This window comes from Dipodomys spectabilis, unplaced genomic scaffold, assembly GCF_019054845.1.
Source record: "Dipodomys spectabilis isolate Male_0828 unplaced genomic scaffold, ASM1905484v1 ptg000684l, whole genome shotgun sequence".
Classification (NCBI taxonomy): domain Eukaryota; kingdom Metazoa; phylum Chordata; class Mammalia; order Rodentia; family Heteromyidae; genus Dipodomys; species Dipodomys spectabilis.
In genome coordinates this window covers 128,891-200,979 of record NW_024871361.1, presented here as the reverse complement: position 1 = coordinate 200,979, position 72,089 = coordinate 128,891, and the positions used below count along the sequence as shown (strand labels likewise).

General features: G+C 38.3%; 1 protein-coding gene across 1 annotated transcript; it reads left to right on the top strand.

Moving 5' to 3' along the window:
* Window positions 1-35,793: 35,793 nt before the first annotated feature.
* Window positions 35,794-64,873, top strand: Tbx18 (T-box transcription factor 18). Its single transcript, XM_042672215.1, has 8 exons — window positions 35,794-36,103; window positions 37,154-37,358; window positions 39,368-39,469; window positions 43,254-43,425; window positions 52,576-52,743; window positions 56,197-56,261; window positions 62,162-62,256; window positions 64,149-64,873. Exons 1-8 carry the CDS (start codon window positions 35,794-35,796, stop codon window positions 64,871-64,873), a joined length of 1,842 nt encoding a protein of 613 aa, XP_042528149.1.
* Window positions 64,874-72,089: the final 7,216 nt, after the last annotated feature.

The window sequence follows — 72,089 nt, the reverse complement described above, 5'->3', positions numbered from 1 at the left end:
AGAGTGCTAGCTTTGAGCTGAAGAGCTGAGGGACAGCGCCCAGGCCCAGAGTTCAGGCGCCATGACCGGACCCAAAATAACTAAATCAATAAATAATAAAATAAAAGAATATGCCTGGGAATGAAGCTCAGTGTAAAGTAGTTGCTAGTACGTGTAAGACTCTAGTTGAACCTCAGAAAGAAAAAAATAATAATGTTAACAAGCTATATATAGGGACAAATTTATAAGTGAAAAATAATTGTTACCAACTGGATTTCTTCCCAGCAGGGAATCATGGCAACTTCTAGAGAAAACAAAGCTCAATGAAGAGACAGTCCTAACTTTACTGTTAAGTAACTGAAGTTCACATCTAGGTATATCAGATTCCAAATGTCTAACTTTAAGTCATTTACTCTATATTGTCTTCCTGATCTAGGTTCTTATTGTGACTATTTAAGCCTAACAACTCAGTGATCAATCAATCACCTATTTGATGGGGTGGAAAAATTGGCTCCATGAAGCAGATGACCTAAGTAGCAGCATACTGTTCAGATGTGGTGCTTCTGGGATTATAACTGACAATGACCTGCTGTTGCATCCTCTCAGACTCTCCCACAGCCAACACCCAGACCATGATTAAGCAGAGCAAGGCACTTAGGCCTGCCCAGCTTGGTAAGGTACCTGTGTCCTCCAGTGGTGATGTTGGCTTGAGTACTATTAATCTGGATAACTTCAATAAGCACATTTCCATCCAAGCCTCCTCCTTTCCAATCCACTGCCATACATGGAAAACCTGCTTTGAGGTATGAGGCCTGTCCCTTACCATATCCCTCCTCCAATAAGTCTCCTACATGGCTAATTCCACCCTGGCATCTGCTTCTCAATAGAAATAAATGAGTGCAAGTAACATTGGCCTAAGAAAAAGATAACACAAGATTGGTATGCATAGTATCCAAAGGCAAAAAGAATGAAAGCCAAATGACAAATGGCACAAAGATAGTCCCTGGCACAAGTGAGAAGCCAATGTGAGAGATTTCACTAGCAATTAGCTGAAAGAAATATCTGAGCAACGATTAACACCCTTGTAAGTGAAACAACTCAGGCATTTGACAGATATGAGGGTAACAATAACTGTGCAAATAGTAGAGGTGTCTAGTTCTTTCTAAATGGTTTTGATGTCCTGCAGAAGGATGAAAAGAAATGGTGAGCCATTAGCAAGCAGGTAAAAATTAAGAATGAGAGTCAAACACCATTTTGTAGCTTGTGAAAGGACTTAAGCCCCTAACGTGGAAGAGCAGACACAGCTGAGTAAGACTGGAGATCTGAAAGTTGAGTTTCAGCTCCGAGGATTCTTGACTACTCGCCCCCTGCAAGTCTTTTGTTCATGACCCTCGCTGAGAAAAGATGAGACCCTGAAATAGGCACTGGGGATGCCTAAAAGGATGGACCTAAAGACATTCTGCCGAGCTTCTTGTTTCGTCTTGTCTAAGGAAAGTTGAAAAAGAGAACTTTGTGGTTAGGAGAGCTCTGTCTTGTTCTAAGTGGATAATCTGGTTGGTATGTAGCCTGTGCAAGCTGATTAGCTTGCAGCCCTTGCTGGATCCAAGAACCATCTCCCTGCCGTCTCTAATGGCAACACTGGTACTGTTCAAGACTTGTACTACCAGTGACAGTTCAACTCTTCTTGCATGCTCTCCCACCACTCAGTCTGAGTGGTTTCCTAAAGCCTGATAATAGCAAAGCAAGTATCTTAGGCATCCAGCTTCAACCATACCTTAATGAGATTTGAACCACAGCTTCAGAGGAAAAAAGTTATCTTCCAAGCTGTTAATTCTTTCATATAGTTCCTCAGTTGTGAAGTGTCACTTTGGACTTTATTTTTATTATAGTTACTTAACCATCACAGATTAATGGTTCTTTATGTTAACTTTTATTACACTGTAGCCTCTAGTTCTTGACTGAACCAAGCCTGATAAAAGGTACTTGAGCAGAGGACTAAATATATATGGTTGAATGAACAAAAATGAATTGGTTTGAGGACTCTTTCTCAGTGTATCATATTGAACACTTAGTAGGGACATTCACTTTAGAATAGCTCTTAGATTCTTGAAGAAAGTTATGGAGAAAGATATAGACAGCGGAAATGTCTTTGACACCATGGCTGATAGTAACAAAAGAAATAAAAGGATTGAGGGAAGTGGAGAAGTATGCTAGGGTACATATATTATAAAGCCAGAAAATTATTTTCTACACATAAAGAACATGACACCAACTAAAGTTGTTTAAAAAATATCTGGCAAGCTTGGTGCTGGTGTCTCACACCTGTAATCCTAGTTACTCAGGAGGCTGAGATCTGAGGATTGTGGTTCAAAGCCAGCCCAAGCAGGGAAAGCCATGAAACTTATCTCCAGTTAGCCACCAAAAGAGCCAGAAGTAGAACTGTGTTTCAAGAGGTAAAGCTTTGAGTGAAAAAGCTAGAGTGAGGGGTGGTATGCAGGCCCTGAGTTCAAGCTGCAGTACTGGTATAAAATAAACAAACAAAAAAGAATGTCTGGCAAGAAAATTAGGAGCATTACTAACAAGACCATGGTAAGCCCTGCCCAGCAGTCTGCATCTGACTGTAATTAAGGGAACTACAGAGCCAGATTATTAATACTTAAGAATGTTAGGGCTTTAAAATAATACAGATTAGGTGGGGGTACTCACCTATCCATCCAAGATGTTGAAATCACCATCGTGACTTTCAAAATTGAAATGGTACCAAAGGTTCATAACCCACAGGAAGTTGTGAAGTGGGTTAAAAGAACACAGTGTATTTGAGGGAAAATAGACATGGCAGGAAGATGCTTAACCTCTACCGCCAGACAAAAGACAATAAGGAAGCAGCAAAAGGCTGAGGACAGTCATACCAGCTAAAATTTACCAACTCCATGTTAAGCCAATTTTCAGATTCAAAACCTCTTTAAGAGATCCAGTGAACCCTTTAACACTGTAATTACTACATGGCATATTAATTTCCTTAATCCTTCTTCCAAAGGGATCCATGGCCATATACTATGATATCAGAGGAAATAAAAAATACTCAAAAATAAAAAGGACTATTAGACAAAGGGTCTGAATTGATGTTGCTTGCTAGATACCCAAAGGCATCATTTGTTAGAATGAGGTCTGTTGTTCCTAGGTGACAAGTGGAATTCTGGTCAAAATCTGGCTTTCAAAGTCCACAGAGGGAGTGATTAGATTAGGCCCTCAGTTCCCTAGGTTATAACTGAAATCAATATATCAGGCAATTAGTTTCTTAGTCTATGGAGTAAGAGTTAGTAGAGTAGAAAAATTGAATGGAAACCTTTAAACCAAAATGGAAAATGAAAATCAAGATCGCCAGCTAGGAGAGAGGAGAGATTATTTCTATCACTTAAATAATGAATGGGAGGTAGTCTTGATTATATTTCTGTTTAATTTCCTACAGTCTTCAACCTGTAGGAAGCAAGTTTTTTTCAAACATTAGGTACCTATATCCAAAAACACAGAGTTGTTTTGTTGTCATAACTAATATGCACTCAATTTCATCATTCGTGTCTTAATTTCTTACTCAATTATGGATACTTGAAAAATCACTTCAAATTAGAACTGTGTTTAAAGAACTCTTGAGAAAGAACAATAGAGCTGATTTTGGAACAAGAAGCTACCTTTTAGACACATTAAAATAATCATAACTGTATTCCATCAACAATAAACTCCATAATGTTCTCCAAAATGAGACATCACAGGTTGGTGCTTTACATCTGAAAGTTTGTTCACATGAACTATTTTTCCCTCTACATTTTGCCAGAGGCACTACTTCTTCTATTCAAAGACTCAATACGGCAGCTACCTATTCTAAGAATTCACCCCAAAACTGTATCCACATACCAGATGAGTTCAGTTGTATTTTCTTGTTATTCCTGTAACTCCTTTGCACTTCAATAGTTACCAACAATATCCTGCCTTCTTTTATGGTTGCCTTTTACATCTGTCTTTCCCTTGGACTATGAGTTCCTTAAGAACTCATATCCCATTATATTTTGAAACTTAGTAGTTTAGTATAATGCTAAAGTAAACTATAGAAATTTATAAATGATAAACTTAAATTTTGATATTTACATTGTATATTAGGCCTGTAAAATATAATACTTTACTGGTGATTTATTCCAGTAGACTGGTAAATGTGCATATAGGCAAGTTTCTAATGATACAGTTGAACTAGAATGGTATACTTCTCCAGACCACCCAGCAAAAACCAGTCTTATGGTCACTGCTCTGTGCCCAGATTGAAACATTGGCCTCCAGTCCATTCCAGGTGGATTTATTGGGCTATTTTATCTCCACAAATGTGTCCACAGAAGGTCACAAGAGGTATCAATAGCAGAATTACTAGCTGACTTGTATAATGTGTTCTGGGGTGGAGGGGTAACTGCTAGAACTGCACATCTGCATCATTCACTGAAAGGGTGTCTCTTCTCCAAAAAGTCCCACAGTGTGAAACATCACTTTATCAGACTTTACATCTGTGTCCAATAGAGCAGAGGGGCCTAAGATGAGAGTATGGTCATTCATAGCCCAGCCTGACCAATAAACCACAATAGGTCAGATCCTGCATTGTTTTCAAGCCACACAAGCCCAAGTTTGCCATCTGGAAGAAGAAGCTATTCCAATCACAGTAGAATTTGAGTACATCAGTTACAGGAAATCAGGCATGACAACATACTTAACATAAAAGATTGAACCTTCAAAGAGCTATACACCACAGCCTATATGATGGTTCTCTTCTATGCCTGTTTCCACGTGTGATATATTTCCTAGGTTTAACATGTAAAAATGTGAGACATCAATAAATCCAGATGTATGTCTTCACTAGAGTACAAAAGATCTAACTATACACTTGGATCACTTGGTTAGCTCTTTTATCATATCTCATAAGTGTAGGGGAAGGGAGTGGGAATATTCACCTGGCCTCTCAGTCCCCCGACTTAACAAAACTATCACCTAGGATGCCATCTATCTTCAATTTCATTGCCTGCAAAATGAGACAAGCTGTTTCAATGGTAAACTTCAGCTCATTCATCATATCATGTTGCCTCTCATTCTGAGAGGAAAAAAAAAGACAGAAAAACAAGCAATTAAAATACAATCAGGGAAGCCTTAGATTAGGCACCTAGGAAAATGTTACAGTTATAACTCAAACAATTTAAGCCAATGTCTACCCCATTGTCTGGCATAGAATAGACATGATAGCATAACAGCACCAGAAAGTACTTAAGTTCATTTGGATCAATGGCAGTCATGTACTCACCCTTCTGATCCCAAATGAGAATGAGAATATTGAGTCTTTCTTGTAAAGTGATTTCTATATGCAAATCATATGCATCAAGCCAATTCTACATGCCTTATGCCATGATACTGTGTCCTCCAGACAATTCGATGTAGTTGATCTCAAAGTGAATATTAACTATTACTACCTACTAGCCACTGACTTCCTCTTCTTATCTATGCATTGGAATTATCATACATATCTCACCAGGTTGGTATGAAGATCGTATATGAGAACAGGTTCATTCCAAAGCCTTTCACAAATTATTACTAGGCTATTTCTTGTGTCCTCGACATTGTGGATGTAGCAATGGATACAAAATAATAACCACTCTCAAGGTGTTCACAGCAGCATGCTTGCCACAACATGCTTCTCTCTGTATAGTAGTTGGTGGAATTTGAATTCTGATAGCTAGTAAGACTGCTCCACTGGATGCATGTGCCCATGAATTTCCTGAACCCCTGGCTACAAGAGTCTATACTTACAAAGGCTCTATGATCTTTATTGCTCAATTTTGCGAGCACGGTCAAATTCAAAGATAATTGCATTGCATTTTTCAGTTCTAGAGGTCTCCAAGGATAATTTATACCAACCCACATTAAAAAGTTCCCTCTGATATATATGTTTGCTGCTCTTATGTATATAACATTTCTTTAAATGTAATAAAAAGAATAGTATTTATTTCCAAAAATATTCTCCCAAGTGGGATGATACTATTATTCCTAATGCATAGCTTTATGTATATCAACCTAAACTGCATTTTATGGCATTTTTTTTCTGGCTGAGCTTCTGTTTTTCTCATTCTATTGTAGAGTAAGTTATCAGATCTAATTTTGAAATATGAAAGCTATTATCCAAAATGCACCGATATTTCCAGGTGCACTTTATGGAACTGCAGGACTATTTCTCAGAAGCATAAAAACAGTTGTTGAAAAATGCTTTAAAGTGCCAACAAGTCAGAAGTCTTATGAATTGAGTACAGTCAAGCTCAAGGGAGTGGAACCTTGCTGTAAATTTACTTCAGTCCCAATTCCATGATCAGCCTCATATTCAAACTTTTGATAGTGCACAGCAAAAGGGAAATTATAATACATTTTATTTTGTCACCAAAAGCATTATTTTATTCTGCATAAATCTTTTAAACATACCAAATTATTTTAACCACATCTAGCTTTCTTAGTGTTTAATTTACCACAAACTTTGAAAACAGCCAGACTGTCTGAGACTTACAGAAGTTCTACTGGAGAAGAACCATCTTCAGGGAACTTCATATCCTACAACACGCAGTCTGTCAAAGCTTCACATGAAACATCCGTGAACAAAAATTTTTTCTAATAATCAGACTTTTGGAAAACTCACCCTCTTAGGTACCTCCATAGTGAAGCCCCAAATGAATGGTCCTTTAGTCGAAGTACAGTATGTAGTTTATAAAGAATAAAGACACTAAATACACTAAAGACAGGAAGAATGTTAGAAAAGCCTACTTAGAGGATATGTCATGAGGAGAAAATGCTTTTTTTATCTTTAATTTCTTTGGAGAGCATTTATTGAATGCCTAAAATGTTCTGGCATTTTGCCAGATACCATTCAAAAAAGATATATAATAAAAACAAAATAAGGTAACAATTGCTTCCATGTATTTAGCACATACACTCTGCCAAACCTTTTGTAAATATGATCTTTTCACTAGGCATGTTTTTTTTTTTTAATTTTTTGTCAGTCGTGGGGCTTGAACTCTGGGCCTGGGCACTGTCCCTGTGCTCTTCAGCTCAAGGCTAGTGTTCTACCACTTGTGTCACAGCACTACTTCCGGTTTTCTGGTGTTTTATTGGAGAAGAGTCTCACGGACTTTCTTCCCTGGGCTAGCTTTGAACCTCTATCCTCAGATCTCAGCCTCCTGAGTAGCTAGGATTCCAGGCATGAGCCACAAAGCGCCTGGATGATTAGATATATTTTTAACAAATGGGGATTTGAGGCTTCAAGATACAAAGAAACTTGCACAATTATGTAGAAAAAGTAATGGAAGTTAGAATCAAATCCAGGACTATTTTCTGCAAAGCTCTACTGCTTTCTAAGGCATCATGTTTTTGCTCAGTTTTTTTTTTCTTTTGAGACAGGGTCTGGCCAGGCTGGCCTCAAGTTCAGAATTCTCCTGCCTCAGCCTCCTAGGCGGCAGATTATAGGCATGTGCCACCATGGCAGCCCTTTAATACAGGGATAAGCAAACGATGTTCTATATTCAAAATCTAGTGTGTAGCCTTTGTAAATAACATTGTATTAGCAAAAAGCTATGTTATTTGGTTAGATGTCATCAGGGTGACTCCTATCTCACTCCAACAGCAGAGTTGAACAGTTGCAACAGATACCCTACAGCCTACAAAAACAAAAACAAAATTTTTATTTTCATCTGGCCCTTTCTCCAAATAAGTGTGCTGAGTCCTGATTTACTATATAGTCTTTGCTCTGGAAAATACTAATTTAAAATGGGAAAGGCAAGAAAATAAACATGTAAACCTTCCCCTGCCACATCAAAATAAAACTCGAACTCCAATTCCAGATAAGGAAGAGTAAGGAGAAAAGAAGTTACTAAGCTTTATCAAGATTGACCAGTTTCTGAAGAAAACAGCTGTATTTCCAAAATAGCCTCTTTGGAGACATCCCACATGGCTTTTTCCCTTCCCCTCCACAAATTTTTATTTTGTACGCTGGGACTGGAGCTTGAACTCAGGGCCTCACAGTCTCACTTGACATTTTTGCTCAAGTCTGGATCTCTCTACCACTTAAACTGTATCTTCACTTCTGAACTTTTTGCTATTATTTGAAAATAACAATTTCAGGGACTTTTCTGCCCATGATGGTTTGAACATCAATCCTCAGATCTCAGCCACCTAAGTAGCTGAGATTAAGATGTGAGGTACCAGTGTCCAGTTCAACTTATATTATTATTTTGTGTCATCTGAAAAATGCCTTCTGTTCTTCCAAGAGGCTATTTATTTGTGCAAGTTCTTTATTAAAGAAAATACTTGTGGTGGATAAAAAGAATAGGATTAGAAATGGGAATTAAGAGAGTACAGTCTGGTTCTGATATCTGTGAAAGGAGATGGGTTAACTGTCATGCTACCTTTGCTAGAAAAATGAAATTGCTTTTGATTCTTCCTGCTGCTCGTAATCAAAGGAAAAAGTTCACCAAATTATCAGCAGCATATCAGGGATCAGATTCCTATTTATGCCTTGGCAGTTGAAGAGAAAGTTTCCACTACCACATAAACAACACACAAATCACACATTTCTATAATCCTCTTTCATCTCATTTTTGCAGTGGTCTGGTAAGAAAATTGAATGGAGATATTAGAAAACTAGATTTGCATTTTTGTGGGGGGGGGGTGGGAGTGTGTGTGTGCACGCATGCTGGTCCTGGGGCTTGAATTCAGGGCCTGGGCACTGACCCTGAACTTTGTCCAATCAAGGTTAGTGCTCTACCATTTGAGCTACAGCTCCACTGCCAACTCTTTAGTAGTTAATTGGATAGAAGAGTCTAACAGACTTTCCTGCTTGGGTTGGCTTCAAACTGCAATCCTCAGCCTTCTGAGTAGCTAGAATTACAGGCATGAACCAATCACACCTGGCTCATACTTGAAACTTTTAAGTGTCTGATAGCAATCCCAATTTCATCAATACCTCTCTGGATGTTGTATTGCTTCTGATATGCTTAACATGGCCAAGGAGTGTTGGAGTTATTTTCAGGAGCTCTCCTTTGGCCCTTCTACATGAGATTCTCATCCTCTGCAAAATATAGAGTATAACCACAGGACTAATCTGTTAACATTTTGAGCCAAATCTCTTTATTATCTAATCTAGAGAGAGCCCAGTTCACCCTGATAGTTTATAGAGTTTGGCTCTCTTATCACCAATATCAACTCAGACACAATCTTTTACCATGCTGAAAAAAGTCTGCATGTTCCCAGAATATGACTTTCTTAACAATAGAGACATTTAGTGAAGGAAATGTATATATTTACCATATGTACCTTGCTGACATTTCGGCTTCTTTTCCAAGAAAATGTTTTCTTTTTCAATACACCCTGGTTTCTGTGAATCATCCTATGTTTAGAAACTGGAAAATACATGATTTTTCCATTGATGCAACTGATATCAGTCTCTGCTTTCTGAATATCTATTGTTTTTAATTACACAACTTAAGAGACACAAGTCAGCTTCTATTCCATTTTGATCTCAAGAAACCTATACTAGTAATATCCATAGACACGTAGACCAAGGCTAGATTTCTACTCATCTTTTATTCATTACAGCTTTCTGACCTCCTTTGCACTGACAATACTGCCATTATCCCCTGTTATTATATTAATCAGCTTTTTATGACCCATTGTGACAAAATATCTGAGAGAAAATCAACTTAAAAGGACGATTCATTCAGCTCCTGGTTTCAGAGATTTCAGTTCATGATCATTTGGTTCTGTTGTTCTGAGCCTGAGGTGAGACAGAATATCATGAGAGGGGGAGAACTCATGTTATTGCAGCCAGGAAGAATGAAAAGGGAGGCAGGAAGGCAGCAGGGGCAGTGTACAGTATAGCTTCTAAAGGCAAAATCCCAATGATCCACTCCTTTCTCAGGTCCAACCTCTTAAGTTTCTATTGCCTCTCACAATTAGGAACCCATCAATGGATTGGTACACTGATGACACTAGAATACTCTGGATCCTATCATTTGTCAAAAGCCCATCTTGCTGGCCAAGGCCAAAGCCATGATACATGGTCTTTGGAGGGAACATAAATCCAAACCATAATGGCTCTTATGAAATTCAATCATCCCCTGAAGCCAGCCCAGGTAGAAAAGTCCATGAAACATTTACCTCTAAGAAACTGCTCCCCCCTGCCAAAAAAAAAAAAAAAAAAGCCAGAAGTGGAACTGTAGCTCAAGTCACAGTACTCATTTTGAGCCAAAAAAGCTCAGGGACAATACTCAGGCCCTGAGTTCAAGCCCCAGGATTGGCACCAAAAAAAGTAAAAAGAAAAGATTATGGAGCCCTTAACTTATATATTCCTTTAGAGAAGATGTTTTTCTGTTGGATATCGGTAAACATAATCAGCCGTCTCATATGTTGACTTCATTCCAAGATTTCTACCACTCTGAGTCCTCTAATCCTTTCCTTAATGCTGCCCCCTGGAAAAAAATGTTTAAATATCCATCACAACCCTGATTTATTTCTAAGCCCAAGTTCCAGAGATCTATTTTAGCAAAATATTAAGAGAAACTATTGACAAACTTTGCAGAATTCTTAGTCATCCATGTATTATCTTATTCATATTTGGCTTCCTCCAGATCCCATTCTACATATATCGCTATATTCTTGCTGGTGTGTGTACGTCCTGGTTCTACAATTCTTCCTTTGGGAATCTTGGACAGTTCCTTGTTCAGACTGGACTGAAACCTCACCAAAGCTATAGTTTGGAGGTGATGAAATACAGTGTTGCAGTCCTTGAAAACAAGAATCATCATCTTATGGGATATCTTCTCAAGGAAAAGTCTTCACAAATTCCCCAGGAAAGCTGTCTATTGATCTCAGGAATGGGCTACAAATTTGTGAATGATAGCTGGAGGATTCAGCAACATTGAGGATTAGTAGTTCTCAAGTGCATTCTCCAAAGTAAGCGTTCACTAGGTTTTAGGCTCCCTGCTTTTTCCTGGTGGGAACCTTTATTTAAGAATAGAATTGTTGAGCACACATGGTTATGTTTTCTCTGGCAGAGTTCCATTTTACAATCAGATTAAGAGTTTGAGTTTTAGCCCAGCCAGTCCTTCAGTTTCAGAGATAAGAATTCCTCTAATGCTATTCTGACACTAATAGGTTAACAGCTGTGTGATTCTACAACACATGTTTGGCAAGTTTTTGCTGATATCAAAAGCAACCATTCAACATTTCAATCCTGATAGTTACTCTTACTCTAATATTATTCAAATACATGTTATGTGACCCACCTATACTTTAGATAAATTAACTTTATGCAGAAGCTTTAACAATTGTAATTCCAGATATTACTGGGGTTATTATCAGAAAACTTCTAACACCAGATGTCTTATTTTGTGCTTTTCACCACCTTGTGACTCAAGTTGTGATCCATGAATTAGCAACATTGGCATTACTTAGGAGTTGGTTAAAAATTCAGAATCTTGGGCCCTGGCCAAAGGGCATTAAATTTGAATCTGTACTGTTTGGAATCCCAGAGGTAATCTTCTGAACATTGAATTCCCTGAGTATCTCTCTTCAATATAAGAAATGCCTTGCTCTAGACACAAAGCTGATATGCTGTCACTTTGAGAGTACAATTCTAATGAAACAGGAGAAAGGGAAAGTAGGATAAGAAAAAGGAAAGCATAAGGTATAATCCATTTCACTACAATGTCTCCAAAAATATAACTGAAATATTGCTCCCAATATTTCTCTACAAGGGTCACCTGGAGGTACGATTCCAAATTTGGAACTGCCTGATGTAAGGAAGGAATAAAGAGAGGAAGTGAACAGTGTTGGTTCATCTTCTGCTTCTCATGTTCAAAGACTGCCCAAAGTTATGTTAACTGCCTAGTACTCAGGGGGTTTTAGCCCTTTTCACAGCCATCTTTGAAGCTAGAGCTTCTGAGGTCTCATTAGACAATATCTGGGTGCCAGAACAGCCAAAGTCTGCCATACACCCACAAAATCCTTCTATTATAAAAGATAAAAGCTAAAGTACATCTAGAAAAGGGGGTTCTTAAAGGAAACAGTACAGTGAGATGAAAGTTTTTTTTTTAATGTAATAGTCACACAAGAGGTAGGGTAAGTGTGAAATACAATAAATACAATGAAATGAAATACAATAAACAGAGTATATCTATATTCAGATAATTGTCCCAGTTTGAATTTGAGTTGTTATACTATTGAACGGAAAGAGTTCTTTATAGATTCTGGATACAAGCCTCATCCAATTTATTATTTGAAGAATGTGTGTAGCATTTTATTTAGCATGTATTTTTTAAATCATGTAGTCATGCTCTACATTTAGAATATTTTCTATACTTAAATCAACTTCAAGCATGCTTGATATTTAAATTCTTAAATTTACAGTTAGATGCATTGAATATACAGATTAATCCCTTCATTCGTTGACATTTTTATTAATTAGATTCCTACATTTTGTGCATACCAACATATGGAGAAAGTATGCTTGTATTTTGTTATGATTATGTGGAGACGAACACTGGAGTTACAGAACCTGAGTTCTAACCCTGACTTCATTACTTCCCAGCTGAATGTTCGCCAAGACTTAATTTTCTCATCTGCAAAATGAGGCCAATGATTATACCTACTGCCTAATGATGTAATAGCAATTTAACTAGAGTAACAGGTTAACAACTTGACAATCATTCCAGACAGAAACAGTGGTAGCAATTCTATTGGTTATTATGTTTAATCAGTTCCAAGTGTTCCAAAACTTTTCTATCATTTCTTTCTCAAAACAATTAGATAAAATTGATATTCTCATAGGTAATATTTTCCTACTCTTGAGATGCAGATGGCTTTTTGTTTATATAAACATTTTTATTTGTATTAAGCAATTTTTGTCTAAACAAAAAACCATCTAACAACCTCTGCTTAGCTAAATTACTAGATTAGAATATTATTTTAAACAATTAAATTTAATTCCTTAAGATCTAGGTATGTTGGGAGAAAGAAAGAAAGGAAGAAAGAAAAAAGAAAGAAAGAAAGAAAAGAAAGAAAGAGAAAGAGAGAAAGGAAGAAAGAGAAAGAAGAAAAAAGGAAGGAAGGAAGGAAGGAAAGAAAAAGAGAAGGAAGGAAGAAAAGAAGGAAGAAATGAAGAAAAGGCAAAGAGCCTAAGTGCTGATAGTTCATGCCTGTAATTCTAGCTAAGAGAAATCTGAGATCTGAGAAGAGAGTTTAGAAGTCAGCCTGGGCAGAAAAGTCTGCAAGACTCTTATCTCCAGTTATTCAGCAAAAAGCTGAAAGGGGAAGTGTGGTTTAAGTGGTAAAGCACTAGTCTTTAGTGAAAAATCAGCAAGTTTTAGAGGCCCTGAGCTCAAGCCCAAGTACATCACAAAAGGAAGGTAGGAAGGAAGGAAGGAAGGAAGGAAGGAGGGAGGAAGGGAGGAAGGGAGGGAGAGGGAGGGAAGGAGGGAGGGAAGGAGGAGGGAGGTAGGGGAGGAAGGAGAAGACAAGAAAGAAAAGAAAAAGAAAAAAACAAATGTCAGGAAAGTAAAACAGGTAAGATAAACAGGTCTGTTGTGGGGCTGGTAAACTGGAATTTATGGTGAGACTAAATGAGGGTAAATATGGTTGAAGTACTTTATATGCATGCATGAAAATAGAACAATGAAACCTGTTGAAGTTGTTTTAAGGAGGGAAAGAGGGATTTAGGGAGAGTGATGGAAGGAGTGAGTTTGAGGAAATAAATAAATGTGAGAAAGATTCTAGTTTGTTTACTAATTTTGTGAAGTTTAATTATTGAAATACAATATGACTTAAAAGAATATTTCATTTGTTTATTAGAGAATATTGGTGATGTTTATTTTGGCTTCCAGCTAAATTCTTTAGGAAACATTCACTTTTCAAAGAGAGTTTCAGTCTTGCTTGAAACATATTGTAGTAATTTATATTCACTCATCACATTAATAAAATAAATGCTAAATGATTAATTAAAATATTTATTTTTAAAGTGACCAGAGGAAAATATTTCAGGAGTCAGATTGTTTTCATTTGAAATAGCATGTATTAAAAGCAAAAGAAAGAAAATCTTTTGTAGCATATAGTACTAAGTTTATTGTCTGTGAAAACAGTCATTAACTGTTTTATATTTGCTCAATTTCTGATTTACATTTATGTAAAGGCTGTATTGACTTTGGATAAATAAAATATATACTCAGATTCAAAAATTATTTATTTGAGCACCAAACATTATAGAGAATGAGATTACATTACTGGCATATTATTTAACTTATTTCTAAGAACAATTGTAAAAGAAGGCTTTATTATTACCATTATTAAACAGAAAAGCAAGCAAAGTTCTAAGAGTTTATATGTCTCAATGAAAGTTCTTCAAAACAATGATTGCTTTCCTAATAAGTAAGTAGTAAAGTCTAAGTGAGAAGAGTGGACACTTCTTTGTTTTTATTGCTCCAGAAAAATCTTCCTTTTGGAAGCTTCCATCTTTCGGCCTCAAATAATCCATTCTTTTCTGTCTTTGATGTGCTATAGCATCATTCTGCAAGTATGGCTCTGGACCACTAATAATAAAACTATCTGGAAACTTGCTAATATTGCAAATACTCCATACCTTCTGGGTCAGAATGGGGGAGGAAGGGCTGGTGTGACCCAGTATTCTATGTCTAACTAGCCATCAAGATGGTTCTGAAGTTTGGGTATTACTACCATGTACTTTGTGAATTAGCATTATCAAACTATTCATTTGTAAATCACTGCCCTGTCCCCGTGAAACTTGTGTGCATAGTAGCATTAAATGAAATTGAACAATGTATACTTTTCATGACTTTTGTTGTTCTCTGGGACACATTTTTATCTGAACACCACATCTGAGATAGTCTGCTTTATTGCTAAGTGATGAGATGTCCTAAAATTCCTAAGTCCTTTTTGTTTTCTTCATGCTTTTAATTTTTATTAATTGCATATATATTCTGGCTTCAGAATTCCTTTTTCCCCCAGAAATCTCAATTAGTAAGTTACTCTCATTAACTGTCTATATGTGTGACTGTACAGTAGACATAGCATATCACCATTTGTTGAGGACATTCCTGTGGTAAAAAGATAAACATGTCTCAGAAACAGATAATAGATATTTACAGATGCTTATAGAACATCAAACGATGGAATTTTATGGATATAATTGCATCATACTCCAATTTACAAAAATCATCCTTCTTCTTGGAGATAAACATATGTATATATACATATATATACTGATAGGTAGATAGATAGATATTAATTTAAAGTATCATCATCACATTGAAAGTGTCTGGACCTTTCCTTTTCACTTATCCCACTATTGGACCAATGATGCTTTTGGAAACATCTCACTTTTTCCTTATGGCAGTGCCTTGGCTTCTATTTTCATTTATACCTTGGTAGATGGTAAAATATACTACCCTGCAGTAGATTACTACCTAGTTTTCCATTCTTTTTCTCATAAAGTATGTCTTTCACAGTGTTGCCTGGCTTATTTCCCTAAGATCTGAGATTTTGTCACATCATTACCCTGCTTAAGAAACACTCAAACAAATGGAACACTTCAATGGCTTCCAATTGCCCACAAAGACCATACTCTTAAACAAAACATTTGAAGTCCTAAATGTAGCTTTAAGTTTGACTTTCCAGACATATCTCTCTGTCTCCCATTAGGCCTTTCCATAGTGCCCCCGGAATACCACACACTCCTGCCACTGTCTTCATGTGGAGCAATTTCATCAATACTTCTTCCTTTAACCATCTGGACTCAACTCCAATGTTATTTTTTAATGACTTTTCCCATCTCCTCTAAAGCTGCTTCAGTACCAGAAGAAGAAAAAATATAACAGCCATGTCTTGCGCAACTAGAATCCTTTGTTGATGTCTGTAACAATGCCCCATTGGATTTTACACACCTTGAGAGCAAGGATTGTATCAGTTCATCTGTGTACTCCTGGCAGTGAGCTCAGTATTTGGCACATTAGTAGGTGTTTAATAAATAGAAGTTGGATCAGTTTAACCAAATTTAATGTGCTTGGTTTCCAGGTTGCAGCCATCTGGAAACATAAAATATTTAAAGAAGTGTAGTTCTACCTTCTAGAGACACAGGCACATTGAAAGTAGGAAGAGGGTGAGTATTGTCCTCACAAGCAAATAGTTGTATGGAAGCAAACCATCCCTCCATTCTTGACTCTGAAGCATGGAAACAGATAACTCTAGTTCTTTGTGGTGATGCTCCTTCAAGTCAAAAGATTCAATCACATTTTGGCAGCTCTTTATGGATTAGGGAAATTGAACATTTAAATTAAAATACTACTATTATTTTTAAAAAGATATTTTAGATTCCACAAGTAAATGAAATACTAAAATAACATTGATTTTTTTTATAAATTATGGATTTTTATTTCTTTTCCACATACATATTTGACTATAAGCCATTTAGGGCTGATAGGGGCTTGGTCCGCAATGGAAGACACCAAGGAGCCATCTGTCCTGTTGCTGTGCTTCACATGACTTCCATCCCAAAGAAGCCAGACATAAATGTAGAGCCTCAGCAATTATGTCCACACTCCCTTAAGAGGCAATCCATAAGAAATCTGTTCTAATTCTACAGAAGGTAGAGAGTTGAGAATTTCATTTTCTGAAGCATTCCCTAATATGCAGCCTCTTTCTCAATCTCTAATTAGGACACATAAAGGAAGTGTCTCTGTATCTAAAAGACAAACCCCTCTCCTCCACCAGCATTCTAAAGTCTCAGAATAAAGAGCAATTTACAGGCCACCTGCTCTAGTGACAGTATATAAACTACTGCTATTTCATCAACAGACTAAAAAAAAAAATCAAGAATCAGCACCAGTAATTTTCTGTTTCTGTGGCATTCAAGTCCAGGACCAAATGTTTACCTCATTGATCCAAGTATAAATCAGATTAAGTGTCATTTAATTCACTTGCTGAGTCATATGTAATGCACTAAGAGCAAGTCATATACACTAATACCATATATTGGTTCAAAATAGATTGGAAATATTTATTAAATCACAAGGAGATTGAACTGAATGGGCTTACATTAATTTACACGAAGAGTTAGGGCTAGAACTAGCTTTTGGCTCAGTATCATCTCCCTGAGTCTATTATACTTTTCAGATGCCAGCACTGACTGACAGTCCAAGAGCTCCAAGCCACTCTTCATTGCAGTCTTAAATCCATGATGGAGGTATCATTGGCTCTAGACTCAATGGAGTATTTATGGAATGGGCCCTATGAATCTAGATCTATGGTGCAGTTTCCTCAGAATTGGCTTCACCTCAACACCACTTTGGATCTACTGTAAACTGCATAAACTGTAGAAAATTATAAACTTAACTCCTACCTAGCTTTGAAAACCTGAACTGCCTAAATATCACCAGTGCAGAATCTCCTCACTCTTATTACACCTTATCACAAATGCACATGTTCATTCAGAGAGAGAGAGAGAGAGAGCGTGCATTTGAATCCAATTAAGTTTCATTTGAGTCAACACTCACCCTTTTCCTATAGCCTTAAATGCAATCCCCAGTACTTCCAAAAAAGGTAAGAAATACATTCAGAAAGTCATCTTTCATGTGTTTGGCCAAGTTAGTTAATAACTAGTTTACCGAATTATTGTTTGATTTTTCCAGATTTTAGTTTTGATTTTTGTTTGCATGAATATTGTCATAGTTTAATAGAGTGGCTCAGTTAAATGTCATTTTCCTGTGTGATTCATCTTTCAGACAAGTAAAGCATTTTTCCAGGACTCAGCACTCAAGATATGAATGGATATGCTTTCTTTTAAACTCACTTTATTCCTCTCTCTCTTTCTTTCGCTCTCACTCTCTGTTTTTCTCTCTCTGTAGGCATATTGCCTTTCTTGCTTCTATCTCTGCTGCTGAGAAGGCTCTTAAACTCTCGCCACCTTGTAAAAGGTCTATATTGATGATTTCCCTAAAATTGGTAATTTGACAAATTACTTTTCAGAGAAGGATCTAGAGCCGTCACAAAGTGCCACCCCCTTCTGGGTTTAAATTAAGTTTCCAGCCATCCAGTGTATGCTTTTAGCAGCTGGAAGCAAAAATTTGGGAGAGAAAACAGAAATAGGTCTCCACCAAAATTACTATTTTTACATATATTTATAGTGTCAAATACCATACCCGAACATACTCACTTCCATTGTACCTCCATCAAATGTGTTGCTTCCTGTTGGATTCTTTCCTCGTGTTGCAATGAAGAGTGATGGCACTTGGTATGTGGATGTGAGCTAGGCAGGAGAGAGATGAGAAAATAGGTAGGAGAGAGAAAGAGGGCAAAGTACACAAGGAAAGCCTCCTGCCTTCACTATGATGTAGCCCTTTACCATTTTAAAGAGCTTTCAAAAATAGTCTCATTCAATGTATGCAATTGGTTAATGCATTTGCCAGGGCCTACTTTCTCCATTTTTCAGTTAAGGAAATGGAGGCTCATAAAAACTAAAGAACTTCCCCCAAAGTCATATAGAAAGTGAAAGAATCTACATCAGAGGCAAATTCTCAATTCTTCACTTAGCTCCAACTCCTACTGGGAAACTTTGCATCACTTTTGCCTAAAAGTGTATTGGCCAAACAGTGTTATAAATATCTCTTTTAGGTGATATCTAACATTAGGTTGCCCCTGGATGTGTTTTTCTTGCCATATTAATACAATTAAATATTTTTAATTATTATAAACTAGTTAGCTATAAAACTTCTTGGTGGTAGTCCTAGGGCTTGCATTCAGGGTTTGGATGCTATCCTTTAGCATTTTTACTCAAGGCCTTTGATTTACCACTTGAACCACACATATATTTTTGGCTTTTTGCTAGTTAACTGCAGATAAAAGTTTCAGACTTGGGCTGGGAAGGTGGTGCAGTGGTAGAGCGCTTGCCTTGCATGCATGAGGCCCTGGGTTCGATTCCTCAGCACCACATAAGCAGAAAAAAAAGCCGGAAGTGGTGCTGTGGCTCAAGTGGTAGAGTGCTAGCCTTGAGCTGAAGAGCTGAGGGACAGCGCCCAGGCCCAGAGTTCAGGCCCCACGACCGGACCCAAAAAAAAAAAAAAAAGTTTCAGACTTTCTTGCCTTGTTGGCTTCAAATCACAACCCTCAGATCTCAGCCTCCTGTGTAACTAGGATTATAGGCACGTGCCACTGGCTCCCAGCCAGCTATAAACTCTTGCAGGCAAAGACCAAATATTCTGCATGGTCTATGTAGTTTGCAACTTATGTCTTCTAGCATTCTGGTTCTCCATTTTGTTCTTCCCTTTGGCTAGAAGTTTCCCTGGTGCTTTGAATATGGCCAGTGAACTTTAGCCAATCCTATACTGTTGAGATTCTAGGAGAATTTGGAAAGCATATATATAAGTACAGGAATGAGAATAATGTCAGACTATCTGAACAATTGTCTCATAACAGAGACAAGTTTTTCTAGTTTTGCTGACACAATTCATATCAGTTTGCAACGTCCACTGTCTCCTAAAATTGGAAGATTTCTAGTTTTCTTCTCTGTTGTACTTCTCATCTGGAAAATTTGAGTGTATTGGTTTTAAACCAACTGTCCTAAATGATATTACAATATACTGTTCAGTGAGAAGGTAAAATGCAAGAGTGGGCTGGGAAAAGAACTTAACAAGAAGGCTGCAACCACTTTAGAAGTGTAAAACTCCTTCCACAGGGGAGTTGGGACACTAAAACTTCCATCAAAGCACATGAAAATGACATCAGTGGTCTGTTATCCCCTCATAAATGAACCAGACCTAGGCAGAGACATTCAAGCAATGTCAGCCCTTGTCAAACCAATAACAAGGTTTGACATCTGTTAAATCATTAAAGATACAAATAAAATGTTAACCAAGACGAAGGAAGGAGGGAGAGTGCTGATAGCATGTATTAAGACTATGAGTAAAAGGCCAGAAAAGAGGTGATTAATTCCTGGATTTTGGAATATCACTACAACATGTTGGCTCAACCTGCCCAAGGTTCTAAGTTACTGGCAACTACCCTAGTAATAAAAACACTATGGAAACCTGTAATAGAGGGCTTTAGGGCTTTTAACACTGATATAGCTGTTTCACAATAAGTGGATATCCTTTGGTTCCTCACATCCCCATCTTCCTTTAGACACCTTGTTTCAATTCCATGGAATATAATTCGTCGTGACCTCGAAGAGAACTTTAACCTTGAAACAGTCCTATAAGAGAACAACCAAACACTGGCCTACAGTGCTCTAGTCTTTACACTTGGTTGAACAGTAAAGTCCCTTCACTTCCTCTCTATCTTTTTAGTCTAGGAATGTTCTGGTCCCGGAGTTTCTTCTGCCCAGGAAAGAGAAGTTTTCCCTTCGTAATGGACTGTTTTGTTTTCCTGATCACCAAGAAACAGTACATTTCTAAGGTTCCTCTGTACATGCATAGAGCTTTGGGGTGATGTTTTTGAGATGGGGTCTTACTGTATGTCTCAAGCTGCCCAAACTAGGCTAGAATTCTTTCTGTATCACAGGCTGACATGGAACTCATGATCCCCCTGCCCCTGCCTCACAAGTGATAGGCTATAGGTGTACACTACCACATCAAACTTTGATATTGACTTCTTGTCAATAAAAACTAAATAGAAATCACAGCATCCCTTCAAGATGAAGCAGCTCGGAATGGATGCTTTTCTCCATATACCTTCCTCCCTTTCCACGGAGAATTTGGAAATCAAGTTCCAAATTGGACTTTTGGACTGTTGATATTTTCTCAGATTAATGAGGCTGAGACTAATACAATAAGCGTATCTAATTCAAAGGAACAAAACTGGCCTGAAAGAGAACAGATACCAGCCGCCATATGTGGGCACAAGGGAACTTGTTACAACTATGAGGAGCCGTACAAAAGAAGTATTAATCTATACTCCTGGGCCTGCCTATCAGAGAGGGGACATTCGATAGGCGTTCCGGAGTACATTAGCTCACTGAAAGGGACTTTTGCTGCCTGACTAGGGAAGGGTGCTGGGGAGAGTAGCAGGAGACAAGTAAGGTAGATCAAATCATGAGAGACTCCAGCCTATACTGTTTCTCAAGCCCTGTAATGAATAGTTGGGCAGACCATGAAGGCAGTACTGTACCAGTAGCAGGAGCATCCTACTGATATTGAACAATAGCAGTATACTATCCAAAAGTACCAATCTTCCTGGGAGGAACTGCATGGAATCTGAGCCAGCTGGCCTAGGCTGAGACTATGGTTACAACTGGTCACAATTGAATGGGCTTCTTGCAAGAACTCCAGTTTAAGGTGAGCGTAGGGCACTGAGTAATGACAGGGCTACAATTCCAATGACAGCACTGGTAGAGGAAGCCAGGAAATGACTTTTCATGAGAATTCACAGTACTTTTCTTCCTCCAGAATTTCTCTAGAGAATAGTATTCTGGTTCTATCTGCAGTTCTTTTCTGGAATCTGCTAATAGAAAGAAATTCAGAGGCTATCCACATGTAGAAAGTTGAAATTAGATATTTAAAAAATATACAGCAAAGGATAAGGGAAACACTAAGGCTCCTTGGCACAGGTCAAATCTTTAATACAGATGCAGAAACACAACAAATTAAAGAAAGGCTGGATAAATGGGATTGCATTAAACAGCAAAGCTCCTGCATGGCAAAGAAGAAAGCTAGCAAGATAAATAGAAAGCCCACAGATTGGGAGAAGATCTTCACTAGCTATGCAACAGACAAGGGCCTTCTATCTAAACTATACTTAGAGTTCAAAAAATTAAACTTCCCAAATACAAATCCTCAAAGAAACAACTACCCATTAATAAGTGGGCTAAAGACTTAAAAATAGACTTCTCTGGAAAGGAAATAAGAATAGCCGAGAGACACATGAAGAAATGTTCAACATCTCTGGACATAAAAGAAATGCAAATCAAAACAACATTGAGATTCCACCTCACCCCCATTAGAATGGCCATTATTAAGAAAAAAAATAATAACAGCTGGTGGCAGCGATGTGACCAAATGGGAAGCTACTACACTGTTGGTGGGAATGTAAACTTGTTCAACCACTCTACAAAGCGGTATGGAGGTTCCTCAAAAGACTAAATATAGAGCTCCCCTATGACCCAGCAATCCCACTCCAGTGATCACAAACAAGGCCACACTAAAACTACCACCACAACTATGTTCATTGCATTATTCACCATAGCTAAGACATGGAATCAACCTAGATGCCCCTCTGTAGATGAATGAATCAAGAAAATGTGGAATGGAATTCTATGCTTCCTTCAGAAAGAATGATATTGTCCCATCTGTAAGGAAGTGGAAAGACATGGAACAAAAATCATATTAAGTGAAGTAAGCCAGACCCAAAGAAACATAGACTCCATGGTTTTCCTCATTTGTAATAATTAGTAAAAGCCTAGGATAGTCCTAGCAGAGGATCACAATAGCCCAATAGCTATGGACATATGACCATGTAAAATGATGTGAATCCAAATGAACTCCATGCTATGGAGACAAGAGGTTTTGTTCTTGTTGCTTTGTTTTATTTGTTTGTTTTTAGTGAACTGTTTGCAGCCATTTCTTTTATCTTTCTTTTTTTCTCATCTGGTTTATTCCCTGTGGTACTGTTTCTGATTTTGGTACTCTCTGTCTTATATATGAGTTTATCTAACTTGAAGAGGGAAAGAGAATCACAGAAATGGTGGGACAGAGGATGAACCATTGCAACAGCAATACTTACTAGACACTACGTTGGAAATGAATCTTACAATGTGCCGGGCGGAGAGCCGGGGAGGGGGTGGGGTTGGGGGGAGGGGGAGGAAGCAAGAGAAAATGAGGGAGGAGATAACAGTGTTCAAAAAGAAATGTACTCATTACCTAAGTTATGTAGCTGTAACACCTCTGTACATTACCTTTGCAATAAAATAAAATTTAAAAAGTGAGTGGAAGTGTCCTTGCATGCTTTACAGCCATGGAAAAGTAAGGAAGGAAGTTAACAGCTGTGGTACATTAACGGCAATAAAAGCAGCAACAAAAGCCTAGGTGTTATCAAACATTTCTTATGTAGGTTACAGTGACACATGTCAGTCATCCCAGCACTAAGTAAACTAAGGCCCAAAGGATCATCCAGGCCATCCCTGACTATATAGTTCTAAACCAGCTTGGGCTTTCTAACATATCCTTGCATTAAAAACAAGTTGATGTACTCATTACCTTACTCATATAACTAACCCCTCTGCACAGTATTTTCACAATAAAAAAAATGAAAAAAATAACTTGTCTTAGGTGTCAGGCTCTGGAATATCTTTTTATAAGCCAACAGAATACACTGAATACACTGTATCCGTTTTATAAAGAAACTTGGGTAAGAAAGAGAGAAACAGAGAGATAAAGATTTAACTACTTTGCAAAAGGTGGAAACAAAATTCTAAGTCATTATGTGAAAACGAACTTTACAACTTTCATGGGGGGGGGGAGGATTTGGGGGGAGGGGCGGGGGAGGATGAGAAGGGATGGGAAGGGGAAACAAAGGAGGAGGCTACAATGCTTGATAAGAAATGTACTCATTATCTTGCCCTTGTAGTTGTAACTCCTCTGTACGGTATTTTCACAATAAAAATTCTAAGTGAAGAAGCTAGGCTGGAATTTAACTGTGAATTCCAGAGTTCTTTCTAATGCCAAACTGTATGTCAAGTGTCTTCCTATCTGCCCAAAAGAGTATCTGTGTGTGTGTGTGTGTGTGTGTGTGTTTGGGGTGAGGCACAAACAATCTCCAAATGCAACAGCATGTCAAACATACCATTGCTGATACTATATTGTCATCATCACCCTCCCGATCCTGGACTTAGGAAACACATTGCTCATTACAAGGGATTATGTTTGATGAAGTTCTTGCCTATTGCTTACTCTTGCTGCTAGGAAGCTTGTAGGTAAATTTGACGTTCCTTTTTCACAACTGTCGTCTCTCACACATGTATATCAGAGTTCTTTTTTTCTTCTCATCTTTACCCTGGATTGTGATTTAAATCTTAGCCAATCCTAAACTTTAACTCAACATTTACATGTTTATTATAAGTATTCTCACAAGACATTCCAAAACCTTAGTGGAATAAAGTAAGGTATGTAGTACATTAAAATAATAATTTACCTAAGAAAGGCTTTCATCTGTTACATCATACTGCTTTGAATGCTATGGCTGAAAAATCTGAAGAAAAATCAAGACACCATCTGGCTGCCTTTGGAAAGACAGAGGTAATTCAAGTCTTTGATCTGCTCTGCACATGGGTTGGGGAGGGGGAGAGAGAACCAAATCTCCCTGACACAGACAATCATTCGCTTTATTAAACAAGTGTCTTGTATTACACACACAGAGTATGCATTATGGGGATGCACAGGAAAAACTTATGATGAAAAGTAGATACTGAGCATTTTGAGTACTCTGGGTTTTGAAACATTAACATCACAGCTGTTTCCAATAATGTTTCTCTAAATGCAAGCTTATTTCCACAACATGTACTAATGTAACTGTAACTGCCCTAAAATGTTTCATTTTTTTAACTAAAATCTTAGAAATAATGGTGCAACTGAGTCCATAACCACCTTCAATCACCACAAGTACACAGATTACTTTGTACTTGTTTTCTATTATTCAAGATTCAAGATGGGGATAGTTTGAAATGTCCAGAAAGCGAGAGGGAGAGTAAGGGAGGGAATGAGGAAAGGAGAGAGGGAGGGAGAGAGGGAGAGAGAAAGACAGAGAGAGACAGAGAGAATCCAAACATGTTATTAGGTAGACTGTACTGGGATTGTAAATGGAAATTACAATGGAAGGGTTCTTTCTCTGTAGGAACTGCACTGGGAATCTGGCCCAGGTCTTGGGAAAACTGAAGTCTAAGTTGTTTGGTTACATCACAAAATACACGCATATTCTTTAAAAAGTTCTTCCAATTACCTTTCATTTATCTTTTATCCTCTTCTTTCTTATTCATGTGGATGCTGCCATTTGGAGATAGATAAAGACAGACAGATACATATATACACATATATACATATATTATATATATATTAGTTGGATAAAATAGATACAGATAGATGTACACATACACACATATATACACAACACACACATATACTCACATATGTAGATATGTATCTACATATATATTAATTAGGAGATTTAGCTTTTCTCTGCAGCAGTTTGCCATACAGAAGCCAGAAGCCAGTGCTTCTTAGATTGGACTCAGGAAGGCCTCCTTGGGTCTGCAAAAGAGGGCAATCAACAGAGCTTCCTTCCAGCCAGGATTAGGGTGGGACATAACTCTGGTCCCAGAATGCAAACTTTCCAAGGATGCCAAATGGAGAGGTCAGCATTGATCCTAGCAGGCCCTGGGTCCGCAGGGTGTGCCCTCCAGGTCAAGCTGGGACTATACTGCCAATGGTCCCCAGAGGGCGCCACGTTCCGGGACCCGGTGCCCGGATCCAGCCCAGATGCCGGTGGCAATGCAAGTTGTATGGGGGAACCTAACTCAGACCAGAGCTTCAGGGATCCACACCCCAAAATCTTCGGGGCTACAAATAGTCACACTCCCGGGGTAGTGGGCAGTCTCTCTGCCAATCCCTTTTCCTCTCCCAGCGGAATACATTCTTATCACCACCCAATCGGGCAGCCGGGAAAGGATTGTTCACTCCGGGTAGAACTTTGAGGACCTTAAGGCAGGGACGTGATCTGATTCCGAGTTGAGATCTGCCCACCTCCCTCCCCCGCACCTCGAATCCTTTGAACCTGGCTGGCCCGGGTCCCGGGCACCGGCGGATGCCGAGGCCCAGGTATTCCGGTTTATGCCCTGGGGAGGAGACGCTGGGCAATGAATCTGGCTTGGTCAGTGAAGGCCGAAGACGGCCACGCCGAGTGGGATTAGGACCTAGGACAGGGGAGCAGAGATCCGGAGCCACACGGGGCCCAGGCTTCCCCGGACTGAGCCATTGGATCTCTGCGGCCGACTGAGTGGATACCCAAGTCACGAATGCTGTGGGCCCAGAAGTGGGCGAGATAACAGGAGCTCCTTGCGGAGGAGCTTACATTTCACTCCTTCCGTGTTCTGAACCTATACTTTCAAAGGAATTCTAAATGCAAGTATCTAGAAGACAATGAGAACCCCATCCATTCACTCGCGGGCTTTCACCAATCCATGACTTCGGCGAGGTTGCAGCGCACAGTTGGATCACACCGCGCACTGGGTGCCCTGAGTCGCGGTCGCCTCTCGGGCCGGGATGGGGGGACCAGCCCCGAGCTTTGCGCGACGGTGAGGCCGGAGGGGTTCTGGCTGGATGGTCGTTACTAGCTCCCGCCGTGCGATTGCACACGCGGCCGCCCGGCCTTGCGCCCTCCTCGGCCGGCTTGGGGAGGCACCAGGGCGCAGGCGCCGGCGCGGGCCCCGGCACTAATCTACAATTCGTGGAGAGCTCTGAATCGCCTTTTCAAGACAGCCGCCACGAGAGATGATATAATTTTTCTTCGCACTTACTGTGCACTCAGCACCGAGAGGGCTATTCTTTGCAGGTAACAACAGAAACGCAAGGTCGGTGACCCTGATTCCCCTCGGCCTCGAAGCGCCAAGCGCCGGGCTGTTGCGGGCGGCCCGGACTTTTCAGCTGAAATCTCCAACAGGTGGCAGGACCTGAGGACAGACGTCTGGGCGAATCTCCAGCTTTGCGAGATACGCACGCCCCTGTGGACTAGAGGCAGGCAATCGCTCTGGGGAAGGGGTTGCAGGTTCAGGGTGAGCCGGGATCTCCAAAAGGGGCGTGCGCGCTGGAAAGTGAAATCGCCACGGGTTCCGGACTCCAAGCTGCTACACCGGCGCCGCCAAGAGCTTCCCGGGACGCCTTCCTCGGTTTCCCATAAAAAGAATTTCATTGTTACTAGCTGAGACAAATCTCCCTTTCAAGTGACTTGTGCAATCAGAGGAGCTCCTCTGGGATCTAGGGAGTGGGGGCGAGTTACTACTCTTTCTTTAGTACTCCTCTCTCCAAATTTGCCTATGTGCGATTTTTGCGCACACACCCCTTTGGAGAATTATTGATAGTGGATTAATTAAAGGTTCGCGCAGGTCTTACTGCTCTTCTTCCCTATCATGACTCTGGACCCAGTACGATCCCCACTCCAGTTACCCCCCTTCCCCCCACACACACCCCCGACGTGGAGACTAGGTCTCTAAAGTCGCCTTAGCACTGCAGCTGTTTACGCAGCTCGCCCTGGAGACTGATTTATTCTGCAGTCACTGGAGAACTTGGACGCTTTGGCTGGTTAATTTTTGCCATTGTTCCTCATCACATTGAGATAGTTTGAAGTTCGAGGCGGGTTTTATTTATCACCCTGCACATTTGAAATACAGTCAGACATAAAAATAACTGACTCTGGGACTCTGGCGCAATATTGGAGCCGTCGGGGAATAATTTGGCTAACTGACTTGGACATTTCACCTTCTAAACAGAAATGCAACTCTCAGTCAAACTGTAAATCAGATTGTCTTCAGGAATGAAAAAAAAATAGTGCACCAAAACCAGAAAGAATGGAAACAATATTAAAGAAAACTCAGATACTGACCAAAGCAATACTAGCTTTGGAAAACCAAACTAGAATTTAATTTCAGGTGTAGGACGTCATCGGAAACACGAATTCCTGAGTGTTTTACTAGCAGGGGCCGACCCAGGGATTTTAGGGTATCCTGAAAACGTAAATTTTAAAAGATGTTTTGCTGTATTGTTATTCAACAATATGAAACAATAAATGCTGCTTTAAAATAATAAAAACCCCAACTAGGAATTGGGAGGCATGGCCCAAATAGTAGAATATCAGCCCATACAGACAAAGCCCAGCGAGAGTGCTAGGCCCTGAGTTCAAGCCCCAGTACCTGTACAATAGAACTCCAATTATAAATAGAAACAAGGAGTGGGAAGCACAGAATAGAAACTCAAGAAGCAATCTACACTTTGGTAAAGAAGGAAATCAGAAATTTCCCCTACATCATTCTTGTTTCCAATTTTCCATGGATGGATGGAAAATAATCTGATAGTTACCCCCCCCCCTCCGTGCCTCAGAGGTTCCTCTCCCAACCATCTGAGAATCCATAGTATTAAATGCTGCGTTTCTTACTGCCTCCCACAGACCCCAGGCCCAGAGGAGTCCTACAAAGAAGGAATCAGAAAAGAACAGAAAACGGATTCATGCATCCCCTCCACAACTGATCACAAAGGAAAATCCAAAACACAACCAAATAAAACGTCTGCTTGAGAAGGACGCATCTGCTATTATTTTGCATTATTTCTCCCCCAAATAAATTTCATGGGGTGGGGAGGAGGATGGGAAGAGCAGACCAGTCTTGACTAGTCTCCTTCCCTCCATTACGGAAACTTAAGAATGGTTTTCTTGAAGTCAATACAGAAAGATTTTACCTGTAGGCACCTACCCCATTTTCACACACACACACACACACACACACACACACACACACACACACACACACTTCCTCTCTTTTTTAAACCAAAATAATTTACATGATTATAACATCTCTCTAAATAAATCGAAGAGAGAGCAGTGACTTTAAATTCACAAAACTAAAGTTGATTTTTAAGATAATGCAGAGGCTTCCTGTACAAAAGTAGAGGAATTATTTTACCATAACTTTGAAGGCTTATGGGAAAATATCTTGATAGTAGATATGATTTAATGTCCATTGATAACACTAGAGATGCAGTTTTAAATTACTGTTATAATAAAGCATAATTTCAAAAGCATTAAATGAAATAATTAAGATTAAAATTAGTATCTAAATAGGGAAAGGATTGCTGCCTCCTGCTCCATCCCCATTCCTTCAGGAAGCCCACCACCGAGACCTCTTCAGTGACCCCGCCCCCTCCCAGCCTCCTCAGCCTCTTCCTCCACATCATACTGCCTTAAGCTTTCTCTCCTCTCCGTGTCAAGTAAGTAGTTCTCTTCTGTTGCCCCTTCTCAAGAACATTTTAACATTTGCATAGTCAGTTCTTGATCATGCCCCCAAGCTGGCTTTGGACAATCTGATACCTCTGTTTCTTCAGAATGACAGTTCGATCAATGCAGTGCATTCTGCTGATGGGCACCTGTGTATTGTGAGTAATCCTTTGTCAAGAGATAGCCCAAGAGCCTTTCAGGATAACCAGCAAGGGGAATAAAAAGAAAATGCTTGCCTTTCTACACACTTATTTTTATTTGTTCGACTTTTTTTTCTTATTTCTAATACATCAAAATGGCTTCTTTCTTTTAGACTCTCAAACCACAAATACCTCAAAAACATATATTTCAAAAAGTAAATCTACAGATGTAATACATACTGTGAACCCTATAAAATGCGTTTACAATGCTGACTTAAAGAAATAAATTTATAACTTTCATATGTACCTTCCTTGTGCAATAGGCAACTGCCATATGTTTCCGACTTCCCTAACCCAACTTTCCTGAACATCTGTAGCAGGTAGTGAGTGCTTCTTAAAGTACATTGCATGCAATTTGAGAAGGAACCTGTACCAAAGACTGAAGGTGAGGAACATTAAAAAAAAAAAAAAAAAAAAAGCTCAGTCTTTCTAGAAATGCTAGCTATTCTAAATTTGCATTACTGAATATGCATGGCAGTGAGCACACCTTATGTGCTTCCTTTTTCATGTGAAGGAATTTGGAAATACATATTTATACCTGCTGAAGATTCTTTATAAGCATAGTATTCAGAGTGCAAGCTATTCAGTTGAGTTCCTCTTGCAACTAGCACCTGTAGCTTCTTGCTTGAAGATATCTCTTCCTGAAAATCTGGAATAAGCTATTTTATTTGAGACAAAGTTGAAAGATTTTATATTGAAAAAGAGGGGAGGAGCCTAACATTTCTCACTCAAAATACACTTCTTAAAGGAGAAAAGAGTTTGCCAATTAGACATGAGACAAAACAAGTTTACATACAAAAGCTATTCTTTCTTGTCAATTTTTTGCCATATACTTAAGTGTAGGGTTTGTTCTTGATGTTAGTACTATTTTTCAGTAGCTCACTTCTTCCTCACACACAATTCAAGTGGTATTTTTATTTTAATTTTATTGTTAAGAGAGGTCACAGTTACATAAATAAGGTAGTGAGTATATTTCTTGTCAAACTTGTTATCCCTTCCTTCATTTCTTTAATCAGTGAAAAAGTCCTATCATTCATCTGAAAATGAAATGTTTCATCTGTTGGAATGAAAATATGAGGAAATTACATTCATACTCTTCATTTTAATTCTCTCAGCAGATTATTTGAAATGCATGCAAAATTGTCACTAAAAGTTTGATCACTTACATAAAATACAAGAACAGTGTCCAGTTTCTAGCCAACTAGAAAGTATAATAATTTTTCTCATTAAAAGTGAGTACAAAAACTCAGAATGATGGCTGGAGACCTGAGTCCAAGCTACTCTAAAGGCAGAGGTAAGAGGATCGCCTAAGCTCAGGAGTCTGAGGCTAGCCTGGCTTCCATACTCCTGAAAAAAAAATTAAAAAGAGAGACAAAAGCCCATAATAATGAGAAACAACAAGAAGAAAAAACACTAAACACAACACTTAGTCTTTCTTAAATGGAGCCTTGTTTAGTTTCATTTTCAATTCTTATTTATAGAGAGTCAAAGAGGATGAAGTATTTAATTCAAAGAATATAAAACTGTATACTTTGGGCAACAATTTAACCATGATTTTGTAGAGTCTAAATTACTGTCCATTAGCTAGTTTGAGAATGTTGCTTAATTAAATTTTCCCATTCATTGTCTCATTTGCAGTACTGGTATTAGCAACAGCCTGCTACTTGTCTTGGGGTATTTCTTTACTTCTGGTTTTAATTTCATTTATCTCTTTCAACCTGTCTACTTTTGGATCAGATATTGTGATGGAGATAATGTGGTCTTCTCCATCATTTCTGCCATTGATCCTCATAGATAATGGAAGTGAGAGAGAAGTGTGGGGTTAGTGAGGCAGAGGGTGAATACAAATTACAGGAGGGTCTAAAGGTAAAGCAGGTATTTCTAGAAACTGAACCCGAAGAGAAAAGCTTCATTAAAGCACGAGTTTTCTTCTGGATGCCTGGCAAGCTCTGTACTTTCTCAGTCTTCCGTGTGCTGAGTTAGAAAGACTCTCTCTCCAAGGTGAAAAACTTGGGGGAAGAGGGGAGGGAGGAATAAAGGCAAGTTTACCTTCCAACTCCACTCATTTATCTCTCCTCAACTCGCGCACCTCTTCGGAATTTTAGAGAGAGGAGTATTGACTGAAAAAAAAAATCAAAATTAGAAGAGAAACTGAGTGTGAGCGCCTAGGGACCTGGAAGGACTCCTCCTTGGTCTTCCTGGATCCTTAAATAGTGGGCCTCAGTCTCAGCTAATCGAACCAGTTGTTGGGTGGGAGAAGAAAGAAAAACCAAAAGACAAACAAAACAAATAAACAAGCAAAGAAAGGCAACCAACCCCGTGGTGGTGTTTGTGTGGGAGCCAGGTACAGGAGCTACGCGGATTCGGGCTCTGATATCCAGTTCCTGCCGGCCTGGGTTTGTAGCTGCAGGAATAAGCTCCGGAGAACTCCGGCCGCCAGCGTTTTCTCCCCTAACCCTTGTAAATGTGTGCACGTTGTGATTCTTATTCTCATTAACCCAGGTTAGAGGGAAAGGCAAAAGAATGAGAGGGAACTTCGGTCTTGATTTTTTGTATCTGCTTGTCCATCAAAGCAGTGGCATCTGATATCTGTGTCTCTAAATTAAAATGCGACACAGACAACGACTCCTCTTGCTGTTTGGTTTGGTCCTGGCTCACCCACTGTTTCTGTATTTTTCCCCATGACTTTCAGCTAATAATAAATGTCTCTTTATGAATGAAAAGCAAGTACGGGTCCTGTTTAGAAATTCAGGGACCACAAGATGTAACCTTGGGGACCACCTCCTCCTCGTGGCAGGTTTCCAATCCTAGAGTAAAATGTAAGGGCTAAAATTTCTGTACAGCGATTGTCGAGTGCAAAACAAAATAAAAACAAAGATCCGTGTAAAGAGTGAATTCCTATCCTATAAAACCTTCAGTTTTAGAACATAAAAACCGATTATTTAGCAACGAACTATCTTCCAAATTACGGGAAATGAAATATTAACTCTATAGGGATAATCGATGATGAGTTTTAAAAAAAAAAGCTCCAGGTCAAAAAGCTTTGTAGGAGCCATTAGACACAGTGGGGTTTTGCAATTATTTTAAATAAAAGAATAAATTTCAATACAGCTGGACTTGGACTCTCAAGATCTTTTGCCTCTCTCGCAGTCTTCCAGCAAGCTCCTGGAATTGACTCATTGCATGGGTGACTTATTTGAAACAGAATATGTCTCTTTTTGCTAGAGGCCTAATAGTGTACTTTATTTGCGATCATTTCTTTAATGTAGCTCCTATTGGAAAAAAAAAATTTCTCGCTTAAAGTGACAAGAGGCACACACTTCTCCCATGTTTGCATCTGCACAGGTGGACATGAGCACATACACAGTCACACACAAAACGTGTGCACAGGAGCAGTTACACGTTCATATGCAGAGAGACACTTGCAAAAGCGCTGCTTGATCACTAATTTAGAGGTTCTGCTTAATGCATAGGCATTTTATCCGAATTTCCTTTGCTGGAAAAGCTCAGGAATCTAGTTGGGTCCCACCACAGCCTGTCACACTGTTGAGGAAAGGCCTGGCGAAACTATGGCTTAGCCTTCACACCAAGGCCAACCAGTTTGGAGCTAGCCTCTCTCAGGTACCCTGGAGAGGTTCCTTCCCCATCTCTGGGAGCCAAAGTGGGAGTGAGCTATATAGTCTCTGATGACTGCTAGGTAGGAAAGGAGACCTCTGGTCCTGCTGTGTCCTCGAGCCTGAGACCCGTAGCCTGAAAGTAAGAGGAAGTCAGAGTCTGTGCTATCCTATAGGGAAAAGTTCCCGAAGCCCAGCTGGAACCAGGACCAAGGGAGCTAGCGCCCTCGTCCTGCCCCCGGGCTACCTGCGCACACTTGAATTGTTTCTAAGGATTATTGTTTGCTTGTTTTGACCCTGTGGATGTCAGTGAAGCTAGATTTTTCTGTCTTGGTTGATGTGGTGAATACAGATCTCCCAAGTTCTGAAGTCTGTTGTGCCTCTAGCTACAGGGGAAAAGGCAAAAGAAGTGAATAGTTCAGAAAAGCAGATCTGGAACTGTACGGTCCAAAGAAAAAGCTGAGGTCTTGATCAGATTTCTCAATCAGTGTGAAAACGACAGTCTTCGCGTCTGGAAACGGCATGTTTTCTTTTTGTTGGTTTTTGTTTTGTTTTTTTTTTAATTTTCTAGGGACCAGCCTCCTGGAACACCCTGTCCGAGTGGGCCCAATGGTTCCAGCGACTCCATTCTGGGCCATGGTACTTCTAAATCCCCAAGGCTGAAGGGTGTTTTGGAGGAGCTGCGGGTCGCAGCTCCACCGGCTTGGGGAGAGCTGGACCTGGGACCCAGCGCTCTAATCACGCACGCAGCTGCTTAGAGGGCGGAGAGGCTGGAGCTTCCCAGCTTTGGGCATACACCCTGGCTAGTTCACTTCAGCTAACATCTTTCCCGCCCAAACTCTCAAGGCAGCTTGTGCTTGCAATGCCATTTTTAACCTCCAACAAACTTTACAAGTAGGATTTTATTTATTTATTTTTGGACAAAATATCAGCCTGACACAGTTAAACTTGGGTCCCCAGATAGCTCCAAAAACAGCGGCACAGCCTCTCTTTTGTGAATTCAACTCCAAAAACAGTGACAGAGCCATTCTTTTGTGAATTCAACTCCAAAACAGTGACACAGCCTTTCTTTTGTGAATTCAAAACATCTTCCAATTGAATCCATTTCTCAAGTATCTAAAAGAAGCATCCACCGCAGGGATATTGCTAAGTCTTTCAGGGTTTGGAGGCTGGAGGGTGGGGGGAGGGAGTGTTTGGAAGGCCCCCCGGGAGCCTCTGATCGCCTCCAGCGCAGTCCTGCTCCAACTGTGCTGACCAGCATTGAAGGAACTGCGAGCTTCTCCAGCTACGGTAAAATACCGAAAAAAAAAAAAGATTGGTCCCAGTTGTACCAAGTCAGAAGAAAACAAACAAACAAGAACCCCTCATTTGTCACGCATTTTATACCAATGGTTAAGAGGACTATGAAATCTCCGTACAATATAATTGTTTTATTCTACAGAGAAATATTCTGCCAAAAAAAAATTTTTTTTAACCCCAGAGAAAAGTTTAGGTGGAAGTCTAAAGCAAACTGCACGTACATATTTGTTGTCACTCAATTAAAAAGTGTTGTTTTCAATATCTCTTAAAGAAACATATTGTAAAATCCTGATACAAATGTGGTAAATTGGGGAAATGAGAAGCTATTGTAAATCACTGACTTTAAAAAAAAACCTGCAATTGAGTCTTAAAATTTATTTTACTTTCTCTGTGCCTCTGATCATATAAAATAGTATTTATCGAAATGAAAAAAAAAATCTTCTGGAAGATTTCAGGGGGAGCGTTCGAGTTGTCTATACAAGTGAAAATATACAGTTAAAATCCCACAACCTTGCTTTAAAGTAACTACAACTCTCTGAAAGAAAAGGGAGTCTCCAGAAAAAGACATGGCTTTTCCAATTAGTTTATACGAAACTTAACATATCTATAATATTTTGTTTCGAAATATAAAGGCTGTAAATATTTTGAACCCGTTTTTCCTGCATAAAATCCACAGGGTAAAATTTAAACTTATTGCCACGGTGCTACTAAACATGGGAATGTTTAAATAGGACTACCGACTTGAAGGACGTGAATTCTCACCACCTCCACAAACGTTCTACGTTGTGGCAATTGATGTGGCTGTGGGACTGGTGATTTAAGGTTCTATGAACCTTTGATATGCTCACTTGGTGCTTTTCTCTGTTTAAAGCTAAGGGTTTCCGTCTTCGCAGGTCCAAGGGAGAGAAGAAACTGGAAAGTTCGGGCTGGACTGGTCTCGTGGGCGGTGGCGAGACCAACTGGGTTCCGAGAGCGGCTGGCAAGCCCAAGCCAGATGGCGGCGCTTTGCGCTCCGGACGTTTTCTTCTTTTTTTTTCTTTTTTCCTTTCCAACCTTCTAAGGAAGTGGGCGCGGGTTGCGCAGAGCCGGCGCCTTCCGATTGGCCAGCCATCTGGATGATTGACAATTCTCTGGGCTCCGCCCCTCTCCGCTTTATTGACACTAATGAGCAAGTTCTTCCCACCGCTCTCCTGCTTGGAAGTGCTGACAGATCAAGGCAACAAATTTCAATTACAATCCCTAATTTGTGTCCGCAGAGTGTTTTTTTTTTTTTCTTTCTCATGTTAGTCCTCCCTGGCGCATCAGTCGAGGCAGATCTTGGAGCAGTCGGAGGACGTGCAGGGGGTGGGAGCGGAGGAGTGCCGCAGTGAGAGCGCGCCAGAGCCCGGGGAAGGAAACTTGGCGGTCTCATCCCTGGTTCTTCGGATCCCAACGCAAGCCAGAAAGAGGAAACGCCACAGTTGTGTTTGCCCGCGGCTGGGGGAAGGGGGCAGATCTCGGGAGGCCCCGAGAGTTGTTCAGCTGTTGGTGGGGCCCGGAGAGCGCGCGCGCGTGTGTGTGCCCGCGTGGGTGTATATGAGAGAGGGGCGGGCGGGCGCCGGGCGGCGGGGATGGCCGAGAAGCGGAGGGGCTCTCCGTGCAGCATGCTCAGCCTCAAGGCGCACGCTTTCTCCGTGGAGGCGCTGATCGGCGCCGAGAAGCAGCAACAGCTCCAAAAGAAGCGGCGAAAGCTAGGCGGGGAAGAGGCAGCCGGGGCCGCGGACGACGGAGGCTGCAGCCGCACGAGCGGCGCGGCCGAAAAGAGTTCCTCGGAGGGAGATGAGGGAGCAGCGCACCCGCCACCACTAGCCGGGGCGGCGTCGGGCCCGGCCCGGAGCTGCGCCGACCTGGAGCGGAGCTGTGGCTCCGGAGGAGCCGCGGGTGAGTGGCCCCTTCCCGCCCGGGTCGGCACGGCTCGGCGAACCTGAGCTTCTGCGCGTCTGTGGGCGCGGGTGCGCCCCGGGCCCCGGATCCCACAGCGGCCGACACCGCTCGAACCTCCAACGCCTGGGTCCGGGTTGGGGGGATCCTGCGCTTGGCTCTCGGTACAACCAGGTCACCCGACAGATGCCTAAGATGAGTTCCAGCCTCGCCTAGGAAGCTGCCGTCGTCCCACTGGGCGCCCGCGCCCTCGGCGGGCTGCGGCTAGTCGCGGAACCCGGCGGGGCGGATGTGCTTTCCCCCATCTGCTTCCCTGGGGGTTGCGACCCATGGGTGCTGTTTTCACTTTACTGATTTTTTTTAAAGCGCAGGGCTGGGTTGGGGTGACGGGCCACGGCCTGGCCTAACCTCCCTTCCTCCCCCCGAAACCGGAGTGCAGGCCCTAGACCGGGTGTGCAAGGTAGCTAGGGAGGGCGGCGTATTTGCACACGTCGTTTCCTTCCAGATTCCCTCCAGCGACTCCTGCGATGGCGGGTGGGCATGGCCCGTGCCTCTTTGCCCGCTTCTAGCTGCTCTGATGATAGAATTAAAGAGCCTGGGGCAGCGAGAGCCAGGTCTGAAGAAGTTTCTAGAAAATGCATCAGACCGGGCCAGCGGCGCCTCAGATGCCTGTCGAGAGAGCGGTCCTGGACTCGGGGCCTGGGGCGCACCCGGGGGCGTGCGCCACGGAGAGTCGCAGCGTGCCCGGGGGTCTTGGCCTGCGGACACGCGTCTCCCGGCGCTGAGAAGCCCGAGGCGGCTGTAGGGTGGGGCGGACGTGGCCCGTGTGTCTCCCCGGGTCTGAGGACACGGGGGCCGGGCAGGCCGCATTCAGTGTCCGGAGCCCCTGGGCAGAAGGGGCCTGGCCGTCTGGAGGCCCGGATAACTGTGACAGTGTCCCCCGGCTCCCAGCCCTTTCCTTCTTGGTTGCCGGTCGCAGACGAGGTCTCTCCGGCTGTCCTCCCTTGGGGAGCCCTCACCGGTGCCCCATCTCTGCCCTTTGCTGTCCAGGAGGCGCTGAGGACGGCTTCCTGCAAGGCGCTTCCCCACTGGCTTCTCCAGGAGGTTCCCCTAAAGCGTCCCCGACGCCCGCCCTGGCCCGGCCGGGGACCCCGCTGCCCTCCCCGCAGGCCCCCAGGGTAGATCTGCAAGGAGCTGAACTCTGGAAGCGCTTTCACGAGATTGGGACGGAGATGATCATCACCAAAGCCGGCAGGTATGGTGGAGCCACCACGCTGACTCCGTGGAGGACCCGGGCCAGCCCCAGCCCACTCCTCGGTTGGGAGCGCTGGGAGCTTTTTCTTCCGAGGGAGGGGAACTGGTCCCGGCCCCTCGCTTTTAAAAGGCTGGCCGGAGTGTGGTTCTGAGGGGCTCAGGCAGGCCGTGGTCTCCCGGTAATTGCAGTTTAGAATTCGAAGGAGTCGGAGATACAAGATCACTTCTTCAGGTTGTAGTTACCTGTTCTGAAACTAGAGGATAGATTCGTCCCTCCTCATATTTTTTGGAAGCTAAGTCTCCAGGCTGGTCCTTTATCATATTTCCGGACGCTTCAAGAACACGAAATATTACGCTGTTTTCATACTAGGATGAAAAGTAGCGGTAACTTTTCATTAAGACGCAGGTTTGATCGTCTATAGCTGTAAGAATAATGACTCTGATTTTTAAAAATCATCCTGTTTATAGATTTACAGCTACACGGTTAAATTTTTTTCCTACCTTAAATCCAATCTGTTTGCTTAAATTTGGTGAAGAATGCTAAATATATACATATAGTTTTGCTTTTTTGAAGTATGAAACTTGCACATCCATCACTTATTAAAATAAATGAATTTGTTGGTCACATCGTATTAATTTGAGGTAGGAACATTTACATTTTAAAGTTTTCAGTTCATTTAGTGCAAGGAGATCTATGAATAATGTTTCCTTAAACGGAACTTTAAAAAGCACACGCAACTCTTTCAGGGAGTACACATGGTAAAAACCTGGATAGCAAAAAAGTATCCAAATTTATTAGAAATTACAAAACCATTTTATTGAATCCATATGGTACCGTCTACATTTTCACCGAGCTTTTATTAATGATCCAAATTTGGTCTTCAACAACACAAAGCAACAGTTGTCTTATAAAGGATATAGTTAAACACCTTTATTCTTTATCTTACAGGTGCACTGAAGTAACACTACAACAGCCAATGTATTAAACTGTTTTCATGCTTAATCATGAACTCCCCCCCCCCATGTGTGGTCTTTAATAACAGTTATAGAAAAAAAATTGGTAAATAACTACTGAACATTGTGCCATTTGGTTAAATTAACCAAAGTTAGATTCTCTGGAAGGGTCTTAGATATACGTCATTGAAAGAACATTCAAAAAGAGTAAACGTCTGTATTTTTTATATACAATAATTTGCCTCTTCTGTGTTTTTTATATACAATAATTTGCCTTAGGTGGTCATTTTCTTTTGAAGGGATAGGCACATTTATTTTGCATTTCCTTTGATACGCATCTCAGGGAAGCAAAGAGAAAAAAGATTTTCATTTGCTTTCATTACCAACGTTTCAAATAACCATGGTAAAAAAAAAAAAGAAACATTTTTTGAGGTAGGGTGGGGGAAGGATTTGGTAAATATACATTGTGTTTAGTTTCTGTTTTCAATAAAGAAGTTTTACTATACCTTTCAAATTTAGAGCAAGTTTTGCACTTCACCTTCACCATGCTGCAGACAGGAAGTCCTGTCTCAATAAAGAACATATTGTTTGGTTATAGCATGGCACATTGGCTCCTTGTGGTTTTTTTATAACCCTTTTAAAATTTCACATCATAAGATATTTTATCACCTTTCAGAAATTTGAAAATTCTATTCCTACCATGTGGTTATTTTAATATTTGTATTTATTAAAGTAAATGTGCTTATTGATTTTGTTTAAGAAATGGTTTCTAGAATGCCATTATTTCTGAAATGTGCAATTCTTTTATTTTTAGCTCTAGTGACACTTCAGTAAACATGGACCACATGTGCACAGTGTACAACAAATTGCATTAAAAAAAACCTTCAGTTTGATATGATCTATGTTCGGGCACTTTATAGTACCAAAATGGATGCTATAAATTTTCTACATTTAGAATACAGATTAGAGAGATATCTTTGCTATATATGTTCTTTATTCTTAATCACAAACAAAAGCAAAATCAAACCCTCTTCTTCTCCCTTCTCTTATGAACAGGCGAATGTTTCCTGCAATGAGAGTGAAGATCTCAGGATTAGATCCTCACCAGCAGTATTATATTGCCATGGATATTGTACCTGTGGATAATAAACGATACAGGTACAGTGATTGGATACAGGATAAGAAAACACTAGGATTTTGCACACTTAGTGACTGTTTTATCTGTGACAACTGTATTTCCCCCCTACCCCCCTCTAACCTGTAGATTTTCCAGATCCCTGGGTTCCAGCAGCCCAGATGGTGCCTTCTACAGCAAACATGGGAAGTTGTTTTTGTTTTCTATTTTTTTTTTTTTACTTTTAATTGATGCAGAAATGTCTTTAATCTTTGAGATTTTTAAAAGGCTAATTTGGTGTAGTTAAGCTAAACTTATCTTTTGTGCTACTTCACGTTTCAGTTCCAGTTTTGAGAGGAAACGGTGTGTCGTTTATAGAGACCCATTCTAGTAAATAAAGTGTACATTCTTCATGGTTTTCATCTTCACATTAGTTTCCTATGTCTTGTTACATGTAAAATCATTAAAAGCATTTCCCCTTTAAACTGAGAAAATTGTTTGTGTACAAGTTAGAAAACTAGTATGTCTTAATTCATTGTGATATTAAGGTATCTCTGAACTGGTAATGAACTGTTACCCTTGGCTTTTTTTTTTGGTTGGAAGTTAAGAATTGTTTTATAGAAATTTTATAATATTCAGGTTTAGAAAGAATTACTAATTAAACATGAGATAAACTGTGAAAGGATATGTGTTTTTCATTTTCAAGCCAAACTTTGCTCTCTCACTTCTGCATAAAGCAAATCACAAAGTTTGAATGACAGTGCTTTTTATTTTTCTGATACTTAAGTGCTACAGTTTTAAAAAGGAAGTCTTGAATTTAATGTTTTCTCTCTCCCTCTTGTTTCTCACTGTCATAAATACACAATGAACAGTGTAGAGTAAGTTTTTAAACAAAAACAGATTTTGAGTCACTTAAATTTTTGAGTCTTTTCTGTGAAGCTGGCGCTGGTTTATAGTTTTGAAAGTGCACAGATTTTAATATGAATGTAGACTTTTGAAATACTACCAAAATGAGTAATAAAAATTGAATTTTATTTGTCATTTTATATAAGGTATATCACTTGTTTTAATTAATTATTTAGACATTTTGCAAAAGTTATTTACTGCCTAACAGAAATTGGAAAGCATTGATTTATTAAATATACATGATTTAAAAGTCATACTGTTATTTGTTTTGATATTGAGAAAAATAATGTAATTCTCTTTTAAATATTATTGTTGCTATGAGGTGGTGTTCAGTGAAGTTATAGTTACATAAGTCAGATAAAGAGTACATTTCTTTATAGACAGTGTTACCCCTTCCCTCACTCTCTCCCAGTTTTTCCATCCGATCTTCATCCACAAATTGTGTAATTCATTTTCAATATATTGTCTAGTGAGCACCAATACTGCATTTGTTCACCCTTTGTCTCCCCATATCTGTGGTCCTGTACTTTTTCATGGAGCTGGAAATCATTCTTTTCTGAGTTTTAATCTTGTTTCTTCTTCTAAATCTCTTTTTATAAAATTTCACTACTTTATTTTACTAAACCAATTTTTACGTACTCTCACAAGGAATAAATAAACATTGATTTAAGAAAGTAAGAAAAAGCTATACATCAGTATTTAAATGCTAGATTTTAAAAATGAAATTGTAAAACATAAATTTGCTTTCATTTATGTTGCATCTTAAAAATTTATTAATATTTGTATTTAAAAATGTTTTGCAAAGAATGTGTAAATCTAGCACTTATTTTCTTAGTGGATGTGTAGTTTTGAACTGTTCAATATGCATAATTTTGCAGTTTTGACTGAATACATAACTATTTTGGTAGTAATCAAATTTATATAAAAGTATAGCTTTCTAATATTTTCATTTTATTTTCCAACTTTTTCAGCATTCTTATAAAACTTGTGACAATCTCAAACAATGTTATTTGATCACGTTAAAAATGATTGCCAATTGTAATATAAAATTAATATTTGTAATAGTCCATTGCTAGAAACTTATTTGTTAAAAATTACAGAATACTAATTAAAGGAAAATTCTTAAACATTTGTGGTAGATTCTATTTTCCCTAAGAAAAGGAATTAAATACCAGCATATTTGACTCAAGAGAACCGGACCGCAGTTGAAGTAAAGAGGCTTGCTTTATGATTGTTTCATGCTATTTACAAAAAAAAATCTGTATACTACACAAATAGAATTTTTAAAGACTATTGACGAGTTATTGCTATAAAATCATATGCAATGTTTAACACACAAATGGTAGAAAATATCTAAGAGTATTTATTGTTTTCTTCTCTCTCTCCTCTCTCCTCTCTCTCTCTCTCTCTCTCTCTCTCTCTCTCTCTCTCTCTCTCTTTTGTTGTTGTACCAGGGTTTAAACTTAGGCTTTGCTATTCAGGCCATACCTGAGCCAGACCTGCAGATCAGAGATCCTAGTTTTTGACTAACATTAATAAATTATCATCTTAATATAGTAAGATTTTCAGATATCACATATTACTTGGAACTTTGTAATTTAACTGTTTTGTTACTATTCAGTTTATTTGACATAAAAATAAAAGAATGGGATATTTTTCTCTTACTTAGAAAAGTAATATTAAACCCAGCCACTTGGGGCTCATGCTGGTAATCCTATCTGCTCAGGAGGTCTGAGATCTGAGAATTGTGGTTCAAAGTTAGCTCAGGCAGAAAGAGACAGACTTTTTTTTTTTTTTTTTAGTCTGGCATGGGACTTGAATATTTAGGGCCTGGTACTGTCCTTAAGCATTATTATTCTTTTTTCTCAGGGCTAGCTTTCTACCACTTTGAGCCATAGCACCACTTCAGGTTTTCTGATGGTCAATTGGAGATGAGAGTCTCCTGGACTTTCTTATCCAGGGGGGCTTCAAAGGTGATCAGCCTCCTGATTAGCTAGGATTACAGACATGAGCCACCAGCAGTTGGCAAGTTTCTGAGACTTTTATCTACAAGTAATGATCAAAAAGCCAAAAGTGGAGTTGTGGCTCAAATAATAGAGTGCCAGTCTTGAGTGATAAACTAAGTGACAGCACACAGCCCTGAGTTCAAGACTCAGTAGTGGCAAAAAACCAAAATAAATAAAAATAAGAATGAAAAGAAAAAGAAAAAAAAAAGGAAAGCAACACTAATTAAATTTGCTATCATTTTCAAAGGGTGAGTTGTACTTTAATTAGTGGTGTTGGAAAAGTATTTTCCAAAAGTTTCTTACAAGAGTAAAGCAAAATAGATTAATAGTAGCTTATATTTTTATAATTATTCAAAAATTTTAAATTAAACTGAATTGTCTTATTCTCAGCTTATAGTGTTAGAGCATTAGGAAAAAATTCTAAGTAATATAAGATAAAACTTTTTTCCCTATAAAAGCATGAAAATGTCCTCTCCTCTGCCTCATCAGCCTGCATATAAATCTAAAATGGGTGATCTTCAAGGAAATTGAATATGTTAAGATACACCTTTCAAATGTTTTAGATTTTCTTACAAGTAGGCTTGCCGATTTCATAGCTTTTTCATATCAATTGAGTATTAAGGTAAAAAAGAGAAAATACAGATGGCAATGCTAATGTAAGTATCATTCCTTAGAATTAAGATACTTGCTTCCCAGGAGGATAATGCACATACTTTTTCACTAAGTCCTTAGTATCTTACCCCCACTATTTCAGAAACATTGAAAAGTGCTTAAAGGCTTATTTCAAGTGTAAAGAGAAAACCAGAGTATTTTAGACTTCTTTTAAAAAGGGTTCACATTGTGTCTGATGCTAGTAACTTGGAAAGTCCAGGAAAAGGATAGTACACATTCTGAGAATCTTTGCTTTGCTTTCTAGGTATGTTTATCACAGCTCTAAATGGATGGTGGCAGGTAATGCCGACTCCCCCGTACCACCTAGGGTGTATATTCATCCAGACTCACCTGCCTCTGGGGAGACTTGGATGAGACAAGTGATCAGTTTCGATAAGCTGAAGCTCACCAACAATGAACTCGATGACCAAGGCCATGTGAGTACAGCACCCCTCTAATACACTACCATTAAGATGGCACAGATGTCTGGGACACTTCTGAGATCACACTGTTGCTTTCTTGTTGATCAGCACGTACAATACATCCTGATAATCAAGGTCATATTTGCATCAAAGAATATGCTGAAGTATCCTATGAAGCAATTAATAGGTTAAAGTTTTATTTTGCATTAATGTTGGATGGAAGAGCACAAGGCAGGGATCTTTCTTTAAAACTAAAACATTTGTGTCAGATCCCATGAGGTGCTAATTATTATACTCTAAAAATGCTTGGGAGTTGGGTAAACAGGGGTAATGATTTATTGTATCCTCTGTGCATCTAGCTCCTTTTCCCAGCTGAGGCTCATGCTTCTCAGTAATGACCCGAGCTTAGGCTGTGTATTCCATCTGCAAGCTCCCAATTGTTTTGTAATGACATCTAATGTGTCAAAGTATTGTTACAACAATAATTCCTTTTATTCCTAAAACTGCTGAAATCTGATACTAAAGTCCAAGTTCAGCCATTCAAACAATGTTATTATTTTTTTTAACATTTTATTAATAACATTTTATTAATAATAAAATTTTGCATAGTGCTGTTGTTGTTGTTAGTCATTGGCTTGAACTCAGGTCCTGGGCACCATCTCTGAGCTTTTTGCTCAAGGCCTAGTGCTCTACCATTTTGAGTCACAGTGCTCTCTTCAAGCATATTGCTTTTAGGTGAGGTTTTTGCTTTAGTATTTTAATAAATAACTGGCTATATGCTGATTTCCATAGTGTGTTAAAGTTTTTGTTGTTTGAGAGTTTTGATTGAAACAGGGCTGACATACCTTTTGCTTTTTAAAATAAATTAATTAATTGTGCTGATTTTGGAGCTTGAACTCAAAGCCTTAACAGTCTTACTTTGCTTTTTGCTCAATGCTGGTGCTCAGACCACTCAAACCTCATCTGCACTCTTAGCTTTTAATGGTTAATTGAGTTGCTTGAACCTTGATCCTAAGACTTCAGCTTCTTAGCTAGGATTATAGATATGAAGGACCTTTTAAATACCTGTTAAAGAAAACAACGTACCCAAAAGGGCTACCAATTTATTTGTTCTTTTCTTAAAAAGGTGACGTGAACTGTTTGTGAGTAATTTTTTTTTTTTTTTGGTCATGCTGGGATTCGACATCACACTTGCTCTATTACTTGACCCAGCCATGAGTAAATTTTTATAAACAAAGGTATATCATGAGAGTATCTTAAGTACTTTACCTTGAAGAAGACCTTTGACTACTTAATTTTGACTGGAACACAAATGCAACATCTAGATTTTTTAATTAATTAATTAACTTATTTTTTGCCAGTCCTAAGGCTTGAACTCAGGGCTTGGGCACTGTACCTGAGCTTCTTTTGCTCAAGGCTAGCACTCTACCACTTGAGTCACTGTTTCACTTCCTTCTTTTTCTGTTTATGTGGTACTGAGGAATAGAACCCAGGGCTTCATGCACGTTAGGCAAGCACTCTATCGCTAAGCCACATTCTGAGCCCCAAAGTCTAGATTGTTAAGCTACATCTAATAAAATTTCACATAAGATTACCTTGGTTTAATTGTTACCTTTTATAATTTTTTAAAATGTTCAGAATACTAGTGCTTGAACTCAGACCCTTTCACTTGGTAGCCAGTGACTTGAGCCAAGTACCTAGACTTCTGTTGTATCTCTATGTTTATTTTTATAGTCTCATGTACTCAAATTATAACAATTATTTTTCGGTTCGATTCACTGAGAGAACACTGGTTTCTCCTTTCTTATTGAGGGCTGATTGAAATGTTGGAGTTATTCTTTTTTTTAATAGGAAGTTTTAGATTAAATTCCACTTGGAATTGCTTATTTACAAAAAAATATAGTACGCCTGTAATTATAGCTACTCAGGAGGCTGAGATCTGAGGATTATAGTGTGATCTCTTTACCATTAGACCAGGCAGTAAAGTTAATTATTTCTAGTTAACCACCAAAAAGCTGCAAGTGGAGCTGGGGCTCAATGGTAGAGTGCTAGTCTTGAGCAAAAAAGCTCAAAAAGAGCATTCATGCCATCAGTTTTAGCCCTCGGCTAAAACCATTATATATTTATGCATAATACAGTTTAAGAATACAGCTTTAAAATATACATTGGCATGAAATTATTACATGGCATTTGTTTAAAACATAGAAGTACAGTTACAAATTGAAAGTTAATTGCTTATGCAGTTACAAAGTGAAAGTTAATTGCTTGAACCTAATGAAAATATATTACTATTAGGAAAATCAGAAATAGCAGAAAATAAGCAAAATCTAGACAACAAAAATCCAGACAAAGGTGAAAAGTTTCTCTTCAGATTGTGACAGATGCGTTAGTCTAGTAAAGAGATGTAATTCATATGGGGAACGAGGAGGGCTATTTTTGTGCCATCTGGAAGCAAAGAAATGAAATGCCTTTGTGAATGTAAAAATGTATCGATCAGTTGATACCAGAGAAGAATATAAAAGGGGAAAAGGCTCCTTTCCATTGTTTATTAAAACAAAATATTTTTGTAAACTTTGTAAAATGTGATCTAACCGAGATGAAAAGAGAAGGAAAGGTGCACAAATTCCCATGTCCTGGGCAGGATCTTATTTCAGCAAGAAAGATGGGGAAAGCTTAGAGTCGTCTGTTGTGTTTATTTAATTTGATGGCCCTAAATGGACTGTATCAGAGATTAGGAATTTCTTTGTAACTCTGTTGTTTGTGACAATATCTAAGAGGACATATTACCATTGTGATGGGACTTTCTAATTCAACCACCTCTTTCCTGACAGAGACCTCTCAGGGACTTACCCCTTTGCTATCCTTCAATCTCCTAACTAGAGAAAGTTACTGTAGCCTCTAATAAAAATTGTGGACTCAATCCTACTTCTGTGGTTTATGTCTGTAAGCTTACCTACTCAAGAGGCCGAGATCTGTTGATTGCAGTTCCAAGCCAACTCATATAGACATCTGAGAGACTCTAAATCCAGTATATCCAGTTAATCAGCAAAAAGCTGAAAGTGGAGACATGGTTTAAATGGCAGAAGTGAAGACGTTGAGCTGGAATGTGAGGCTGGGAGTTCAAGCCCTAGTGCTGGCACAAGAAAAACAATTATGGGCTCTACTGAGAAATAATTTTCGAAAGTGTTTCCCTACAATTTTGTCCTCTCAGTTCCTGTTTAACTGTGCTAAAGATGTGGGAGTGGGTAGCATTGTGATTGGAAAACTTCATGTTGATCTGCGACTTGATTTTACTTATTGTTTATTATTTTTTATTTATGGGAAAAATTTTTTTGGGGGGAGGTTAGGTGTTTTTTCTTGCAGGGAGAGCAGAATTGGAGACTGAATTTAGGGTCTTTCACTTGCAATGCAAATGCTCTGCCACTTGAGTTATGCCTCCACCCCCTTCTCCTATTGGTTATTTTCAAGGTAGTGTCTCACTTGAGGTCTAGACCATACTAGGCTGAGTTTCTCCTACTAGTCCCTCCCTATGTTGCTGGGTTAACAGGCACATTTGTTGAGATGGAGTCTCAATGACTTTTATGCCCAAGTTGCTTTCAAACTGAGTTCCCCTGATCTCTGCTAGGTCTACAGGCTCCAGCAACCACACTTGGTTTCTATTTTTTAATTATTTTATTAGCATATATTATATTGTACAAAATGAGGGGTTTCATTGTGACATTTTCATACTGAGTGTAATGTACTTTGATAATATTTCCTTCTTTTTATTCTGTCTCTCCCCCACAAACCTTTATACAAAACTTTTTCCTTGCAATGCTTTTTTAAAAAATTGAGTAATAAAGTGATTGAAAAGATGAACTATTTTTCAGGCTAGATATAGATCTCGTAGATCCAAGTGAGACAGAGATGATGTGCCATTATGTTTGTTTCCAAAGATTATTGTTCAGAAATGTGTACTGGAGAGAATACAGAGTAGACCTGTCCTCTATCTTTGAAATTGGTGAAAGCATTCGCCGCAGCGATCTGATCTTGATCATTGCAGAATGTATAGTCAACTCTATGCTAGCAATTTATAGTAGTTCACTGGGCAGCATTATGATTGGAAAACTTCATGTAGACCCTGGGACTTGACTTTATTATTTTTTATTTACAGGGAAGTTTTTTTTTGTCCTCTGAATGACAGCATTTATAGATAAGACCATCTCCCTGCAAGAGCATTTACAAGGAAATGATGAACCTTGAGCCTCAGCAGCACTTGCACCCACAGTACTAGAAGGGAGCCTTGCTAGTCAGCCACACTCATTTCCAATTTCAAGAGTGGTTGCCAAAGTCCTTTGACACAAAAATGCAAACTGATGGAAGGAACTTCCAATGGCTTAGAAATATAGCACATTTATTCTAATTTGGGGAAGTTACTGGGCCTGTCACTTCTAATCTTTCAGGCTTGGTTTTCTCATGTGTTATATTGGATTCTTAAAACTTTTGAGTGAATCAGGGTAGCTGATAAACTATAAAGTTTGCATCTACAGATGCTTTATATGCAATATCACCCATAAAGCAAAAACAAGCTACTACACTAAGACGCAAGAAGTTAAGTCTTTTCTGTTCCTTATAAGTCCTTTGCTTGACTTATCCCAACATGGGAATTTAGGTCATCTGGAGGCAAGAAACAGCTGCCTGTTGGTCAAACTTCAGGTATTTTCAATACATCTAATTAGAAATAAATAATGCTGGTCTTAGATCTAGCTTTTACTTTATCTTACTTGTAACACTAGGGATCTAGCCCAGGGCAAGGGTTCTACATTGAGCTACACCTCTACACCCTCAAATCTAGTCTTCAAAGTAGAAAAATGTGGTAAAACACTTTGTGCTTTTCTACATGTGTCATTGTGACAATGCTACTCAGTAGCATTGAACAAAAGAAAAAAAAACAGCTTTACCTAAACAGAACAAAGAAAATAGATCATGGATATCAGATAGAATTATTATTTTCAGCTGTGCATGTTATTATTATTGTGGTCAATGATAAATAAAGCCAATGATTCTCCATACCTGCATGTTTTACGAAATATACAAATTGGCTATTCATTATTTTGTTTGCTAATTCATTAAAAATCAAATATTACTAATTGAACTAAAATTGTACTCACTACTTTATGAAATTGTAACACATCTGCATAACACCTTACTGCGAATAAAATTATATTGATAAAAGTATTAGTGTCATATAAAGAACTGAACCTTGTTCAGCAGTATCTGAAACATTCTAGTGATACAGTATATTATTATAGAAATACTGAAAATCAATTTTTTAGGATTTCTTTGTTATTAGTATACATTATATGAGAGGAAGTGTTCATATGACATTTCTATGCATATTTCCTATGTTTTTAACCTACTTATCACTCTCCCTTTCTCCTCTACCTAGAACAATTGAAATTTTTGTTTTATTTTCATACATTCAAACCATCTACTTCCATCTTATTTGTGCTTTTTATTCTTCTTGTTAGCCCAGCCTTCTCTCATTAGTACCCCTCTACCTTAAAAAATCTTTAGACCGCTATCGCAATTATTCCCTAATAAACAGACATAGGCATACATCAGCTAGTTCTGCATTATACTCCACTGTGCCCAGCCTAAAGTTATTTCTCAGATAGGATAAAAATATAAAATTAAAATGCATATAACTATTTGGAGACATTACCGTGAATACCCATTCTTCATAAAATAAAAATCTACTTTTTGTTGACTAGTAAACAGAAAACCCATATAAAATTTTTTTCCCTCATTTCAAGTCAGTTTATTCTAGTGCTCTGAAATATGCTATGTATTAAATTTGTGATAGGTCAAGTGGCTTCTCTTCAGTTTTTCTTAGGCTCTGCAATTCATTTTTTAAAGGAATGGAGACTATGAGAATTTATAGATGCTATTATTTGATTTGTTTATCGGCAAAACTTTGTCCCTTCGCTTGAGAAGAGGGAGAGGCCAAGTGTTCTCTCAAACTTTGATACCAATTTTCTAAAGAGGGATTAGTTAGGAAATGAAAACAGAGGGAAAAAGCTGAATTAGCATGAACAGTTATTGGTACAAAATATATCTTGTGCTGTTTTCTGTTCATACTTAAAATGATTTGCTGAAGTAAAAACTTACTATAATAATAATTTGGAAAAAATACTCATATAATTCTATCATAGATTTTCACATGGTGACCGAGACACAAGTTCAGCCTTAATTAACTGCCTGTATAGGTTGTGAACCATCTTTTTGGTTCATTTGCTGGGCTTGGCCAGCTCTGCGATGTAAGATGTGAGAAAACCGGTTGGGGGCTAAGTGAGCTGGCCTTCAGATTGAGGATGTAGAAATCCCTTTTTCTGTAGACTTTAGCTTCTCCATTTGTAATTTGGGGTAAGAATGCCAGTTTTATGAGACTTAGAAATGTAAACATTATTATCATCTTGCATTTTGGAAAAGGAAAGGGACACAGACATATTACTAGAGAGCAGGGAGCAGACCTCTGCTTCCTCCCTGGATGCTATCCTTCCACAGCAGAACTTAAAATAAAGCTCCTGGCTGAGGGCTGGCTCAGGCCTATAATCCTAGCTACTTGGAAGGCTGATTTCTGCCAAAAAGCCAAAAATGGGGTTGTCACTTAAAAGTGGTAGAGAACTAACTTTGAGCACAAAAACTCCGGGACAGTGCCCAAGCCTTGAGTTCAAGCCCCTGGGGTAAAAAACTAACTGGAAGATATTTTGCAACACTGCTGAGATATTAGGATTTCAAGGATATAAACTTAGTATTTGATTAGTAGAAAAAAGCCACTAGCAATCATATACTGAGGAAGGAAGAGAAAAAGACATTCTGTGTTCACTGAAAATCTGTTTAGAAAATGCTTATGGTTATAATTAATTGTTAGCATTAAATTTTGATTTGCTGGGCTGGGAAGTTGACTCAGTGGTAGAGCGCTTGCCTTGCATGCCTGAGGCCCTGAGTTCGATTCCTCAGCACCACATAAGCAAAAAGAAAAAAGCCGGAAGTGGTGCTGTGGCTCAAGTGGTAGAGTGCTAGCCTTGAGCTGAAGAGCTGAGGGACAGCACCCAGGCCCAGAGTTCAGGCCCCACGACCGGACCCAAAAAAAAAAAAAAAAATTTTGATTTGCTTTCATCTGACTTACAGCAAGACATATGCTATGACCTAGTGCAAGGCAAACATAAAGCTAACAAAATGTTTTTTTAAATACCACTTATCTTACCACAAGCATCACACTCTAAGCCTTATAATTTTACTTATTTAAAAAAATTGATTCAAATCTTTAAATTGATTTCATAAGTCCTTCATGCATCATTGAAATTTTGCTCTTAGGCCTAGAAAGAAAGAGGTTTTCTTAAAGATTGTTCAAGTGTGTGTGTGCGTGTGTGTGTGTGTGTGTGTGTGTGTGTGTGTGTGTGTGTGTGTGTGTGTGTGTGTACACGCAGGTGATGATGAGGATTATTGCCCCTTTATACCTTTTCCTCATCGTTTTACTTCCACCTTTGGAAACATGTCTATTAGATATATTATCCAGGAATTTCTTCTACTGTCAGAAAGAAAACTTTCCATGCAAAAAAAATGTGACTACAGTGTTACTAGCAGAGGCTACAGACAGCCTCTGTGTGTCAGCAAACACTCTCCAGGCATAGGACTGTTTGAGTTTGGATTGACTGAAGGTTCTGAATTTAACATATTACACTGCCCACCTCCAGAACATGAAGCAAATCAACCACCAACTTTGTAGTATCTAAAAACCTGACTTCAAATCTTATATCTCAGGAATGTTAGAAATTTGTTATTTAAAGTAATTTCAGAAACCTGAATTTAGAACTCCAGCAGCAAATAGATAATACCACTGGGTGAACCTATTTTATCCCCTCTGCCGGCTTCAGCTTTAAAAGCATTAACACATAAAAAGAAGGGAAATAAAACACCTTTAGTCACAGATTTTTAAAAGTAATCACTGTTCAGACCTTTGTACGAGTCCTTTCAACTCTATTTTAATGTAGTCACGATGTATTTGTAAACTTGTCTGGGTCCTATTTACTTTTTATTTTATGATTAAAAAGAAATGTTTAATTATGTGGTTGAAAAATTCCCGAATAGTGTATTAGCAACAGCTCAGGACTACTACCCATAGTGTGAATGTTCTTTTATCTAACTCACGTTGGGCATATATACATGGCTTTTAACTTACAACAATTAAAAAGTTATATGCTACACATTTTCATGACTTCTGAATTTGATCAATTTTAAGAGTGAAATTTTTTAGTAGAAAAGAGTTAAACTGTATCATGGATTCCCACAGCAAAATCTGAGAGGGCAGCTTTTCCTATGCTCCAGTCTGAGTTTTGAAGAAGCCTTATGTTAGAGGATGGATATTGTGCTCTTCTGGCAAATCAGAGACTCTGCAAGCCACATACAAGGCAGATACTAACGTGTCTTTAAATTTAGCTTTGCCCTTGAGTGGACTTGTACAGTCACACATAAAAGATGAATTCCCTGTGAAGAAATCCATAAAGCAGCATTTATTTTTGAAAGATCTATTTGATAGTATTTAAATAATGATTTAAATCTTTTTTTCTTTCATTGTTTTTAAATGTATGATTCAATTTGGTAAGTACAATTTTTATAAATTTAGTCGTGTTTTCAGCAACAAAAATTAGCATTGAAGTCTCATGATTGTAGCCAAAGTTTCATTAAAATAGTGTTTTTTGTTTCGTATTTTTACAAACAACCTCTTAGTCCTCTCTCACTGTTTTGATGTATTTTATTAAAGTAGTGCTTCTGGCCAGGCACTGGAGGGGGGTGTTCAGATTTATAGCTCTAATTATGCAGGAGGTTGACATCCAGAGGATCACTGTTAAAGGCCAACCCTGGTTGAAAAGTCTAAGGGACTCCCATCTCCAATTACTAAAAAGCCCGCAAAAAGGCATGGCTCAAGTAGTAGCATATCAGCCAAATAAGCAATATTTCAAAGCCTAGAGTTTCACACCTTTGATACTGGAGAAAGGGAGAAGGTACTTTGCAAAAGTTCAGTTCCAGCAGAAACTTATTTTGCATGGTAAATATCTAGTCATACTATGAAGATTAAGGAGAGGTTCCTGATTAAATCTGAGTTTTCTTTCCTTGATACAGATTATCCTTCATTCTATGCACAAATACCAACCTCGAGTACATGTGATCCGTAAAGACTGTGGAGATGATCTTTCTCCCATTAAGCCTGTTCCATCCGGCGAGGGAGTGAAGGTGTTCTCCTTCCCAGAAACTGTCTTCACCACTGTCACCGCCTACCAGAATCAGCAGGTATTGTTTCCAGGGACCTTTCTATACTTTTCAGGTGTGAATGGAAAGCTCATTATCTCTGTATCTAAATGTTAAGAATTATTATTTATCATTTATCATATGTAACATCCAGGATGTGTGTGTTTGTGTGTATACAAAAACAATTCTTTATCCATCATTCCCAAAATACTGCTGTGATGTCTTATGGCTGACAGAATTTGTTTACTTTGTATTCCAAGAGACAGTAATCAAAACTCGAAAACATGTCTATTGTGAGATGGGAGTTAACCATAATAACATGTGATTTAGTTTTAAAACTGTAACCAGTGAATTATGAGAACTGTATTAGCATTTATCGTAAAGCCAGGGCATTGTCCCTGAACTTCTTTTGCTCAAGGCTAGTGTTTTACCACTTGAAACACAGCTCCACTTCTGGCTTTTTCTGTTTGTTTGTTTTATTCCTTTTAGTGATTAATTGGAGATAAGTCTCACTGGCTTTTCTGCCCAGGCTGGCTTTGAGCTACAATCCTCAGATATCAGCCTCCTGAGTAGCTAGAATTATAGGTATGAGCCACAGGTTGCCTGGATTTTATGTCCATCCCCCACCCCCATTTTTTAAAAGTACTAAAATAACTTTTTCTTGTGAGCCATGCTTTAAGATGTGATGGAAATTGTTTGTGTTACCGTCAGAGACCAGCAATTGTGAAGGAATCCTTTCTTAGAGTTAGAAATAGGTTGACAAGTAAAATATTTCTTTTCTATGTTAGTAAATAGTTGTACTTCTTTAAGGCTCTTTTATATGAAGTTGAATTGAAAGCACATATTTAATCCATGGAATTCTAGCCAGTTTTCAAAAGAAAGCTCTATAGTGAGGACTGATATGTTCTGTGTTAGGTTTATTACTGTTGAATTTTAGTGGTTAAACCAATTGTCTTAGGTTTCCTCTTCTTTTTACTTTTGTGTATATTGCAGTTAACCTTTTTTTCTCTATCAGTGTGGTATCTGCTATTTGTAAAGTTATGGGATATGAGAATCTATCCTATGTAATAACTTTAAAGAGTCTCTTCTCATCCTGTAGAGACAGTCCCATAAGTAAAGCCCCTCTACCATATAGTCCTTAGGAAGGAATGTGAAGAATAAACTGTAGAAGGTCTAGAGAAATGTAGGCTGATATTCTTAAAAAACATTGCAGGTCAATATGACTGTTATAAAATGTTATTGCACGAAGAGAATATAGTGTAGACTTTTAGTATGGTTTTAATCAATTTAGTTAATCACCTGTCTCCCTCATTGTTATGCTATGTGTATTTTCCTCACCATCAGTAATATAGTAGGCCTAATGCACTGAATTCTTGGCACATATTAGTGTTTTATATCTGTTACAGACACTAACAAGTTAATTAAGAGAGTGAATAAATTAGGAAATTAATAACAATAAAGCATGATCAATTCACTTATTACCCAGATACCATCTTTAAAAACTTGGGGAAAATTGGTAAAGCTCACCTGGTTGTAAACAGCCTGTACTCTGCAGCCTGGTTCTCATAGCATTTCTTTTGGCTAGTATCCATTTGACCTTAGGAAGGTCACTCTTAAAGCCTCATTTTAAGAGAAAACAAGGGAGTGATAGCCATGCACATAATTCTAAGTAAATGATAGGCATAAAAATTAGTATAGTATAATTTAATCTTCATTTAATACATGTGGTGATGTTAATATGAGATATATTTCTGATGGCAATTAAGATATATCTCTGTTTAGACAGGCACTGTTATATATTCTTTACTCTTCTATAAACATTTCAAGTTGTTTAGTATTATTTGAATATCACTGAATTCAACAGAGAATTGAGTTGTAATGAAAAATTCCCTTCAATGAGAGGATGGCCGACATAGTGAATTAATTAGCAAACTCATTATATTCTTTATAATGTAGTTCAGTGCACATACCAAGATGATGTCATATGGAGCACATGTGTCTCAAGTGTTGGAAGTCTGATTGGAGGATGACTGGGAGTGTGCACAGCAGGCTAGGGAAACTCCAGAGAGGGCTGCCTTCTTTGCCATGTTGCTATATGGCACATCTCATCCTTAGCCAAGATATAAATATATTCACTATATCTAGTATATGTCTGAGTCAAGCAGAAAAGGTCAAATAAGGTAGTGTTAGGGAAATGAACCCTAAGATATGTATTCAAATGTTTTTTTTCTTTCATGCGATTGTTTCTAACGCATTTATAAGATTATTTCTTTGTTGCTATGTATGTCCCTCCCCCACAGTATAACCCCTCCTTTCACTGTATTTGATGTCGGTATAATTTGTGGAGGGGAAGGGGAAAAACAAGTCGTTTAAATAGGGATACAGGTGGACCCATTGCAACAATGAGATGTACAAGTCCTTATGTCAAAAATGAACTTTACAACTTTGGTGCGGGGGTGGGGGTGGGGGGAGGATGGGATGGGAAGGGGAACAAAAGAGGAGGCTACAATGCTTGATAAGAAATGTACTCATTATCTTGTCCATGTAATTGAAACCCCTCTCTACAGTATTTTCACAATAAAAAATAAATATATTCACTAATAATTTTTTAGATTTCATTAACACAAAGAATTTAGAAGGCAAAGCATAATACACTGCTAAAAAATAGATTGGACAAAGTAGAGGTCTGGGTAAGAAACAGATAGGATGTTATTTATTAGTGCTGAGTTCAGGATGGTATCAATAAAAACAAAAATTAACAGAGATAATGAGAACATTTGTAAAAATCCCTCCTTGTCCTCAAATTGGTTTTAGTGGGAAAGAGGTTGGTTATGAGTCAACAAATGGTAACTCTAGTTAAAATTAAAACATCATTATTTCTCCTACAAGGAACTAATTCCAGTAGAAGCTTTCAGTAGTGGTTATCTCTGGCTAGATATTCACTGTAATTCAGTGAGCAAGTTAGGACTACACAAGTAAGAGATAAAAGAATAACACTTTCAGATGGGAGCCCTGAGGAGATTAAAGGAGAGGCAAAGAAAAATACAGAGGCAAAAAGTAAAATGGGGATAGGCAACACTTAATTCTGAAGGAAAGACCTCAGAGGAACTTAACATTGAAGCTTATGAATGGCTGAGAAGTGGATGCTTTTGGACATTGCTTGTACCCCTAGTGTGATAGGATCAGTTTTGAATTACATCACAGAGTTAAAGGGAATGTCTTCATTTCTGAGAGAATGGTCCAACCTTGGACAAACTGACAACAGACAATTCAAAATCATTTTTTTGAGTACTATAAAAAGCAAACAACACCTTTATTTTTGGAGATTAAATGGGAATAAGAGAGTATTTCATAGCAAATGATTTCTGGAAAGTTGTTTGAGCTTTACTGCTAGACTCTTTACTGCTACACATGGAGGAATGCAATTGTCTCTGCTGGTTATAATCCTGTGACGTTTATGTAAGATTTGATATGACCGTGTTTCCTACTTTGCAGATTACTCGCCTTAAGATAGACAGGAATCCGTTTGCCAAAGGCTTCCGAGACTCTGGGAGAAACAGGTATGTAGCAAAGAAATGCACTTTACTTATTAAAAGTAAGGTTTAATATTTTATTGTGAATTTTCCACTCAAGCTAAAAGTTTAAATTTATCAACAGGACTTTAAATTGCTGAGGAGAATTTTAAATTGTCTAACACTGTTGTGTGGAGTGTGATGGTGTGTCTTGCCCTAGTTCATGCATGAGCTTTCATGCATGATGCTTGGGTGGAAGTATAAGGTCTTGGGGTACATAGCGTATGTTGTTTCTTAAGGGGCCTTGAAGAATCCTGCCCTTTCAGGCTCAGGGGCCCAGCATTCCAAGTCAGTGTCCTTTCTGCCTCTGCTGTTGGTTTAGAATTTCCTTAGTGATGGCACAACTGTCTATTGATTCTGTCTGGGGAGCATGATGAAGAGTCTCTTGTTAACTAATATTTCCAGCTGGATCATGAAAGTACTTCCAATGGCCAAGAAAACTGATATTCTTTAGTTTTCAAATTTGTTTTGGCTCTGCTGGCAGCTACAAACTCGTTTCTTTTCTCTGTGTTCTGTTTTACAGTGTTCCTACTAAACAGAGCGCTACAATAATGACTGCCACTCTATTAGTTTTATCAAAAAGCAAATAATCTAGTCTGTGTACCAAGGGCTTTCAAATGTATTAATATATGATTCTATTCCAATACAGTGCAACAAATCATTTCTAAAGTGACTTAGTAAAACAGAGTAATAATAGACAAACATTCTCTAAATGCCTTATCAGGCCAAGACTGATTTAAATGTTTTACAAAGCATATTATTTTTTTTAAAGTAGTGTTTGAAGTTTTTATTACCTTCTGCTCGAAGTTATTTCTCCACGTCTCAGTTTGTCTACATGAAATGAAAATATCCAATTAATTTAAAGACAATTAAATTTGAAATTTTAGGGAACAACAGGTAGGCAATAAGACTAGAGACTTAGCTCTTTCAGAGCTAGACCATTTTCAGATATATTCAGTTTCTTTTGGAGACATATGTCATCTTTATATGCCATTGCATTGCTTAAACAGCATGCTGTATAAGGACTAAAATACAACTACTAAAAGCTAGCAACAGGATTGTGAGTTGGAGTCTGGCCACATAACAAGACTCTGTCAAAAAAAGCTCCCAAGAACTCCTTTCTCATATGCAACTAAAAAGGCATTAAGAGTAGAAGGATCTTAAACGTAGTGCAGTGGATCAGTAAGACTGCCAAACAGGAGAGCTTTCCCCTGAGATTATTCCTCTTGTAGGAAGCTATGCAATTATTTTTTAACATACACAGATTGTCTCCTATGTTGAAATTATTTTGTGTTACTTTGAGATGTCTGTTTTAGTATGGAGAGAAACTTGCTTGACTTTTGTTATGTTGCATTAGCTACTGGTTAACTAGCTTTTCAGAACAGTTTCTGGACTTGATTGCAAATGAAACTGTAATTTAGAAACCTTATCTGATCATTTAACCTAGAGAGGTAGCTGAAGGGAATTTTTTAGGCTAACTCCTTTGCTACCTTGACAAATGCTTTGGTAGAATATGACTTTGATTTTATCAGAATAGAATTTTTCCATTTGAGAGTCAGAGTCTTAGCCTGGTTTCCATTTATCAAGCAGAAGTAGCACTTACTAGAACTCACAGGAACTGCCAGAAGGCAACACTCAGGTTTTGAGAAAGCATACACCAAACTGTCCATAGCTTCAGCAAAAGTCTTACTGCTGTTCTTACTGGAAATCTCCCGGCTTGGATACCATCAGTTCATTTATGAAACATTGAATTCAAAATGCACTTAAGGTATATTTTAGATAATAACAGTGATGGAGACTTCTACAAATAAAAATGAGGTGATAGATACATGTGACATATTTAGGGGAAGAATTCTTAGATGGGGCAGCAAAGCTAAAAGACATTGGTTATTTAAATTTAGTCAATGAAAAGATCAGTAGCATCAGTGATAATAAGTGGCAGTTGATTTTTCCTGTTATTTGGTAAGGTGAGGTTAAAAGAATACTAGATTTGATAAAGGTATTTCTTTCCCTTTGGATTTTTTTGGAATGTGGAGGCATGGCATCCAGTGGTGATTGCTATTATTTCTTGCCTGACTCTACTAAAACTTGTGATGTCTTGAAAGACACCATTCTTAGTGACTAAACATTAACAATTTAACCTACTGCTATTAAAAATTTTAAATTTAATTTTAAATTTATATTTGATGTGATGTATATTGTGAATGCCCTGATTTCATCATTAAACAATAAATGCATATATCAAAACATGTACACAGCACACATACAATGATGTATTAATTGAAAAGAAAATGAATATCATAATTATTTTAAAAACTTGTAATATTTTAATAAACAGATAGCGATGAGTTATGATTAACACTCTTTTAAAATTTGAACTTTTTATTTTCCAAATACTTAAACAGTATATTATTATAGGTGAAGTATATCTATAGCAGCTTTCTTGCTAGTGAAATAATGTTTCAATGATTTTCCCTCACGAAATAAATAATTTTTCTTGCATATTGATGAGATCTTCACTGGTTACTATAGAATGCTAAATGTTTATAAATCAATATTCTGTTAAAAGCTCTGATCTAAACATCTTTGATAAATACACAATACAAATATATAGAGAGAAAATTTTGTCAGTTTCTTAAACATTCTGAACTCATATATTGTTTTCACTTTTTAAAAAAGCCTGAGTTATATGTATGAGTCAGTTAAGGATGCAGTGGTTTGGAGAATATAAAAAGACACAATATTTCTTTTATAAATTAAATAGAAAAGGAAAGTCCATGAGAAAAAGTTTATAATATTTATTACTCAAGAATCTGTTATGCAGTTTTAATTGCTTTTTAAAGCAAGATTCTGTTTTTATTTTTCCTTCTGAAGGAAATAAATTGAGCATGACATGAAAAGAACATGGAATTGGGATGGTTCAAACTTTATAAAACAATTTTCCTTAATTAAAAATTATCCTTTCCTGGCTATTTATGACTCTGCAGCCTATTTTATACGAATCAGTAGCTTCGGCCCTTAAAAGCTCTCCTGCAAGACATTTGCTATGTGAGAGCGAATTTATGTGCTGAGAATAGTTTCATTCTTCAGTTGGGCCTTAGGTTTGACCCTATAAAATTTTTTACTCAGGAAGGTACAAAAATTTCTTCTCTTTAAATACTTCAGGAAAAACATAACCATTTTACTAAATAAACTCGGCCATTTGATAGCATAAATTAGGGTGGTGATAAAATGTGGAAGTTGTTCAAAGCACCTTGTATAAATTATCGCCTTGGCTGCTCTCCTGCAGGAGGTGCCTTTCATCTCTTCTTTAACTAGATGGAGAAAAGTCTCCATTACTGGAGCAAATGAAGGCTTTTTAAACAAAAGTCCAGATTCAGCTAATAAATATTTTATAACTGTTTCCTGCAAAATATCTGAAATCCTTTCTGGAACTAGGAGTGTGAAAAAGCAGCCTTGGGAAAAATATCAATAGCTCCAGATCAGATCATTTGTGGATATATCACCCTCAGATCATCTCTTTAAGCCTAGGCTTTTATATTTGTGATGCTTAAAGAATTGCCTCAATTTGTTTTATGTATTTGAAGCATAATAAAGTTTATACTGCTTCAGCAAATGAGCAGCATTGAGCATCCCTATTAATAAATTTCTTATTTCAGTAGACTCTTGCTAATTATGTTTATCAACTGCCCTCATGACTGCTCTGTGACTATTTTGATTACCGTTAGTATTTCAAAGTACCATTATTGAAATTCATTGCGATAATAAAAGAGAATTCTTATCAATCTGTGTACTAACATTCTTTTCTATCAAAAATCTTATTTCTAGGAAGACATAAAAATGTATTTTTTTATAATATAAATAAGAATGATCAGCTAAATAGCACCTAGCATTCATTAATTCAGTGAGAAATACAACCCTTAGGGAACATGCTATATATTGAGACTGACATGGTACACCAAACTAGCCAGAAGTGGATTCTTCAGTGCACAGAAGATTATGGAGTGGCATGATCTTGGATTGGACTTGTAGCTTAATTATAGATAAGATGTCATTTGGGGGAAAAATCACTTAGAATTAAATAAAATAACTTTAGAGCTAGAAAAGGTTTCCAAGCCTCTTTGTCTATTCTTTGTAGGAAACTGAAGTCTTGGAGGTTAAGAAATTTACTTAACATCACAGAGTAAATTTGAGTAACTTACACTCACAACTCAGTACTTGTGATTTTAGTGTCCATACTATTGAATAATCCACTTGGTGACACATTGACTATATATCAGAACCAGATTATGTCCTTCGAGGCAGTCCAGGTAAAACAGGTGTAGGTCTACTCTGTGCCCTGCCCTCCTTTGGCAGCCACATGGTTGCATTTGAGGTAGGTCACAACACTTCTTTGAGCTGTGACTGAGGAGATGAGTCAGGTACTCTGTGGAAACATGAGAGGATATGTTCATGCATGCTAACCTATATAAGCACACACATAGCTGTCATTAGGATGAAATAATACTCCGTATTAAGGGAGGACATAAATAAATTAAATAAATAAACTGATATTATACCCAGCATATTCTGAGTATAAGCCCTCAGCACAATTGGATGTGGTGACACATTCCTGTAATCCCAGATCTCAGGAATCTGAGGCAAGAGGATCACAAATTCAGTTCCAGCCTGTTCTACTTAGTGAGACCTTGTCTTATAGTACCACAAAACCAAACAAAGCAACAACTCTTGGCATATTAGGACAACTATGTCTAATAGTTTTATCTGTACATATCACTTTTCTACTGTTTGGAGAGTTTATTTGTCATGTTTTATAGATGATATGACTCAGGAAGTTTCAGAGTTCATGATTAGAGGCATTAGAGAATCTAGAGGAGATAGCACCTGAATTGAAATTATTAAGAGTATCTGATAATCATAAGAAATGACTAAAGTAGTATTGGATACCACAGAAAGCAGGCATTTCTTTCAATTTTTTTTTCAGTACTAGAGATGAACCTGAAGTATTGTGTGTACACACTAGGCAGGTACTCTGCTACTGAGCTATACCTCCCCTGCCCCACCTCTTATAGTACTATATTGAATTTAAGAAAGCTGAGATGATTGAGAGGCGCTGAGGTCTCAGTCTTTTCTTGAGAATGGCTAGGGGTATAAATGACCTCAATTCCAGAACCTACAGCAGTTTATTACCTGATATAAAGAAAGAAAGACTGAGTCTCTTCATTTAAATCTCTTTTTATAAGCATTTAGAGTAGTTGCTTTTATTTTAGTACATATATATTCCCCTTTAAAAGTATTTATTCATTAAGCATGTTGGGACTTTACAATAATGTGTGATGTTAATACTAACTCCAGGCACAAAATAATCCTATGAGATCATCTTCCAGCTAGTTTGGCCTGTGGTGGAGATTGTGTCCCTGAGCAGAATTCAGACTTCCTTTCTACTCCACCCCTGAGCTGGCAGCTGAAGTACTGCATGAGGGGCCGAAATGCCTCTTAGGGTTTTATGGGAGTATGCTTTTGTAGCAACCATCTTGCTCAGTCAGGGGAAGAAGTCCTGTGAAAGGAGGCGGGGTGAGCTCCAGATCACAGCAGAACCTTGGCCTCACACCAGCCCAGGTAGACTCTCCTTTTGGCTCCTTATCACGAAGGGACGTTTTGCATCCTTCAAGTTGGCTTAGATCCTCCAGTGCATTAGCCATCTTTAGAGATGTTCTCTCATATTTTTCTGTTTTGCTGGTGGCACATTCCTATTCTGCCATTGTGGGGCTACTCTCAACACTGGTGGTGTTTTCTGAGATGTTTATTACTGGTGAAGGCTGCAGCTGCTCCTAACTAGCCTTGTTTGTCTTCCCCTCCCCACCCCCCATCCTGACTGTGCTGTTTAGAATGGGGCTGGAAGCCCTGGTGGAGTCATATGCATTCTGGCGACCTTCACTACGGACTCTCACCTTTGAAGATATCCCTGGAATTCCCAAACAAGGTAATTCATAAAATCTCCTGGTCATAAAGGCAGCCAATTCCTGCCTAAAGGCTCAAGCACTACAAAATACATACTTGATATACATCTGTAACAGTGACCTCATCACCAGCATTTTTTCTTCCTCAAGATATATTTCTTTTCTGTATGGCTATGGAGACAGCTCATGAAAAACAGTTGTCAGGTTTAAGTTACATCTTTGATGTTTCAGATTATATGTATGTTTCATAACCTTCCCTCACTCTGAAATCACCTATTAATTAGAGATGGACTAGGGTCCGTCAGGCCAAGTGTAGTTCTTAAGAAGTTGCAGATACTGGTTCCAATCCACCCCTGCATAAGGCTTTTTTAATTTTTTTTATAAGCAGAATAGCCTCTATAGCTTCTTGACAGGGTTCTGTCATTGGGTCTATGATGAGAAAATTGGGCAGCTCTTTTGGATTCATTTATTTCTGACTATTTCCCATAAGCCCAGAACTTGTGTTTCCTCAGAGAAGGAGGAAGCACCTTTCTTCTGGTCTGCTCTGTGTAGGACTCCCAGCTTGCTCCAGAGGGCAGGTTCTTTACCAGGAACCTTCCAGATTCTAGAGACTTGCACACGCTGGGTTTTAGATTATTATCACTGGTTGTATTGGGCTTTTAGATTATTGTAAGAAGCTATGTAACATATTGTTTCTAAAGCAATGATAGCTTTACAACCTATCCAGCCCTTTGGATTCTCCTCTCCCCTTTGTTTCCTGAGAGTTGCAAACATCAATCTGCCAGCCAGTATAGAGAGGTAGAATCAGGGACCGTCACTATTATTGATTGGACAAAGGATTAACTACCCTCTTAGTTTCACAACACTGTTTATTTGCTGAACCTTTGCTGTTACGTTAGCATGTGGTTCACCAACCTGTTTTCTGGTTGTAAATGAGATTTTTGAGGATCTAGACTATTGCTTTCTTACATAGCTGAGACCTGAGTGGTATAGTCAGGATGGACCCAAGCTTCAGTGAAAAGCAAATATGGTTGCTGTAGGAAGTGCCTTGGACCAGTTCTGCTCTTTCCTTTGAATTACTCCTTTTACTTTGTAAGATCCAGAAAGGGCTTCGCTGAAAACAAGGATAAAACATGGGTATAAAAGAATTGCTTATTACAGGAGAGTTTCAGTGGCTTGTGCCTATAATCCTATCTATTTAGGAGACAGAGAACAGGAAGATTCTACATCAAGGATAGCCTAAGCTGAAAAGTTTGAGAGACCCTTTCTTTACTCATAGTGGGACGTCATGACCAAGCTACATAGTAGGCTGAAATTAGGAGAATGGTGGTACTAGGCCAGCCTGGGCAGAAAAGACCATGAAACTCCATCTTTATGAAAGGGGATCTGGATGTGGTGGCATATTCCTGGACAGCCTATAATGGTCAGATTGCAGCTCACACTCATGACTGGTTGGAAAGAAAGATCTTATCCCAAAAATAACTAATAAAAAATAGGCCTGGAGGTGTATCCCACCAGGCTAATGAAGAATGAGGTACTGAGTGCCTCTGAAAATATGGCTTATTAAATTTGGGGAGCAAGGAATCAAATCAAATTAATATTTTATAAAGTTTCTGGTATATTCAATATTTGCAATACTTATTACAGCAAATAAGAAAACTCTGGGAAAGCTAGTTGAGAGAGAATGTCCAGAAGGTCTAGCAGTAGTGTCTTATTTTTGTCTAACACAAAACTACTCGTTTGCTAAGAAGATAATTGCCTTTAAATTGTTTTTTCAATCTGAATTCAATGACATTATAAATGCATAGAACACTGAGACCATCTCCTTTCCATCTTCATAGCCTCCCCTTGCCACAAGCTATATTTACCATGCATTCACTAAAGATGATTCTTTATGTCTCACCTTCTTTTATAGGCAATGCAAGTTCCTCCACTTTGCTTCAAGGTACTGGGAATGGTGTTCCAGCCACGCACCCTCACCTTTTGTCTGGCTCCTCGTGTTCCTCTCCTGCCTTCCATCTGGGGCCCAACACCAGCCAGCTATGTAGTCTGGCCCCAGCTGACTATTCTGCCTGTGCCCGCTCAGGCCTCACCCTCAACCGGTACAGCACATCATTGGCAGAGACATACAACAGGCTCACCAACCAGACCAGCGAGACCTTTGCCCCGCCAAGGACTCCCTCCTATGTGGGTGTGAGCAGCAGCACCTCCATGAACATGTCCATGAGTGGCACTGATGGGGATGCCTTTAGCTGTCCACAGACCAGTTTGTCTATGCAGATTTCAGGGATGTCTCCCCAGCTCCAATACATCATGCCGTCACCCTCCAGCAACACCTTTGCTCCTAACCAGACCCATCAGGGTTCCTATAACACTTTCAGGTTACACAGCCCCTGTGCCTTGTATGGATATAACTTCTCCACATCCCCCAAACTGGCTGCCAGTCCTGAGAAAATTGTCTCTTCCCAAGGAAGTTTCTTGGGGTCCTCACCGAGTGGGACCATGACTGATCGGCAGATGTTGCCCCCTGTGGAAGGAGTGCACCTGCTTAGCAGCGGGGGTCAGCAGAGTTTCTTTGACTCCAGGACCCTTGGAAGCTTAACTCTGTCATCATCTCAAGTATCTGCACATATGGTCTGATGAAGCCTTGAAGTTACACTACATTTGAATCCAGTGTATTTTCTTAGTTCTTGTTTTGCCAAGCAATATGGAAAGAAATGATCTCTAGCTTGTAAAATGTGCATACAATAGAAATTGAAGGCTCACAAAAGTTTTTGACTTTCTCAAGGTGAGATTGTAATTATCTATGGTAAATGTGTACACTGTATATACATCACAGATAGTGTGTTGAAGCTTTTCCCCTGTCTGTTTTATCCAGTTGTATAGAGTATTGGTGCACATAGTCTGCTTAGCTAAAATTTCAGACTTTCAAAAATAGAATTCAAACTTAAAACTTGCCAGTGATACTAAGCAAAGACTTGTACTTAATTTATCGGAAATGTGCTCTAAATGGTTTCATAATTGAGTATTGATGACCAACATGTAGATATCTGTGATTTTTGTTATTCTTGGACATAGTATGAAAACCTGCAAAAGCTCATTATCTTAGTATTAGTTATGAGGTATTTGTAATCATGAAGGATTAGTTTTGTATTTCTGCTTATTCTTATTTACCACAGATTTATAGACTTAAGGTCTATAACAATTCATAACACAATTTTTATTTTCTTTCTGAAGGTAGGCAGAAGTTTATGACTTTTTTCACTTTCTGTTGGACGTAGAAATCCTTATTCATCTTCAGAGAATAAATTTCTAATATTTTGGATTTTTTGCTCATTTTACTTATCATGTAGGCTATTAAAACATGTTCTGTAAACATTAAAAAAAATTTTAACCAGAGAAGGGGTATATGATAATGAATAATGGCAAGAAGTAAATAAATCCTCCTCAGATTGTTTGATTCCAGTGAGAAATGTTTTAAGTCCAGAGTAATAATATTGTCAACTATCTTTTGTGTTTTTATGAAGCATGGTTTTCCAGTTAGGGTAAATTTCCTCTTGATTTAAGTTTCCTGAGCCATGAGAAAGGAAAAGGCATTATGCTACTTATTTATGTCTCATAACTCCTGTAGATTGAAACATTTCCTTCTCCTTATCTCTCTGACTTTTTCTTAAATGGACAGATCTTAGGCCTTTATGGTGTTAACACTGCAAGGAATTCCAGAGGGTTATCTCCAGCAATCTGTCTTATGGGGTTGTAGTCAAAGGCCAAAGCCCATTACTATAAAGACTCTCTTGGAGGATTGAGGAGGAAGATACTAATTATGATAAAGGAACTATAAAACTTTTAACCCCAATAGCATTTTTAACCTCGGAACCGAAGAAATAAAAAACAGCATTACTCTTTAAAAGTTCCTGAAAAATGCATACATGGCTTACAAGTACAAACCAAGAAAGTTTATTAGCATATTAGGAATAAAATAGAAAGGCCAAGAATGCTTGAGGAGGTGCTTTGCCCTTCTGTTGAGAAAGTGAAATGATGTGTCTGCCATCTACTTATTACCATTTCATATATTTGACAAATGGAATGTGATGTCTTTTGCTTACCATAATAGCTTTAACTTATTCCTAGTTTAGTGGGAAAAGAGTATCAGTCCTGATTTACTGGTTTACTTAACAATACCATTGTTATATGAATTTAAGGGAATACTCGTGAAAAGAATTTATGCAGGGAGAGTCTGTTTCTAGATATTGGCAATTCATAAATACTTGATTTGAATATCAAGTATTCATTTTAAAATTTAAAATTAATAGGAAGAAATATTTGAAATAGGTAGAGCTATGTAAGATTTTTGAGTCCACCCCAGCCATGGTGCTTGCAGTAATAATTTTAAGGAGGATAATTTTCCATCTTGAGAAAGCATGCAAAACAGTACCCTATACTGACAAACATTAGTAAGTAGAGAATTTCCCCTTTTGCTATTAGTAATTTGAGATGACACTACACAAAATGAGTAGAATTCTTTTATCAATCTTTTTTGGTAAAATTTACCAATATTGAACAAATGCTGTTTTCTTAGATTTTACTGTAAATAATCACCACGTCACTTGAAAGGTTAACCTTTTATTGTCGTATGACATACATGCGTTGATAATTATAATTATGTCTGTATTTTATTAAAAAGTACTTAAGAAAATTATATTAAAATGTGTTATTAAACACTTATGATTTGTTAAGATTATTATTTTAGGTGTCTGTAAATACCATTTCAAAAATAAGTGCACGTGCATACCTCAAACTCCAATTCTGTATTTCTCTATTACAAAGCTGAGAGAAAATGGGTCTGTTGCTTGTTTTTCATGTGTTAAATATAATTTGTTGGTGTATTGACCATGTCATTGAAGATGAAGGCCTTGACAAGTGTTGAGCACAGGACAATTTGGTCATGAGTGGAGGGAGGGGTAGATGTTTGGTTTCAGGTCCAGGAGAGAAAGGCAGGAATATAAGAATGAACTGCCTGCACTGTTGACCAGTGATGACAGATTAGTTCGAGGCTCCTTGGCTGGAAAACATTCCAAGGGACATTGAGATGAGATGAGGTTGCTGCTATCAAGACCAGTCAGATTCTGAAAATTAACACTTGCTTCCATACAAGCTCCTTCACAAAGGTCAACAGCTTTTCACAAGTGGGGCACCCAGTTGCTGACCCCTGATTTCTGGAATGCAGGGGGTCATGACATGTTGGTGGCTGTCAGGGGAGAGGCAGTGTAGCCTATACTCGGAAGACACAACTTTCTATGTGAATTGGTAAAATTTTGAGAAGAAACCTCACATCGAAAATTCAAATAACTCTTCCTTCTGCTCCAGGCTTAAATAAATAGCAGCTTTGGAGATAGCTGGAGCTCAGATTAGGAGGAAAAATAAATTTTTATAGCAGGCCAGTTTTAGAAAGATTTCCATGGTGAAAAGTTTCATGAAGAGAGTTCACTAACCTCCCTGGCTGGTTCTTGTGAAGATTAATCATGAGGTTATTTGAGTAGCTGTGGTAGAGTTGGTGAAAGCAATCCTAATGTACACTCTAACTAGAGTCTGTAGGAATTTTTTTTATTTCTAAGTGCATCAGTGCTGAGCATGTACTGACTCATCCACATGAAACATTTCCTAAGATTTCTGTTGGGAGTTTAATGATTATCATATTTTTAATCTCATTGATCAGTTTCTTTTTAAAATAAGTGTTCTAATAAGTTGGAGTGAGGGAAAATATGTGAGCAGTTAAGTGAACACATATTTTTTAAAAAGTATTATCCAGTATTTTAGCTATTTCAGTTTCACATCTCACATTTGGATGTTTAACACATGCTGATTTGATTTTTGTACAGGGTGAGAAACAGAAAACTTGCAAACTTTTGTATAGGACTACTCAGTATTCTGGCACCCTTTATTAAAATGGCTATCCTTTCTACAATTACAGTGAAATATTATCTCACCTTAGTAATAATGGCTAACATCAAAAATCTAAAAACTGCTGGTAAGAATGTCATGGAAAGAAACGTTCATATGCTAATGATGGGAAAGTAAATTAATATCACCATTGTGGAGAACTGTAGGGAGGTTCCTAGGAAAACTAAAAAGATATCTTCCATACATTCCACTTTAAGGTACATATGAAAAAATCAGCATACTAAAGACATACCTACATGTCCCATGTTTACTGCACCACCATTCACATTAGCTAAGCCCTATAACTGATGAATGAGTGGATAAAGCAAGTATGTTGTACATAGAATATTACTAAGCCATAAACAAGAATGAAAATGTGTTATTTGCATCAAAATTGTGGGAATTGGAGGAATAAAAGCCATATAGTTCTTTTTTCTAGAAAAAAACAGCTTACTTGAAAATATAATAATTATTATCAAAGATTTGGAATAAGTAAACTATCAAATTTTAGGAGCGTAAAGGCTAAAAATGAACATGATCTACGATTGAAATGAACAAAAGATGTCTATATTCAAAGGGTAGAAACATCCAGCAGATATTAAACTTAGTATCTCTGTGCATACAGATTTTTCAGAAAAGTTATTCCTACCCCTTCCATCCCCCGCAGCCTGGGGAAGAATTTGTTGGTAGGATGAAAAAAATCATTGGCTTGGGAATTATGGAAGTCGGGTCCAAACAACATATTTCTTAGTCATGATTTTGAATGAAAACTTAGCCACTTTATCTCTGTTTTCTTGTATGTCCAATGAATGGCTAGGATGAGAATCTTCACTCTCTTCAAATTTTTATTTTTATATTCTGTGTGTATAAGTGTATGGCTTAATATCTGGAAACTTCTATAACAAAACTATTATATCTGTTTAAATATATATCTATTTGGGGGTGTATATCTTCATTTCTACTAAGAACAATGCCAGTGTGGTTCAAGTGGTAGAGCACCAGCTGTGAGCTAAAAAAGTTAAAAGACAGTGTTCAGACCTTGAAATCAAGCTCTGGTACTGGCACAAACACAAAAAATAATTTATACGTCGTAATGTATTTGCTACTATATAATGTACATAAGAAGATATGTATTTTATGATGCTTTTAATTGCATGACATTAATTATTAGTATAGAAGTGTCTAGTAAAATAAGCAGTCTAGTAAAAAAAGCAGTCTAGTAAAATATCTTGAGAGGATTCCAAGTCAACTTAAAATATGTTGAAGTTCTTGAGAAAACATTTTGAATTTACCTTAAAAATTTTTTTTTTTCCTGCTGAGATTCAGGTAAAAATAATATGAAACAATGCAATTCACTGAGTTTATACAAGATTAGAGCAACACAAACATTCTGTATCCATGTTTTAAATCATATTATTGTGGTCACTAGAAAAACAATTACAAAATATTTTTTCTATATGACATATCATACAATTCATCTACTTTTTTTAAAAAATTGGACTGGGAGTTTGACCTTAAGACATTGCAACTTGCTAGGCAAGCGCTCTGATGCTTGCACCATGCCTCCAAACATTTGTCTTCAGATTTGTTTTTGAGATAAGAGTCTCACTTTTTTTGTTTTGTTTTGCTCGTGCTAGCATGGATTGTGATCCTTCCATTATGATTCTTGCATCTCTGTAATGAGAGGTGCATGCCTTATTTTTCTGCTGATGTGCAGTGTTAAGGAACGTTTTGTTTTGGCCTGGGTTGACCTGGAATATGGCTTCTGCTGAGCTCAGACTATCACACAGCAGGTGCGGTAAGTGCAGACCACTGCTGGTTGAGATGGTGGGGCGTCTTGAACTTTCTCCCAGGCTGTTCAAAACAGAATCCTTTCTATCTTAGCCTCCAAAATAGTTATCACAGATGTGAGCTACCACACTTGACTACAATTCTACCTAATGAAAGTGAATAGTTCAGAAGCTTTTAATGTAGAGTTGGGCAACCATTGCTTTATGCCCTTTCCCACCATTCCTCTTTTACCTCCACCACCCCCCCCCCCCGCCAAATTCTAGTAATTATGGATATACTTTTTGTCTCTAAAGATTTTCCTATTCTGGACATATCACAGGACTGGATTCACATAATAAGCACTTTGTGATGACTGACTTCTTTCACTTGGCATGATGTTTTCAGAGTTTGTACATCTGTATGTATGTATTATGTATGTATGTCTGTGTTTGTCCCGAGGCTTGAACTCAAAGCTTGAGCACTGTCCTTGAGATTCTTTTTCTCAAGGCTAGCATTCTACCACTTAAGCCATAGTGCCATTTCTAGTTTTTTCTGAATAGTGTATTGGAGAGAAGAGATTTTCCTTCCCTGGGCTGGCTTGGAACCACGATGTTCACATCTCAGCCTCCTGAGTGGCTAGGATACAGGCATAAGCTACCAGTTCCCAGCCATATATGTTTTTAATGCATTAATATTTTATTTATTTTTAATGCTGAATACATTCATTATCTCTCCATCATTTGTTAGACATAGGAATTGTTTTCACTTTTTAACTACTGTGAATAATGCTGATATAAACATTTGCACGTTAGGACACAAGTTTTCATTTCTTTTGGATATATGTTATCTTGGACACACACACACACACACACACACACACACACACCTCTAGGGTTAGAATGGTAGATGCCAAGGTAATCTTTCCTGTCTTCCAAAGTCCAAAGTAGTTGCACCCTTTCTTACCAGCAATCAAAGGTCCCAATTTTGCCCATGTCCTCAACAGCAATAGTATTTTTATCAGTCGTTTTGATTACATCAGCCTAGAGGGCATCTCATTGTGGTTGTGATTTGCATTTCCCCAATGACTAATGATACTTAACATCCTCCTTGTTTTATTAGTTACTTGTATACCTTTTTTGGGGGAAATACATGTTTATACGTTCATATATTTTACTTTTTATTTTATTTTATTTATTTATTTATTTTTTGGGTCCAGTCGTGGGGCCTGAACTCTGGGCCTGAGCGCTGTCCCTCAGCTCTTCAGCTCAAGACTAGCGTTCTACTACTTGAGCTACAGCGCCACTTCAGGCTTTTTTCTTTCTTGCTTATGTGGTGCTGAGGAATTGAAATCAGGGCCTCATGCATGCAAGGCAAGCGCTCTACCACTGAGCCACCTGCCCAGCCCATATTTTACTTTTTAAATGGATTCTTTCTGTATTATTGATGTGTAAGGATTTTTTAAAAATATATTTTCTATATCTGTCTCTTACCAGGGCCATGATTTGCACATATGTCCTCTCATTTTGTAGGATTTGAACTTCCTTTTCCCTTTTTAAATTTGTTAGTACTGGAGTTCAATTCAGGGCCTCTTATACTGTACCACCTGAGCCATGCTCTTACTCCCCTTTTTTTAACTTTATTTTTCAGATAGGTTTTATATTTTTGTCCTGGAATCAGCCTCAGACCACAGCCCTCCTACTTACTTATGCCTTCCTCATAGCTGGAACTAGAAGCATAAACCACTACACTTTGTTTATTTGCTGAGATGAGATCTTGTGAACTTTTTGCCTGGGATGGACTCATGCCACAGTTTTCCTGATCTCCAGCTCCCAAGTAGCTGGCATTGTATGCATTAGTCACCATCCTGGATCAACATTCTGTAAGGTGTCCTTTGCCATACAAAAAGTTTTAATTTTTGGAGGTCTTGTTTATTTTTTCCTTTTGTTTCTGGTGCTATTGATGTGAAGACTGAGATATTTTGAAGTCATTTAATCTGCCATTTCATATTCTTAATCATAGTAATAGTAACAGTACTTTTAGGGTATATCAATTTAATAATACTTGATAAATTACTCCTTTTCTCAATACATCTGTAATGTTTGAGGAGAAATACATAATCCCTTTAGTGTTTATAAAGGAAGATGAA

Coding starts and splice junctions, on each gene's coding strand:
- Tbx18 (XM_042672215.1), top strand. CDS start 35,794: ATGGCCGAGAAGCGGAGGGGCTCTCCGTGCAGCATGCTCAGCCTCAAG. Junction 43,426..52,575: donor AACTCGATGACCAAGGCCAT/GTGAGTACAGCA, acceptor TCCTTGATACAG/ATTATCCTTCATTCTATGCA. Junction 56,262..62,161: donor CGAGACTCTGGGAGAAACAG/GTATGTAGCAAA, acceptor TGTGCTGTTTAG/AATGGGGCTGGAAGCCCTGG.